This window comes from Hyperolius riggenbachi, chromosome 3 (assembly GCF_040937935.1).
Source record: "Hyperolius riggenbachi isolate aHypRig1 chromosome 3, aHypRig1.pri, whole genome shotgun sequence".
Lineage (NCBI taxonomy): Eukaryota > Metazoa > Chordata > Amphibia > Anura > Hyperoliidae > Hyperolius > Hyperolius riggenbachi.
The window spans coordinates 500,492,200-500,564,288 of NC_090648.1; the positions used below are offsets into that span (position 1 = coordinate 500,492,200).

At 45.3% G+C, this 72,089-nt stretch overlaps 1 protein-coding gene across 1 annotated transcript; it reads right to left on the reverse strand.

Moving 5' to 3' along the window:
- Positions 1–13,917: 13,917 nt before the first annotated feature.
- IL12B (interleukin 12B) lies at positions 13,918–47,858 on the reverse strand. The gene is made up of 8 exons (XM_068273105.1): positions 47,805–47,858; positions 43,831–43,927; positions 38,948–39,211; positions 30,454–30,559; positions 28,216–28,400; positions 21,342–21,499; positions 19,172–19,284; positions 13,918–16,029 (listed from the first exon to the last, which is right to left on the reverse strand). The coding sequence occupies exons 2-8, from the start codon at positions 43,925–43,927 to the stop codon at positions 15,924–15,926; spliced, it is 1,029 nt and encodes a 342-aa protein (XP_068129206.1). The 5' UTR covers positions 47,805–47,858; the 3' UTR covers positions 13,918–15,923.
- Between the last annotated feature and the right edge of the window lie 24,231 nt (positions 47,859–72,089).

The following is a 72,089-nucleotide window of genomic DNA, read 5'->3' on the forward strand; positions in this document are numbered from 1 at the left end:
TGGGGCAAGTTAAGACAGATCTTAATCAGTCAGCAGGAAGTTTTTACGTTTTGTAATAGAATGATAATATTTATTGGCTAACCAAAAGAAAATAGTGAGCCTTTGGCTAATGAGTCATCTTCAGACTTTGTGCCTGTATACAAGATGTAAGATGTTGGGGAACCCAGATATATATAAAGTCAGCAGGAGATGCATACATTGTTTTGTAAATATAAATAAATGTAATACAGTTGTCATTCTGTTTCAAAACATCCTGCTTTCACTGATGGCTAAAACAGAACAATGCTTTGCTGCTTCTAAAACATGTCAGGAAAGAGTTAATCTGTAGCAAAGAGAATGTTGTTGTCAGGAAAGAAAACAAACCATAAATCTTACAGGTCTCAGGTCTTTAACAGCTCTGACCAAGTAATAAAACATCAGTCTGGGGGAGAAGAGAGCTGATAATTCCTGTCCGTGAATGCGTGCTGCATAAAGAAACTAATCTGAACTCAAAAGTTCTACTACTTGAGCCCATATATTTTTCTTCTCACAGCAGCTTGTATGTCCCCACTCATTATACTAAGGACAAGATCCTCAGATGACAACACATGCTGACTGTCATCACACACACTCTGCAGTGAGAGAGATGCAGGGATCTCTGGAATTCAGGCAGAATAGAGCAAAGCAGAAGTGATTTACTTTGACATGTGACCTCTTATCTCTCCAAGTCCAGCGCCCTGCTGAATTTTATCGCCCTAGGCCTTGACCTTTGTGGCCTTTCCAGAAACCTGGCCCTGCTAATTAGTAAACCCCGTGGGAGATCTTCGATCAACTTAATCAGGGCCAGGCCGAGGCATAGGCTGGAGAGGCTCCAGCCTCAGGGCGCAGTGTAGGAGGGGGCGCAGAATTCATTAAGCTGTCATTCCTAATTGTGTATGAAGCAGAAAGAAATAAGAAAAGGGGATACATGGCAGTGACTGCAAGCCACATTACTAGATATTAAGGTGTTGGGGAGGTTGTGGGCCCTGTGGCGCCTCTTAGTCTAATAGCAATCAGTGTGTGATGGCTGGGGTGGGAGGGATGGAGGGGCGCACTTTGGTGTCTCAGCCTTGGGTGCTGGAGGACCTTGTCCCGGCTCTGAACTTAATTGTAGATCGCAAGATGAGAGGATATTGGCGTGGAACATTTCTGAGGATATTTGCGTGGGAACTTTTTTTTAAAGGTACAGGTAAGTATTTCTGGTTAATAAATTAAGAACATTAAAGGACTTTTTTCGTTGTTGTTTTTATTTAATTTAACCCTTTGTGGATATGGGTGGGGGGTGGGCATCTGGGGTCACTTCTCCTGGGAGGGGGGTGGGCATCTGGGGTCCCCTTCTTAAAGGGGACTGCCAGATGCCACCATGGACCCCCAGGGAGTCGTCGCCCCCACCTCCTCCTGGGGCACCGGAGGTGGGGAAGAGCCCCTTGTCCATGGATTGGACAAGGGCTCTGGGGGAGAAGGGAAGGCTTGGCCGACTCTCTCCCCCGGAGTCCCCCCATACCATGGACCAAGCGGGCTGGTATAGCTCAGGGTGCAAAGCCCAATGCGGCCGGGGCTCCGCATTCTGGCTATCCCAGGCTGCATGGGGGACAAGGGGTTAGAGAGAGCTCGGTAGGGGGGACCCCATGTCATTGTTTGGGGGAAATTTCCCACACTCTGAACATAACAAAAAAAAATTTTTTTAAATATTGTTTCCCACTTTCTTTTTAACATATCCTGCAAATTTGGTGTTGCTAGGATGTAAGGGGCCTTTGCTATTAACTGCTAAATTCGGTCGGAATTGTTCCCCTAAGAACTGTCATTTAATTTCAATGTACACTATTTTTCTTTGAAATTTTAAAATCGATTTTCTTTAAAAGTGTAAGGTCTTTTTGAATTTTTTTCCCTCTTGTAGTCACTGACCCCCCTCTACATACCCTGCAAATTTGGTGTTTCTACTATGTAAGGGGACTTACCTATAACCGCTAAATTCGGTGAGCGTTTAATTACAGAATTACGGAGTAAACTGAATGAAGGGAACTTGAAGTGAGAGGGATATGGATCCTGCCTGCCTTATTTATTTCCTTTTCAACAATACCAGTTGCCTGGCAGCCTTGCTGATCTTCCTGGGTACTGGGTAGGGATAGTTGGAGATGTCGGTTTCCGAATTCGACAGAATTTTCCATTCCGACAAGCGTCCTTATAATGTCCACAAAATATCACTGAAATCTGAATATACGACTTTCCAAATTAAAAAAAAAAAAGGTTGCAGAATCCGCTATTTTTTGTGGATGTATGCTATTATACGTAATACGCATTTCTGATTGGCAAGTGCGGTACACTTCCGCATCCTCTGATTGGCCGAATACTTCCAAATCTTGTGATTGGCTTGAAATTTTTAAGTCTCGGTAAAGCAGAATATTCCAATTTCCATACACTGATTTCTACTAAGGAAAGACGGATTCCTTATAATGTTTTTATAGTGGACACACCCCTCAGTGAGTTTGGGCCAGTGACATGCATATGACCTGGCAGAGCTGGGACAAGGTCCTTCAGCACCCAAGGCTGAGACACCAAAGTGCGCCCCTCCATCCCTCCCCCCCAGCCGTCACACACTGATTGCTACTAGACTAAGAGGCGCCCCAGGGCCCCCAACACCCTAATACCTTAATCTCTAGTTATCTGACTTGCAGTCACTGCCATGTATCCCCTTTTCTTATTTCTTTCTGCTTCAAACACAATTGGGAATGACAACTGAATGAATTGTGCGGCCCCTCCTACACAGCGCCCTGAGGCTGGAGCCTCTCCAGCCTCTGCCTCGGCCCGGCACTGTGACCTGGTAATAATTTGTGTATCTATTATACAATTATTTTGAGAAACAACATTATTTATACATTAACTTTTAATTTACTTCTGATGCCCACAATTGATGTAGGTTTTGATCTTCCTGTTTATGAAATTGGAGTAGAGAGACAAGAAGTTGCCTTGCCTGGGATGCCAGAGGCCAGAAACAGCCCCTAACAATGATAAATAAGTGAAATGTAAGCAGAGTTACTAGAGCTGAAATCTCCTTTTTCTCTTTCTTACAGACGTAGGCGGGATCTCCACCAGCAGAGCAGCCAGTGAGGCCGCCGCCCCCATGACTCTGGAGAGCTTCACCCTCCATGAATACCTTGAAGGCGAAAGTTATGGGAAGGTAAGTGATAAGGGAGAAAGATTCCTTAGGTTGTCTGCCTGTGTCAGACAACGGGGAGGAGTGAAGGCTCACCTTCATGGATAATAGCTTAATGCAGCAAGAGGAGGGAGACAGCAGGGATGGGGGATTTCTGAAAGCATCTCTTAGCAGAAGAAGCTGTTTGGCGAGTTCACCTAGGTCCGCATTCTGAGATACATGTACCGAAGGGGGGGATGTCTGACACATTTAGGGGGTACGAGTCCATGCTAATGGTAATTAGCCACATAGCAGTATAAATATTTGTGGAGTAATAATCTCATTGCATTTTAAAGGTAAGCATACATCCCTATACCTAGGGCTGGTTCTAGACTAAATGCGGCCCTGGAGCAAAAGTTAACATGGAGCTTCTCTGACTCCTCCCCTCAGTATAGCTGTATTGGGTGCCCCTCCCCCTTAGATAGCAGCATTAGGTGGCCCTTGCCCCCTCCCCCAAATATAGTAGTATTGAGAGATCTTTGTCCCCCCATATGCCAGTATTACTGGAGCCATTGCTCCCCTTCCCCATGGCATGTTGAATGCACACAGCAGAGCATGATCTCCCTTCTCCAGCCTCCGCGCTCCCTCCTCCTTTCTTCAGGTTGCTTCAGCCTCCATCCCCCACTGGTTCTTCTTCTCCATTCCCTGTAGGCATGTACATACTTACATAACTTGCAGGTGGGTCATGGGGACAGAGACGCCCCCCCCCCCCCCCCCCGTTTTCCCTCTCCCCCTCTTTCTTCTCTCTCTCTCCCCCCTCCTCTCCCTCTCTTTCTTCCTCTCTCTCCCCCTCCTCTCTCTCCTGTCTCTCTCTCCCTCTCTTTCTTCCTCTCTCTCCCCCCTCTCCTCTCTCTCTTCCTCCCTCTCCTCTCTCTCTCTCTCTCTCTCCTGCCCCCCCTCTCCCCACACTCTCTCTCGCTCTCTGAACACACTCTTCTTTGAGCTTCTGTCCACTATTGTACTCTTTGTGTCTGCCTATTCTCTCTCTGCTCACTCTCTGCTTTCTCTCTTTATGCCTTGCTCACTCTTTTTTGTGCCAAGCTTCTCTCTCTGTCCACAATTCTGTCTTCCCTGCTGTCACTGCCCTCTTGCCTACTGTTTAACCCCTACCTCTCAAAAGGTCAACTTAGTTGCACAGGACTGACTGCAGAGGAGCTCACAATCTAATTCCTGGTATAGCCATAGTCTAATGTCCTACCATGTTATTATATATTTAAATAGCACTGACATCTTCTGCACAGAGACAGAGGCGCTATACGTGCTACCTGAGAGCTACTGTTTTTTCCCTTGTTTTATTGCCTGATGAAGCGGGCTTGGTCCTGCGAAACGCGTTGCATCTATTGGGGTACTAATAAAGTGTTTATTTATGTCAGACAAGTAGTCTAGTCTGCTTTCGGAGGTAAGTCCACCACTGCCTCCCCAGCATATTTTAAAACTTTTAATTATTGTTTTTATTCTGCTGGTGCCTCTGTTCATCAAAGTCATTATAGTGTCCACCCTTGGAAGGAAGGGGGGCCCACCCCTACCTTTCGTCTATCTACAGAGAGCGACTTCTTAACCCTGAGTGAGGACAGGTCTAATCTCCTCACCTGCATACACAGTGGTTGCCTCAGCGGTAACCCTCGTTTGTGAGTATAACCTTCTCACATTACATTATTCACTATTGTCCTGAGTAGAGATGGGCCAAACGGTTCGCCGGCGAACGGTTCCACGCGAACTTCGGTGGTTCGCGTTCGCGTCCCGCTGGCGAACCTTTGCGGAAGTTCGATTCTCCCCATAATGCACCTTGAGGGTCAACTTTGACCCTCTACATCACAGTCAGAAGGCCCAGTGTAGCCAATTAGGCTACACTAGCCCCTGGAGCCCCACCCCCCTTATATAAGGCAGGCAGCGGCGGCCATTACGGTCACTCGTGCGCTGCCTGCGTTAGTGAGAGTAGGGCGAGCTGCTGCAGACTGTCTCTCAGGGAAAGATTAGTTAGGCTTAACTTGTTCCTGGCTGGCTGCATACCTGTTCTGTGAACCCACCACTGCATACCTGTACTGTGAACCCACCACTGCATACCTGTTCAGTGAACCCGCCACTGTATACCTGTTCAGTGAACCCGCCACTGCATACCTGTTGTGTTCAGTGAACCCGCCACTGTATACCTGTACTGTTCAGTGAACCCGCCACTGCATACCTGTTCAGTGAACCCGCCACTGCATACCTGTTGTGTTCAGTGAACCCGCCACTGTATACCTGTTCTGTTCAGTGAACCCGCCACTGCATACCTGTTGTGTTCAGTGAACCCGCCACTGCATACCTGTTGTGTTCAGTGAACCCGCCACTGTATACCTGTACTGTTCAGTGAACCCGCCACTGCATACCTGTTGTGTTCAGTGAACCCGCCACTGCATACCTGTTGTGTTCAGTGAACCCGCCACTGTATACCTGTTCTGTTCAGTGAACCCGCCACTGCATACCTGTTGTGTTCAGTGAACCCGCCACTGCATACCTGTTGTGTTCAGTGAACCCGCCACTGTATACCTGTACTGTTCAGTGAACCCGCCACTGCATACCTGTTCAGTGAAACCGCCACTGCATACCTGTTGTGTTCAGTGAACCCGCCACTGTATACCTGTACTGTTCAGTGAACCCGCCACTGCATACCTGTTGTGTTCAGTGAACCCGCCACTGCATACCTGTTGTGTCCAGTGAACCCGCCACTGCATACCTGTTGTGTTCAGTGAACCCACCGCATCAGTGCGCATACCTGTGCAGTTAAGTGAACCCACCTACCTACCTGAGTGCACGCAGTGTGCTATACCACTCCGTGCATACCCGATATGGACAAAACAGGTAGAGGAAGAGGTAGTGCCAGAGCCAGAGGAAGGCCCACCCGGCAGGTCTGCGCGAGGTCGTGTAAATGTAATTTCGCGTGGACCTGGCCCACAGTACAGTGCTCGGAAGAAGGCACGTCCCATCACCTCCCAAGATTGTCAGGACGTGGTTGAGTATTTAGCGACACAGAACACCTCATCTTGCTCAGCCACCAGCGCTACTACTAGCACCACTTCCGCTGCATTTGACACTTCGCAAGAATTATTTAGTGTTGAAATCACTGATGCACAGCCATTGTTGTTACAGCCAGATGAATTTTCACCAGCTCATATATTTGAGTTACCCGGCAACACTATGGATGTAACGTGTAAGGAGGATGAAGGACCTACTGATGGTGCATGTTTGGATTTGTCTGAGGCAAGCGAAGCTGGGCAGGATGATTACGATGATGACGATGATAGGGATCCTCTGTATGTTCCCAATAGAGGAGATGAAGAGGGGGACAGTTCAGAGGGGGAGTCAGAGAGTAGTAGGAGGAGAGAAGTTGCTGAAAGAAGCTGGGGCAGCTCTTCGTCAGAAACAGCTGGTGGCAGTGTCCGGCACCATGTATCGCCACCTATGTACAGCCAGCCAACTTGCCCTTCAGCATCAGCTGCTGAGGTCCCCATAGTGCCCACATCCCAGGGTGGCTCAGCGGTGTGGAAATGTTTTAATGTGTGTGCCTCAGATCGGACCAAAGCCATCTGTTCGCTCTGCCAACAAAAATTGAGCCGTGGAAAGGCCAACACTCACGTAGGGACAAGTGCCTTACGAAGGCACCTGGAGAAAAGGCACAAACAGCAATGGGATGGCCACCTGAGCAAAAGCAGCAGCAGCACACAAAAGAAAAGTCACCCTCCTTCTCCTCTTCCTCCTTCAGGTGCATCATCTGCTTCTGCCGCTTTCTCCCTTGCACCTTCACAGGCACCCTCCTCCACTCCGCCTCTGCCCTTGAGCGGTTCCTGCTCCTCTGCCCACAGCAGCAGTCAGGTGTCCGTGAAGGAAAAGTTTGAGCGGAAGAAGCCAATTTCGGCCAGTCACCCCCTTGCCCGGCGTCTGACAGCTGGCGTGGCGGAATTGTTAGCTCGGCAGCTGTTACCATACCAGCTGGTGGACTCTGAGGCCTTCCGTAAATTTGTGGCCATCGGAACACCGCAGTGGAAGATGCCAGGGCGCACTTATTTTTCGAGAAAGGCCATACCCCAACTGCACCGTGAAGTTGAGAGGCAAGTGGTGTCATCTCTTGCGAAGAGCGTTGGGTCAAGGGTACACCTGACCACGGATGCCTGGTCTGCCAAGCACGGGCAGGGCCGCTACATTACGTACACAGCCCATTGGGTGAACCTGGTGGTGAACGATGGCAAGCAGGGCGCAGCGGACCAAATTGTGACACCTCCACGGCTTGCAGGCAGGCCTCCTGCCACCTCCTCTCCTCCTGCTACATGCTCTTCGCTGTCCTCCTCCTCCTTGGCTGAGTGGCAGTTCTCCTCTCCAGCTACACAGCCCCAGCTCCGCAGGTCCTATGCTGCATGCCAGGTACGACGCTGTCACGCCATCTTAGACATGTCTTGTCTCAAAGCGGAGAGTCACACTGGAGCAGCTCTCCTGGCTGCTCTTAAGAAACAGGTGGATGAATGGCTGACCCCGCACCACCTGGAGATAGGCAACGTGGTGTGCGACAACGGCAGCAATCTGCTTGCCGCTTTGCATATGGGGAAGATGACACACATACCCTGCATGGCACATGTCATGAATCTAGTTGTTCAAAGATTTGTGGCAAAGTACCCTGGCTTAGCGGATGTCCTGAAGCAGGCCAGGAAGTTCTGTGGGCATTTGAGGCGGTCTTACACAGCCATGGCACGATTTGCAGAAATTCAGCGGAAAAACAACATGCCGGTGAGACGCCTCATTTGCAATAGCCCGACTCGCTGGAATTCGACCCTGCTCATGTTCTCCCGCCTGCTAGAACAGAAGAAAGCCGTCACCCACTACCTCTACAACTACAGTAGAATGAAACAGTCTGGGAAGATGGGGATGTTCTGGCCCGACAACTGGACACTGATGAAAAATGCATGCAGGCTCATGCGGCCGTTTGAGGAGGTGACCAACCTGGTGAGCCGCAGTGAGGGCACCATCAGCGACTTAATTCCCTACGCTTACTTCTTGGAGCGTGCTGTGCGTAGAGTGGCGGATGAAGCTGTGAATGAGCGTTACCAGGAACCGTTACGGCAGGAACAGGCATGGGACCAATTTTCATCAGACCCAGCTGTTTCCTCAACACCTGCGGCAGCACAGAGGGGGGAGGAGGAGGAAGAAGAGAAGTCGTGTGCAGAAGACAAGTCAGACTCAGAGGATGATGAGCAAGGTGTTTCTTTGGGGGAGGAGGAGGAGGAGGGGACGGCGGCAGGAGAACACCCGCAGCAGGCGTCGCAGGGGGCTTGTGCTGCTCAACCTTCCCGTGGTATTGTTCGCGGCTGGGGGGAGGAGGTTGACTTACGTGACGTCACTGAGGAAGAGCAAGAGGAGATGGAGGGTACTGGATCCGACTTTGTGCAGATGTCGTCTTTTATGCTGTCCTGCCTGTTGAGGGACCCCCGTATAAAAAACCTCAAGGGGAATGAGCTGTACTGGGTGGCCACACTACTAGACCCTCGGTACAGGCACAAAGTGGCGGACCTGTTACCAACTCACCGGAAGGTGGAAAGGATGCAGCACATGCAGAACCAGCTGTCAACTATGCTTTACAATGCCTTTAAGGGTGATGTGACAGCACAACGCCAGCAAGGTACCACTGCCACTAATCCTCCTCCCGTGTCCACGCAGTCAAAGACAGGACACTCCAGCGATCTCATGGTGATGTCGGACATGCGGACGTTCTTTAGTCCAACGCCTCGCCGTAGCCCTTCCGGATCCACCCTCCACCAACGCCTGGAACGGCAGGTAGCCGACTACCTGGCCTTAAGTGTGGATGTAGACACTGCTGTGAACAGCGATGAGGAACCCTTGAACTAATGGGTGCGCAGGCTTGACCTGTGGCCAGAGCTGTCCCAATTTGCCATCCAACTTCTCTCCTGCCCTGCCGCAAGCGTCCTGTCAGAAAGGACCTTCAGCGCAGCTGGAGGCATTGTCAGAGAGAAGAGAAGTCGCCTAAATCACAAAAGTGTTAAGTACCTCACCTTTATCAAAATGAATGAGGCATGGATCCCGGAGGGCTGCTGCCCGCCCCAAGACTAAGTCAGTCCTCGCACACACAGCATCTCTGCCTGCACGCCGTGTGACTGGCTGCCTAGCCTGCCCCAAGAAGACTAAGTCGCTCCCAGTCCCTCTACACAGCATGTCTGCCTGCAGGCCGCTTGACTACCTTCTCCGCCACCACCAACAGGGTCCTGGACTCCAGGCGGATTGCTGAATTTTTTAGGCCGCTGCTAGCAGCGGCCGCTGTAATAATTTTTCTGGTGCGTGTACATGACTGCCTAATTTTTCTGGCTGCACTGCGGGCAGCTGCAACAACAAAAGAAAAGGCATGTACATGCGCCCATTCCCCTTCGTGATCATTACCTTGCCGTGGTGAAGGGGCTTGCGTATCACAATGAAGCAATGACCGGCACCTAGATGAGTGTCTCGGGGGGCACACAAAAGATAATAAGGTCGTTGCTTCATTGTGGTCAGACCAAATTTGATCAGCTGGACAGTCACTGTTCTGTCATTCAGCTACATCAGCCAGGCGACCATATGGGCTGTAAAGCCACCAAAACCTGCACTCTCGCCATGGTGCGCACCAGTCCAGCATGGCCATCACTACACAAACAGCTGTTTGCGGTGCGTTACACGGTGAGTTCGGTGTGTCAGTGTGAAGCAGTACCTTAATTACACTACCTGATTGATGTATACACATGCAAGATGTTTTAAAGCACTTTAGGCCTGTCATTTAGCATTCAATGTGATTTTCTGCCCTTAAAACGCTGCTTTGCGTCAAATCCAGATTTTTCCCCGGGACTTTTGGCGTGTATCCCACTCCGCCATGCCCCCCTCCAGGTGTTAGACCCCTTGAAACATCTTTTCCATCAGTTTTGTGGCCAGCATAATTATTTTTTTTTCAAAGTTCGCATCCCCATTGAAGTCTATTGCGGTTCGCGAACTTTAACGCGAACCGAACGTTACGCGAAAGTTCGCGAACCCGGTTCGCGAACCTAAAATCGGAGGTTCGGCCCATCTCTAGTCCTGAGCATACTACACCATATTGGGCTCTCGGTGTCTTTTTCTTATCTTCTGCAGCACATTACAGAGTACATAGCCATGTCACTGACTGTCCTCAGAGGAGCTCACAATCTAATCCTACCATAGTCATAGTCTATGTCTTACCATATTATTATGAATATGTATTTGTATAGCATTGACATCTCCTGCACACTTTACAGAGTACATAGTCATGTCACTGACTGTCCTCAGAGGAGCCCACAATCTAATCTTATCATAGTCATAGTCTAATGGCCTACTATATTATTATTATTATTATTATGTATTTATATAGCAATGACATCTTCTGCAGCACTTTACTAAGTACATAGTTATGTCACTGACTGTGCTCAGAGGAGCTCACAATCTAATCCTGTCATAGTCTAATGTCCTGCCATATTATTATTATGTATTTACAGTATATAGCTATGACATCTTTTTCAGCACTTTACAGAGTACATAGTCATGTCACTGACTGTCCTCAGAGAGGCTCACAAACTAATAGCTACCATAGTCATAGTCTAATGTCCTCTCATATTATTATTATGTATTTATAAAGCACTGACATCTGCAGCACTTTACAGATTACATAGTCACATCACTGACTGTGCTTAGAGGAGCTCACAATCTAATCCTACCATAGTCATAGTCAAATGTCTATACCATATTATTATTATGTATTTATATAGCACTGACATCCTCTGCAGCACTTTCCAGAGTACAAAGCCATATCACAGGCAGGTAATAAGAAGTAGAGCGATAGGTAGATTCTATTGATAATACAATTCGTAACTTTTTTTAATCAATAGAAAAAACGATTAACTTATTTTTAACAATGGAACACCAGCAGTCAGTGCTGTATGAATACAGAATAATAATAATATGGCAAGATTGATACCAATAATAATAATAAAAAAATCCTTGTGATTTGTACAGGTCCATGGATTACCTTGCATTGTTTTATTTCAAGAAAAGGGGTGTGGCTTGTGCTGATGGGCGGAGTTTAGGGCTCCAGAACATTTGTGCCTCTAGGCTCCTAAGCTGTAAATCTGGCCCTGCTTTTTATAGTGGAAATCTAATAAAAAAACATGAAGAAAACAAGACACACAAAAACCAAGAAGTTTGCTTGCTGAAGATTTCATTTTATTCAGTTTATAAAAGTGAAAACATATAAAAATGGCAACAAAATAGCTTACAGTACAAAATTGAAAGAATAAATTACATCTGTCAGCTCTTTGTGGTGTGGACAACGGTAAAAAAATATAACCTGTGTATAAGGAAGGTTGTCGTGTTTATGATTATGAAGCATAAATAAGAGAGGCCAGCTCTGTGTCAGAAATTACAAAATGATAGATAAATATTTCCGAGCCTGTGGGCGGCTGTGCGCTGCGGAGTTATCTTCAGGTTTCAGGAGGTCTGCGTTACGAGAATCGCTGCTGACCATAAAGTGCTAAAGAAGATGGGGATAAAATCGCCTGCAGCAGCCCTGACCAGCGGCCGCCGCTCAGCCAGCAATCCACCAGGCGGGTTATTTGAGGGCCCTTTCACACTGGCGCTTTGAGTTGGCCTAGTTTTGCCGCAGGCAGCAGTGCGGCGGAAGTGATGTAATCACCGCAATCCCTATGTGAGCATATACCAACGTTGTCGCAGATTTGTGTGACCGGGAGTCATATAAGTCTATGGCGACGCGTGTATTTTTTAAAAAAATCCCGCTGTACTGTTGCGGCACAGAAGCGTATTAGTTCGACTTTTCGGCCTCAGGAAGTGAGTGCTAGAGAGACTCACTTCCTGTTTGGCCTGCTGCCAGATGGGGACTACTGTGTATTAATGAGGAAATCCCCGAAGGCTGTTTTTGGTGTTGTGGAGACTGGAGAGATGTAACCATGGCATCGCACCTCAACGCCAACGCCGGCTTTGAGTGTGAAACCGGTGTAAAGGTGGCCAAACATCAGGCAACTTGGCCGGCCGATTGACCATCCGATTCAATTATTATAATCGGATGAAAATCGATGCTATGACCATGTGACCAATTTTGGCCCGATATTGGTCGCATGTATCAATTAGACATGCTGCAAGATGTAGGACCGATTTCCTCGTTCGGGTTTGCATGGCAATAAAGGTGTGTGATTTTGGGAGGAGCGACAGAACCCTTGGTGCTTTCCTCCCTAATATAAAAATGCCCCCCCCCCCCCCCCCGGTTCCCAATGCAGTATACATATACACGTTGCCACGTAGATGCCGGTGACCACATGGGGCAGGTGTATAACCACAGAGCCCGGAACCAGCAGCGGACACGGAAAGGCACTGGGCACCATGGGGGAACATTTTACATTGGGGGGGCAGTGCGGCATCACAAGGTTGATTCCCAATAGATTTCATGCTTAAGTCGATTGGGAATTGGCGTGCGGTGTTTGGGCATCCAACAGAACGAAGACCGATTGCCCAACCCACTGTGTGACATCACATCTGCACCGATCTGTCGGCCCTCCGCCCCCCCGCAGTGAAACAGTCTGCTGACTGACTATGCGGCTGTACAGCTCAGCGATGTCACCCGAGGGATCGGGTGCCGATTTCAATCGAGCGACATCTGTCAAGCGTGTGTATGGGCCTTTAAAGCAGACCGTAATGTGAATGTCATTGTTTTTGACTAATTCCCTGCCCCAGGATCCCATTACGTCCTTGTAAGTGAATTACCATTGTTTTATTTTATTTTTTTTTACACTGAAACCTGAAGATTGACCTGAGAATATTATTAAATATAAATATTAAAAAATAAAAGTTTTGACAGTGAAATAACAAGGACATGTGCACAGGAAAAATAACAAGGCAAGAGAGAACATTCTGTTACCGCTCTCAGTATCCAATCACAAGCTCGCTGTCATTCCAATGATCGAATCCCTGATAATAATGATAATAATAATGATAATCCACCAGTCGGAATAGTCACATTTGCTCAGCTTTCTGGGAAGTTATAAACTGAAATTTTGGGGCCCTCTGGGAGATTACAAGCATTAAACAAGAAGCAGCTGATTGGGCAGCATGCAAGGGGTTATGGGATCGGCTTATTATGAAACGTATCAACACTTAGCAGGAGGGCTGGCGCTGCCATATGGCCAACCTGGGCAATCGCCCCAGGGCCCGGAGCCAACTCCAGATTGTCCCCAGGTCCCCCTCCCCAACTAAACTGTGGGCCTGGCCAGGCATGCACCTCCATTGGTCCATGTGCTCCCGTTTTCATCCTCGCAGGGGCGCCAGGTCATGGAGGAGAGGCACCCCCGCAAGCAAGGATAAAGATGGCAACGCACGGAGTCGTAGATCAATGGAGGAGTGTGTCGGCGAGACAGGTGAGTTGCTACTCTGTCAAAAGTCTCTGCAGATAATTGTGTGTGTGTGTGTGTGTGTGTGTGTGTGTGTGTGTGTGGAGGGGGGGAGGGGGCGACCTGGTATCCGCTTGAGGGCCATCAGGGGGAATTTGGCAGCAAAAAAAGGCCCCTAACGCTGGTTTGTGGACTAGTCTGTCGGGGGGGGGGGGGGAGGGGGGGGATTTTTGTTGGTAATCTCACAAAAAGTAAAAATGGTTTTATCTACATTCATTTTACTTCTGCTTATCGGATCAGTTTTTTTTGTTTTTTTTACAGAAAATTGATGTAATATATTTGCCAGGGACGTCTATACAGTCTTATTGCAGCTGTACACACGTGCGAGATATCGGTCAGATTTTTCATACGTTAAAATAATCAGAAAAATTCATTGTACTTCTCGGATTGAAAAGATAAAAAAAAAATTTTTGGGTGTGTGTCTCTCTACCTTAAAGTAAGCCTTTGACTTATTTAAATGTAGAAAATTGATAATTATCTCGGGAGGGGGGAGCCTCTCTGGATCTTAATAAGACTTCTCCCATCCCCCTCTCTCCCTCCGCTCCAGTGCCGGGACTTCCTGTGCACGCACACTAGCACCATCCTGCTCGGCCGGGACTTCCTGTGCACGCACACTAGCACCATCCTGCTCGGCTTCTGACGGATATAGCTGAGCCTGATCGGGACCATGCTACTACTGCTCAGGTGCAGAGGGCTCACATCTGCGCAGAGGCATATCTACAGGGGTGCAGGTATGGCATGTGCCATGGGCGCCTCTTACTGGGGGCGCTGCTCGATAGCATCCTTTGTCTTCTCCATACAGATTCTAGTTTTGGGGGACATTCTGCTGCCTGGTTACATCATTTGGGGGGAACAAGCTGCCTAATCATAATTTGGAGAATATGCATAGGCTGACCTATTACAATACTCCATTCTTCCAGGCCATGCTTCGCTTCAACTTGGACACAATTAATTACCCAAGACTACATGTTACGATATTTGGAGGATGCATTCACCCCATTTGCCAAGGGCACAGTTTTACCTAGATACGCCTCTGCATCTGTGCTGTAGCCTGACTTTTTCTGAAGAAAGCTCAGCGGGTCGGTGCTAGTGCGCCTGAGCGACCTGCGGACAAGCATCAACAAGCGCTCTGTCGGGGTCCCAGCACTGAAACAGGGCTGCAGAGGCAAGTACCCTTTTGGGGCACTTTTTTTTTTTTAACTACAGGTACTCTTTAATTCAAGTCAATTCACTTTTGACACAGAATTTAAAATTGTTGCTATCTCAATCTCGCAATCTGATTGGTTGCTGTAAGCGAAACAGAGTATTTCTCTCCTGCTTTGCACTTTGACACAAATTACCTAGGATGATATAACAGGAAAGGATTGAGGTGGACCCCTAAAAGCAGAGATTTGTAAAGCTGAACTCCAGACAGAAACTTTATGATGAATTGCAAAAAGGTATTTTTGAGTATGAGGAAAATCACAGAATTCTCTCATTGGCTGCTCTTGCCCCTTTTGGGAGGGTTATTGGTTATATTATTACCGGTGACCTCAATCATTTACGGTGTCATAAGTACATTGATTGTGGTCACGTCCCCTGCCTGCAGCATGACTGTGCATTGTACTGCAAGGAAGATCATGTGACCAGGCTGACCTATGCATGACCTCCTCGTTGTTAAGGAGATGTGACCCCACCCACTCAGTTACACTGACAGACCTTTTTTTCCGCATCTTAGGGCCCGCCTCCTGAGTGTACATATGCTCTGTACATATGCTCTGCAGGAATTGGCAGATGAGGATCATGTGACTCATGTCTGATACAGATTTTAAGGTACTTGATAAAAAGAAGTTCATTTTAATGCTTATATTTATTAACGTAGGGATTTTTTAAGGGACTCCAGTCAACATCCATCTGCTGGGTTGTGATACACATTTTAAAAGGGGGTCGGGGGGGTCAAAGTTCATTTTGGCCAGGGACTCCATTGTCACTGGAACTGGCCCAGGTTGGCAGGCAGAGGTGGCCAATGGGAACAGCTAAATGAGGGGTAGGAGGCGGGGCAAAGTTTACAACTCAAGTCTGATTCTCACTCTATAGACCATTGGACAGGCTCTCTTTATCTGTGTATGTGTTTGATTGTCTGGAGTTCAGCTGGTGCAAAAACATGGCAGAAATGACAACGGGAAAGAGGTAAACTGGTCAGAGGACTGGTTAGTCCCTCAGTGACAGGGGACCTGGCTGTGACCTCCTGGCTGCGGTTATATCGCCTTGTCTTTTTTCTTCTTTTTTTTCTTGTTTTGGTTATTTTTTTTGTTTTCATCCTTTTGCTTCTTTGATCCTTTCCGTTTAGGCTTCTTTTTGTAGCTGTGAAGTAAAGAGAGAATTTCTTTCATCCTTTTGTGCTTCCATAGTGACATAGTTATCTCAGCTGAAAATAAGACGTTAGTCTATTAAGTTCAACTTTTTTAAGGGGTCCGTAAAATAAAGGTGCCAGGAAATTTGGTTACCAGGATTTTTACTAATTTTTGTTAGTAAAATATCGGTAATATTTACTAATATTTTACTAACGCTAAACCTAACCCTGCTCTCACATGGAACCCTCCCCCCTCCAATGTTTAACCATACCCACTCCCCATGACTCCTAACCTTACCACCTTCCTTCCCGATGCTTAATCCTAACCGTCCCTCCCAGCACAAACCCCCTTCCAGATGCCTGACCCCAACCGTCCCTCCCGGCACAAACCCCCTTCCAGACACCTGACCCTAGCCGTCCCTCCCGGCACAATACCCCCCTTCCAGATGCCTGACCCCAACCGTCCCTCCCGGCACAAACCACCTTCCAGACACCTGACCCTAGCCGTCCCTCCCGGCACAAACCCCCTTCCAGATGCCTGACCCCAACCGTCCCTCCCGGCACAAACCACCTTCCAGACACCTGACCCTAGCCGTCCCTCCCGGCACAAACCCCATTCCAGATGCCTGGCCCCAACTGTCCCTCCCGGCACAAACCTCCTTCCAGACGCCTGACCCTAACCATCCCTCCCGGCACAAACGCCCTTCCAGACGCCTGACCGTAACAAGCCCCCCCTCTTTGCAAACCCCCTCCTTATGCCATACCATAACCACCCCTCCCACTGGCACAAACCCCCTTCCTGATGCCTAACCTATACCGTCTAACACTCCCCCCTCCAACCGCAAACCTCCTTCCTGATGTCTGAACTTAACCACCACACATGCACACACACCCACTTCAAATCTGCCCCACACAAAAAATGAAAATACCAGAGCTGCCCCGGATGTTTGGATGCCCTTATATATGCCCATACAAATATTGTTTATGGGTGGAAATTAATGGCGACAAATAGCAGGCGCCAGGGCCACCCACTATGCAAATTGCGGCTATTTGTAGCCATATTTGTTATTGGCATCCTGATCTTTCTTGTGTTAAATCACACACCTGGAACAAGCATTCAACAATTCCAGTCAAACCTCAGCTAAACCACTGATCTGCATGCTTGTTCAGGGTCTATGGTTATTATTATTAGTATTAGAGCAAGAAGATCAGAAGGCTCGCCAGACAAGTTGCGTTGTTTAAAAGAAAATAAATATGGCAGCTTCCGATTCCCTCTCGCTTTAGGTGTCCTTTAAGGGATGGGAGAATTGGGGAGGGCACATCTAAGTGAGACATTTAGTATGATGACTGAACTTTAAAGTGCTGGTCATTGACCCGCCGCAGTGTTTCACAGATCTCACAGCTCTTATTGTGCAAGACAGATCATTCTGGCACGGAGCTGCGCCGAAAACGTGGGTGATACCATAGACCTTAATGAAAATTACGTCTGTAGCGGCGCAGTGACTAGTTTGGGCACCAGCGATTGCCAGAGCTCAAATTAGGAAAAAAAAAAGACATCATTGAGCTGCTGGCAGTAGCCAGTAATCGCAGAATGTAATCGGCGAAAAACTGTGCCGCAGAAACGCAATCTCCAGGCTATTGCGTTTTCCTATCCAAGTCTGAACCAGCGCTAAGCACTACACTACACAGAGATGGTCTTTGGTTTGCAAATAAATTCTACAGCTGATGACTCTTACAGTGGATAACTCCTACAGCAGATAGAAGTCTAAAGCTAGCTGGGTACACACGGTAAAATTTTCAGTCAGATCAACAAATCGACCAGGTAATTTCTAACTGGTCTGATTGGATCCCAATCGATTTTGTAATCGATTTTGGGTAGTTAATCGATCACATTATTGATTGGGAACAATTTGGATGTCTATACACACAATTTAACTGTGTGCATGAGGCTTAACAGCAGATAGCTCCTACAGTAGATAGCTTTTCAAGGACATAATAAAGGTGCTATAAATATTGACATTATAATACAAAATCCAAGACCGTTTTTGTTTTTATTTCTTGATAGCGTGGAAAGGGGACAGGACCTCTTGTGAGTTTTTACAGCTGTACGTATCTCCATATTATAGCATCACCATCACTTCCTGCCTAGACAGGATATGGAAAAATCTCTCTAATCTGGATTACACATTACAATCACCATTACCCTAATCAAGTTTTTATTTATAGTCCTCATATCCTGTCCACAGGACCATCAGGATTCATGTTAAAGCTGTGGAGATGCTCAGAAAAGCAAGCGAGGGAATGTCTCCCCAGCGGGGATGAAAAGCAATAAAAACCCCAAGAGAAGTTCTGCCACTTTTTCATACTGTGTTAAAGGTGAAGCAAAATTCTGGTATGTGGTGCACGCGTGTTTTATACTGTACATGCTGGAGGCAGCAGAGATCCGCACACACTGCAGCTAGTTTACTATCAGTACAGGCACAGAGTAACAGCTTATAATGTACATACTGGGGGTAGCAGAGATCTGCACACACTGCAGCTAGTTTACAATCAGTACAGGCACAGAGTAACAGCTTATACTACACATACTGGAGGTAGCAGAGATCAGCACACACTGCAGCTAGTTTACTATCAGTACAGGCACAGAGTAACAGCTTATACTGTACATACTGGAGGCAGCAGAGATCAGCACACACTGCAGCTAGTTTACTATCAGTACAGGCACAGAGTAACAGCTTATACTGTACATACTAGAGGCAGCAGAGATCAGCACACACTGCAGCTAGTTTACTATCAGTACAGGCACAGAATAACAACTTATACTGTACATGCTGGAGGCAGCATAGATCAGCACACGCTGCAGCTAGTTTACTATCAGTACAGGCACACAGTAACAGCTTATACTGTACATACTGGACGTAGCAGAGATCAGCACACACTGCAGCTAGTGTACTATCAGTACAGGCACACAGTAACAGCTTATACTGTACATATTGCAGGCAGTAGAGTAAAATGGAGTCATACACATTGAATTATTGTTCAGGGAATTGTTTTAAGCACACTTCAGCATAAATACATAAATGGTTTAATGACCATTTTGAGTTCTTCTCCAGAATACTTTAGTCTCTGGAAAACCTTAGGCAGCTTACCTACTTGGAACATGACCATTCGCTCCATGACGAGTTGAAGAACAGGTCCCTGGCTTGGACACAGGCTTTCTTTATATGTTTGTGATGGAGGGGAAGATAAGTAAGTTCTGTTTCATGCTATAAAACACAGAAAGAGGCAGTTACTTCTTGGATCAGCCACCTAAAGGGAACCTATACTGAGAAGGATGTGGATTTTTCCTTTTAAAATAATACCAGTTGCCTGACTCTCCTACTGATCCTGTGTTTCTAATACTTTTAGCCACAGCCCCTCAACAAGCATGCAGATCAGGTGCTCTGACTGAAGTCAGACTGGATTAGCTGCATGCTTGTTTCAGGTGTGTGATTCAGCCACTACTTCAGCCAAAGAGATCAGCAGGACTGTCAGGCAACTGGTATTGCTTAAAAGGAAACATTCATATCCTTCTCAGTTAAGGTTCCCTTTCATTTAGGGGTTTCCCCTTCTGCTAAAGTGTTGCCTCCCCACCACCACCACCGATGCCTAACCCTAACCAACCCCCCTGCCAATGCCTAGCCCCAACCACTTCCTGGGCCGATGTCAAACCAACTCCCCGATGCTTACCCCTAACCGCCCTTCTTTCCCATCGATCCCTACAGCACCAATGCCTAAACTTTACCACCCCCCTGCCGTAAACCCACTGATTTATGCGCTGTATTTGATGCAAGAAATGAAAAACATTGGGCCCTGGAGAAGCTTGGGCTCCGCCATTGGTGGCCATACCAATTGCAGCTATAAGCAGAAATGTGGGTGTCTAAAATGCCCAACAAAATAGCAGGTGGCCAGTAGTACAGTAGAGACCTGGTTATCGGGAACTCAAGTAGCCAGCAGTCTCAACCAACCAGCACAAATCGCCGACAGCACTCACAGTGGTGAAGGCCAACTTCTGCTGTTTGTGGGCTCTGCTGTAAACACCGGGTTCCATGACTCCCCCAAGGTTAATATACTTTAAACTACTGTATTTTAACATTTAACCAGTTCACAACTGAGCGGTTTTACCCCTTTAGCACCAGAGCAATTTTCACCTTTCAGCCCTCCTTCCATTCATTCGTCTATAACTTTATTATTACTTATCGCAATGAAATGAACTATATCTTGTTCTTTTTGCCACCAATTAGACTTTCTTTAGGTGGGACATTATGCCAAGAATTATTTTATTCTAAATGTGTTTTAATGGGAAAATAGGAAAAATGTGGGAAAAATGTATTATTTTTTAGTTTTCGGCCTTTATAGTTTTTAAATAATGCATGCTACTGTAATTAAAACCCATGAAATGTATTTGCCCATTTGTCCCAGTTATTACACCGTTTAAATTATGTCCCTATCACAATGTTTGGTGCCAATATTTTATTTGGAAATAAAGGTGCATTTTTTTCAGTTTTGCGTCCATCCCTAATTACAAGCCCATAGTTTATAAAGTAACAGTGTTGTACCCTCTTGACATAAATATTTAAAAAGTTCAGTCCCTAAGGTAACTATTTATGTATTTTTTTAATTGTAATTTTATTTTTATTTTTTTAATTACAACAAAAAGAAAAAATTGGGGAGTGTAGGAGGTAATGAGTTATTTTTTAGTGTAAAAGTAATGTATTTGTATATGAAAAATGCTTTAGGGTGTAGTTTTACTATTTGGTCACAAGATGGCCACAGTAACTTTTTGTTTATGCAACCTGCAAGCGTACAGGAAGTACGCTTGCAGGAAGAGTTAGGAGGCTGGGACACTGTTTTTTTCTCACAATGATCGCTGCTTCTCGTAGAAGCAGCTGATCATTGCGGGGGGCAGAGATCAACGAACGGGAAAGGTTTTTCCCTTTCATTGATCTCTGGGCGGCGGCGTGCACGAGCGCGGGGGCGCGCGGACAGCAGCGGGAGCACGGACAGCGGCGGGAGCGGCGTTAGGTACGGATTTCTCCGTCCCTTGGTGGTAACAGGGTGGAAAAAGGGATGGAGAAATCCGTACCGCTGGGGGTAAAGTAGTTAATACATAGTTCATAGTGTGTATATAGAGTGGGGCATAGGACTGTATTAGCTGGGCTGGGCCTATTTTAACATTGAGTCACAAGCAACCACTAAGCACAGTTATCTGACATTAGCCGATCCCCATCGCTGCCGGATAACCAAGACTCTAGAGGCTCTACCATAGATGAGATTGGATTACCTCTGTTGGCCCACTGCCATTCTCTTCCACCGCGACTTTGAAGAGAAGTGGGAAAAATGAGTGAAGATAGCACCAGGTCTCGGGGTACTTCCACTGAACGGAGTGGTTGTGATGGCTCTTTGTGTGGACTTTTACCTCTTGGGGAGGGTCGGGTTTGGCTGGAAATTAAGTGAGATTAGAGAAAACTTCAGTTTTTACTCAAAACTTTTGCATTAGTTTACAATGGAGCACACAAGAACTAGAAACTTTCAATTGTACATTTTTTGTTTTTATGCCTGCATTGTGATTTGGTAAGATTTGGTGTATTTCCTGTTCCAGTGACCCTTCCAGCTGCCTCTGCCGAGTTTAGCTTAGCAAATGTGTGGACCTTTATGGCAGTAAGCTGTGGAGATGGTCTTCAGAGATGGCTAATTTAACCATCTTCAGTCCACAGGTTGTTTTGAACTTAAGGATGGAAGTAATTTTTCCCCTGTCAGCGCTCCTCCCTTTCATTTGCCAATAACTTTATCACTACTTATCCCACCTAAATGATCTATATCTTGTTTTTTGTCACTAATAAGCTTTTTGTTGTTTTCAGTAATTACTATATTTTCTATGCGTTTTGTAGGTAAATACAAGGAAATAAATACACCATTTCTCCAATGTCATCCCTTATATTCTTAAAATATACAACAATACTGTAAATTAAAACCCTCACATTTGTTTGCCCATTTGTCCTGGTTATTACAATGTTTAAATTATGTTCCTAGTACAACATATGGCGACAATTTATTATTTGGAAATAAAGGTGTATTTTTTCTGTTTTGTGAATTTTGTACCCCATCAATAATTACAAGCCATTATTTGATAAAATAACAGTAATATACCCTCATTACATATATATTAAAAAAAAGTTCAGACCCTAAAGTAACTAATTATGTATTTTTTTCTTTTTGAACTGTCACTTTTTTTAGGCATGTTTATATTTGGTAGCTGTGTGTGTGTCGGGGTGTTAACACGGTTTTAATAAATATTAATTGTATTTTTTTTTTTTTTTTACTTTCATTTTATTTTTTGGCCACTAGATGGCACTATATAAACACTATCCTGGAAGATACCAGGAAGTGTTCAATCTTTTTTTTATTTTAACTACACTTGTTACTTTCACTTATATCAATCAACATGCCTTGTGATTCGAGGCATATGAATTCATTCACAGGCACTTTGATTGGTTTGGGGAACACATATTCCCCTTCACCTATTGCTGCCATGTAAATTTTCCATGAATGAGGGGCAGGAGCAACAACAGCAAATATGCGTCTAGATTGATTTACGGTGGCTCAAACTGGATGAATATATATCCCTACAGTTTGAGTTAAGTGGTTAAAGGATACCTGTAACTTTAAAAATAGGAAAAGGTAGAAACTCACCTTATAGAGGGAAGCCTTTGGAAAATTCCCATCCAACTCTCCCTTCCAGTGCTGGGACCCCCTGAAGCTCCTCGACAAGGCTTGTCGGTAGGAGCACAGCCATAATGCACAGGATAACAAGCGTCTGCACAGAAACACACCTGCGTAGCTCATTTACTGGCAGGAGCGTGCCCACAAATTTCCAGAGGGCTACAGTGGCCAGCAGTGGTCTCGTGGAGGATGTGGGAAGCCTCTGTTCCCCCTACCGAGGGAAGGACCTAACTTTTCCTTATAATGTAGTCACAAGTTGGCTTTAATTCAATCTAACCAAAACTTTCTGGTAAATAGTATCCTATCCACACATACAAATACCCTTCTGTGTGTTTCTACACATCATCTGAGCTGAAGAAACCATTTAGAAAGAGGGTGAAACATTTTGAAGAATACAAAATGATTAATAAAGATGAGTAAGGCACCCCTCTATAGTAACTGGGTAATGTGCCCTGGCAAGACCTGGCAGCACTCCTGGTCAACCTTGAAATCGAAAGAAAATGCCGGCACCATCCAAAATCTTCTTATGCTCTTTTATTGATCCATGTACAAAGCAGCCGTCATGGCAACGTTTCAGAGACAACTTCTCCTTTATCAAGCTAAGCCGCAATGTAATACACATCATACATTGTATTCTCACATTTTATATAGAGGACATGGAGGGCCATCCACCAATGGCGCTAGAGATTGGTATCTAACCAATCACTCAGGTCCGCTGCTAACCGGACCTGATAGAGAACTGAGCTATACAATGTATGATGTGTATTACATTGCGGCTTAGCTTGATAAAGGAGAAGTTGTCTCTGAAACGTTGCCATGACGGCTGCTTTGTACATGGATCAATAAAAGAGCATAAGAAGATTTTGGATGGTGCCGGCATTTTCTTTCGAAGAATACAAAATGAAAAATGTCTTATTTCGGTTGGGAGAATCTGAAGACACAACTGTCACGGACGATCCGTGAAGAAATGCAATTGATTCGGGAAGAAATGCAAGCAATCAGTTTTCTGATTTGTTTCCAATTTTGTTTGCACATCTAGGGACCCACAGAGCAATTCTCTGGGTCTTTCTATTCTAGCAGGTAACAGAGTTCTATTTAGGGAATTACAATGTTTTCCTTAATTAACTAGAACAAAAGTGTTTTCCTTCATTGGCAGATAACAGTTAAAGGGGTTCTTTCGCGAATGATGAAAAAAATAAAAAGTGGTTTATGCATAAACTATTAAACATATTTCTAAAATTGTGTAAAAATGTTTTCAAAAAAATGAATGGTTTGCTCAAAGCAACATGTAATGTAAATAATGGACTGGGAGGCTAATCCATGCGCTTTAGCCATTCCTGCAGGGAGAGGAGGGAGGGGGGTGGGTCCTTTCTCTGTGTGTGTGAATACAAGAAGCAAATACGTAGAGATCAGCGGTTATCACTGTAACTGCAACTCCTGATGGCAATAGATTACTCAACTGAAAACTAGGTAGGCAGCAGTTATGTTTGTGAAATGCAAGTAAAAAAAATCACCCCTATAAAATGGATTAGCCTCCCGGTCCGTCATCCGTCACTATTTACATTACATGTTGCTTTGAGGAAACCATTCATTTTTTTGAAAAACTTTTTACACTATTTTAGAAAGAGGTTTATTAGTTTATGTAATGCATAAACCACTTTTTATTATTTTCATCATTCCTTTAAGTGTGAAATGCCATCTCCAAATGGTTACCTTTCAGTGGAAATAATGCCAGAGCAGTTAACCCAGCAGGGGGCAGGCTTATAGGAGCCACTTAAGCAGATATAAAATAAATGTACTATATGATTTTTTTTTGCCTTGTAAAGAATACCGTACATATGACAAGTATGAAAATTGTATCATTTTGTTGGTCAGGATCCACTGAGTATTCTAATATCACTCTTATGCCCCTGACATCCCCAGCCACCGAGATATTCATTTTGGTGCAACTAATTGGGCTAGACTATCTGGCTTTGGTCTCTATGGAACCACCCGGATCCACTGTGTATACATCTGTTATCAGCATAAATATGGCATTTATCATTTTTGAATTACAGCAATCCACAGTTTAAACCTAAAATCGCCCTTCAAGGAGGCGAACTGGGATTTGTTTGTAGACCAGATGGGGCAAGCTTTGTCCCACCGCAAAATTAGCTTCAGTAAAACCAAGATGCTTGCAGGGAGGAGCAGTTTCCATTTGACCGGAACCAGATGGAGGAACTTTGATGCTGGGTTCCCTGTTGACTTCATTTGGAAACAAAGGACTTTGCCATTTTCTTCCACAAAAAGGACATACTACTCAAAAACCTTTAAGTATTCAGTTTTCTCCTTTTTTTTATTCCTTTTATTTTCACTGTGGCTACCCTTCTCTATAATTGTTACTTTTTAATGATTTTCTGTATATATTATTTATATTGCATTTATAATAAAAAAGACCTTAATTCATCTTTTTATCTCAGCTGCACCCTGCTTTTCCAGCCAAACAGAAAGAACTATAGCCTTTTGGAAGATTTGCTACCTGGAAGTATTGTATTGATAGCTACAGCAGTGTGTTCGAACCACTGTATTCACAGGTTTTAGAATAGGTCCTCTGTCCTTTACATAGGTGGTGGCAGCTTTGTACCCTGAAATACTGACATTTTGTATTTTTGTAGCTCACATGCTTCCTCCTAGCCTGTCTGCTGCCAAATTCCAGTGGTTTCAGCGCACTGATTGCATCCAAGAGGCTGGATAGTCTGTGTGTTGGAATAGCTTGGAAGGCATTGAGCTGTCCGGCCCCGAACGGGGCGTGGGATAACAAAAGTTGTTTAGGTGATACCTTTAATGACTAACTTTCGAAACTTAAAGTTTCTTCTTCAGGCATGTTACAGAACTGGATTTGATCCAGTTCAGAGATGAGCGTAATGACTTAATTACGATTTTGCGAAATTTTCGCGCAATTAGTGTAATTACGATTATGGCCATAAGTACATAATCGTAATGGAGAAGGATTTCGAGAAATTCCGCGTAAGCGTAATTTTCGCATTACAGTGGGTATCGCGAAATTACGTTTGCCTTGCATGCAACCGTTTTGTAAGCGTAGTTACATAACGTAATTTCGCGATAGTTCATATTACTGTAAGCGTTAATTTTCGCCTCGTTTTCGCGTTACGGTGGGTATCGCACAAAATTACGTTTGCCTTGCATGCCAACGTTTGTAAGCGTAGTTTACACCCTTGAACTGCGCATGCTTAGTTTTTACATTATTTAACGCGAAAAAGCGTTTATATGCGAAAATGTGTTAGCGTTCGTCTGACTACCGCTGATTCGCTTCTGATTGGCTAATGCGAACAAGTAATTTTTTATAGCTAACAAGTAATTGCGAAATTCTCGAAATTACGAAGAAATGCGAAATTACGTTATGGTTTAACGCGAAATTACGTTATGAACAAAACGCGAAATTACGCGTTGAAAATTACGCTTACGGTATTTTCAATTACGATTTTAATGGCAATTACGCTACCATAATTTCGCATCGTAATAGCAAATTTCGCATGCGTAATTATAGTAACGCGAAATTTCAAAAATTTCGGCTCAACCCTAATCCAGTTCTATAACATGCCTAAAGAAGAAACTTCAAGCTTGCAAAGAAATCTGTAACCAAGGAGTGAACTTCATTCTAATCAGTAGCTGATCCCCCTTTTACCATGAGAAATCTTTACCTTTTCTCGAATACACCATCAGGGGGGTCTGTATGGCTGATATTGTGGTGAAACCCCTCCCACAGTGTGATGTCAGGACCAGGGACGTAACAATAGACCTTGCGAGGGATGCAGCTGCAGGGGGCCCAGAAGCCGCAGGGGGCCCCATGGGGGGAGAAGTTTATTTTCCCTGTCCTGAGAGATTGAAAACTGAGGGCACAGAGTGAAAAAACTTTCTGCTCTCTGCACAATTGTTTCAATGACTGCATCTGCTCAGCCACTGATAAGGAATCATACAAAGTTTTGTAGACGGCCCCTATTCAGTGTGCCGCAGGCTTTTGTGTACAGACAGAACTCTTCCCCCAGCCTCTCTACCCCTTCCTAAGTGCTGTGTACTGTAGTGATGCTGGAAGAGGCTGCAGAGTCAGTTCTGCTCCATCAGAGATGGACAGAGTGAGTATAATAAGCTGAGGCTGGAAGCATGCTCATCTGTCAGTTTTCTGTATGCGTTTTCTGCACACCATGCATTGGTACTCAGTTTACCTGTGCAGAAAGCGAGGGGGAGGGAAGGAGGGCCCCATCCAAAGTTTCGCAGGGGGGCCCAGTGATTTCTAATTACGCCCCTGGTCAGGACCTAGGTCCAGACAGTTTCCTGTCTGTGAGTCTTGTTGCATTGTGGGAAATAACAACTGTTTCCAACTGCCAAGCAATGTCAGGACCAAAACCTTTTAGCCTATCACATTGTTTGTGGGTGTGGTTATGGAGAATTGTAGTTGGTGCTGTCTGGTTTTTTTTTCATGTCTGCCAGTAGACAAATTGATTACGTGCTTCAGGCTGATTGTGGATGGATCAAATATCATGAAAAAATGTCATGGCGAATATCAATCATTTCCTGATCTCTCTTCTATTTCTTAACTTCTCGCTTTGCAATGTATTGATTTATTTTTTTCCCCTTTTTGCTAAAGTTTCCTTTTTTCGTGTCTTTGGACCCATATTTATTGTTTTAATTAAAAAATAATTTTTCAGTCACAACTGTGTTAGCATATGTTATTTTTAAAGCTTACCACGACGCCAGGTGATGCTGGTCACCCACAATTTTTACTGTCTGCTCAAAGAGAACCAGAGATGAAGCACCCTCATATATTTTACCTTATAAATCAGTGGGAACATGACAGTAAACACCTAATCTGCTCTTTGTTTCATTGTTCTCTGTTTAATCTGACTGTTATCACCTCTGATAAGAATCCCCGACTGAGCACTCAGTCTAGCTTTGCTGCGAAAAGATTATAGCTGAGTCTGTCTTCTCTGGTGTCTTTTCAAGCCCAAGCCTGCCCCCTTGTGGCTCTGCTATAATGACTCAGCTATAATTATTCCCTGCAAAGCCAGACTGAATGCTCAGTCCAGGATTCTTATCACAGCTGATAACAGACACTTTTAGCAGTAAGGATGAAACAGAGAGCAGGGTAGGTGTTTTCTCCAATGTTCTTACTGATATATATGGTAAAATACACAAGGGTGCTTCATCTCTGGTTCACTTTAAATTTCTCACATTGGAGATCACATTTAAATGTATTACCCTTATTTCCTTGGCATCTGAGAACTCAAAGGGGGCGGGGCCAAAGCAGTACATTTGAACTTTTATTACAGTATAAATACATTTGGACATGTAAATCTCACTGATGTTTGTGTAGGTGTGCTCTCATAGAAAATGAAGTAGATAAACTGACTTCAGCTGTACCCTTGGCAAATACTCACTGATTTCTCTGAGCAGGAAAGTCGCCTGGGCATACTCATACTTCTTCTTCTCGGCTTGGATAACATGCAGCTCAGCCGTGATGCTGTGTATCTCTTCCGCGGAGCTGCAGGACTGGTAATCGCGGCAGTGCACGGTGTAGGCGTAGTTCTCTTTCACCGGCTCATCGCAGGATATGGCGTTTTCGCTGCAGGAAAAACAAGAATTTGAGTCCTTGCAGATTGCCAGATTGTGGTGTTTGTGCATTAAACGTAAACTAATAAAGAACAATACACAGATGCTGATTTATCAAAACGGGAACAAGAAAACTGGAGTAGAAGTAGAACAGTTATAGAGGACAACAAATCAGGCTTCAGAAATTTCAAAGGAAGTATTCTGATTGGTCTCTATAGAAAACTGAGTTTATGACTGGTGGAGAAGTGGAGTGTAACTGGATGTCTATGTCTGGCTTTATGATTGGAAATGTGGTGGGATGGGACTGGAGATGTGGTGGGAGGGGACTGGAGGTATGGTGGGAGGGGACTGGAGGTGAGATGGGATTGGACTGGAGGTATGGTGGGAGGGGACTGGACATGAGGTGGAATGTGGCTGGAGGTGTGGTGGGTGTGACAGGAGCTGTGATGGGAGGGGACTGGAGGTGTACTGGGTGTGACAGGTGTGATGAGAGGGGACTGGAGGTGTGCTGGGATGGGACTGGAGGCGTGGTGAGATGGAGGTGGGGTGAGATGGGACTGGAGGTGTGGTGAGGTGGGACTAGAGGTGTGGTGGGATGGGACTAGAGGTGTGGTGGGACTGGAGATGAGGTGAAATGTGGCTGGAGGTGTGATGGGATGGGACTGGAGGTGTGGTGGGTGTGACAGGAGGTGTGGTGGGAGGGACTGGAGGGGTGCTGGGGGTGACAGGTGTGATGGGAGGGGACTGGAGGTGTGCCGGGATGGGACTGGAGGCGTGGTGAGATGGAGGTGGGGTGAAATGGGACTGGAGGTGTGGTGGGATGGGACTAGAGGTGTGGTGGGGTGGGACTGGAGATGAGGTGGAATGTGGCTGGAGGTGTGATGGGATGGGACTGGAGGTGTGGTGGGAGGGGACTGGAGGGGTGCTGGGTGTGACAGGAGGTGTGATGGGAGGGGACTGGAGGTGTGCTGGGATGGAACTAGAGGTATAGTGGGGTGGGGCTGGAGATGAGGTGGAATGTGACAGAAGGTGTGATGGGAGGGGACTGGAGGTGTGCTGGGTGTGATGGGAGGTTACTGGAGGTGTGCTGGGATGGGACTGGAGGTGTGGTGAGATGGAGGTGGGGTGAGATGGGACTGGAGGTGTGGTGGGGTGGGACTGGAGGTGTGGTGGGGTGGGACTGGAGATGAGATGGAATGTGGCTGGAGATGGGATGGGACTGGAGGTGTGGTGGGTGTGACAGGAGGTGTGGTGGGAGGGGACTGGAGGGGTGCTGGGTGTGACAGGAGGTGTGATGGGAGGGGACTGGAGGTGTGCTGGGATAGAACTAGAGGTGTGGTGGGGTGGGACTGGAGATGAGGTGGAATGTGACAGAAGGTGTGATGGGAGGGGACTGGAGGTGTGCTGGGTGTGGCAGGTGTGATGGGAGGGGACTGGAGGTGTGCTGGGATGGGACTGGAGGTGTGTTGAGATGGAGGTGGGGTGAGATGGGACTGGAGGTGTGGTGGGATGGGACTAGAGGTGTGGTGGGGTGGGACTGGAGATGAGGTGGAATGTGGCTGGAGGTGTGATGGGATGGGACTAGAGTTGTGGTGGACTGTGGCTAGAGGTATGGTGGGAGGGGATTGGAGGTGAGATGGGGTTGGACTGGAGAGGGTGGTGGGAGTGTACTGGAGATGAGGTGGAATGTGTCTGGAGGTGTGGTGGGTGTGACAGGAGGTGTAGTGGGATGAGACTGGAGGTGTGCTGAGATTGGACTGGACTTGTGGTGGGATGGTACTCGTGGCAAGGTGGGATGGGGCTGGAGGTGTGGTCACTCAGATGTGGAGATGAGGGGAGGTGGGATAGGACTGGATGTGCGGTAAGATGTGACTGGAGGTAAGGTGAGATGGGGCTGGAGGTGAGGTGAGATGGGGCTGGAGGTGAGGTGAGATGGGGCTGGAGGTGAGGTGAGATGGGGCTGGAGGTGAGGTGGGATGTCCCTTTGTCTTATCTCAAAAAACTTGAAAGATATGCGTATTCATATATTCATAATGATCAATAGTTAACCTCTGTTGTTGACTTACCCTCTGAATACCTTAAAGATAAATTCCGTATTGCTGTCTTCCGACTTCCAGGAACAGCTAAAGTTGCCGCTGTAATTTTTCACGGTGCATTGTATCGGCTCTCGATCTGTGAAATCGGTTCAAAACATGCCAAAAAACCATCTATTATTCACATTGCTAGGCAGAGTGAAATGAGCACAAATGATCAAGCTGTACCCCCCAAATTCCACAGTTATAAATTGCCAAAGCCCATCAGTTAGAAGAAGTACTCGGCAGGCTAGGTTGTCTCTAGTGTTGGGCGAACACCTAGATGTTCGGGTTCGCGAACGTTCGCCGAACATCGCCGCGATGTTCGGGTGTTCGCGCCGAACTCCGAACATAATGGAAGTCAATGGGGACCCGAACTTTCGTGCTTTGTAAAGCTTCCTTACATGCTACATACCCCAAATTAGCAGGGTATGTGCACCTTGGGAGTGGGTACAAGAGGAAAAAAAATATTTGAAAAAGAGCTTATAGTTTTTGAGAAAATTGATTGTAAAGTTTCAAAGGAAAAACTGTCTTTTAAATGTGGAAAATGTCATGTTTCTTTGCACAGGTAACATGCTTTTTGTCGCCATGCAGTCATACATGTAATACAGAGAAGAGGTTCCCGGAAAAGAGACCGGTAACGCTAACCCAGCACAAGCAGCAGCACACGTGATGTAACAGGAGGAGGCGCAGGAGGAGAAGGCCACGCTTTGAGACACAACAACCCAGGCCTTGCATGAGGACAAATAGCGTGCGGATATAGCAATGCTTTTTGCCGCCATGCAGTCATAAATGTAATACAGATGAGAGGTTCAATAAACAGGGACCGGAAACGCTAACCCAGGCCAGCAGCAGCAGCAGCACACGTGATGGAACAGGAGGAGGCGCAGGAGGAGAAGGCCACGCTTTTTGAGACACAACATCCCAGGCCTTGCATGAGGACAAATAGCGTGCGGATATAGCAATGCTTTTTGCCGCCATGCAGTCATAAATGTAATACAGATGAGAGGTTCAATAAACAGGGACCGGAAACGCTAACCCAGGCCAGCAGCAGCAGCAGCACACGTGATGGAACAGGAGGAGGCACAGGAGGAGAAGGCCACACTTTCAGACACAACAACCCAGGCCTTGCATGAGGACAAGAAGCGTGCGGATAGCATGCATTTTGCCGCCATGCAGTCATAAATGTAATAAAGATAAGAGGTTCCAGAAACAGGGACCGGCAACGCTAACCCAGCAGCAGCACACGTGATGGAACAGGAGGAGGCGCAGGAGGAGAAGGCCACGCTTTCAGACACAACAACCCAGGCCTCATTTCACTTATCCTTAAAGTACACGCTGACTGGCAGCAGTACAGTGGCAGTACAGAAATGCTATACAGTGGTGGGTAAGCGGTGTACCACTATTCCCAGCAGCGACACAGAGCACAATGCTATACAGTGGTGGGTGAGCGGTGTACCACTATTCCCAGCAGCGACACAGAGCACAATGCTATACAGTGGCGGGTGAGCGGTGTACTACTGTTCCCAGCAGACACAGAGTGGCAGTAAACACAATGCTACATAGTGTGGCTGAGCAAGGTACACAAAGTGGCAGTAAACACAATGCTATATAGTGTGGCTGAGCGAGCGGTGTACTACTGTTCCCAGCAGACACAGAGTGGCAGTAAACACAATGCTATATAGTGTGGCTGAGCGAGCGGTGTACTACTGTTCCCAGCAGACACAGAGTGGCAGTAAACAGAATGCTATATAGTGTGGCTGAGCGAGGTACACAGAGTGGCAGTAAACACAATGCTATATAGTGTGGCTGAGCGAGCGGTGTACTACTATTCCCAGCAGACACAAAGTGGCAGTAAACACAATGCTATATAGTGTGGCTGAGCGAGGTACACAGAGTGGCAGTAAACAGAATGTTATATAGTGTGGCTGAGCGAGCGGTGTACTACTATTCCCAGTAGACACAGAGTGGCAGTAAACAAAATGCTATATAGTGTGGCTGAGCGAGGTACACAGAGTGGCAGTAAACACAATGCTATATAGTGTGGCTGAGCGAGCGGTGTACTACTATTCCCAGCAGACACAGAGTGGCAGTAAACACAATGCTATATAGTGTGGCTGAGCGAGGTACACAGAGTGGCAGTAAACACAATGCTATATAGTGTGGCTGAGCGAGCGGTGTACTACTATTCCCAGCAGCGACACAATGACTGGGGGGACCCTGGCTAGCGTGGCTGAAGCGCGAACTACCCTGCCTGCCTACCCAAAGCTAAACCCACAGACAAATGGCGGAGATATGACGTGGTTCGGGTATTTATTTACCCGAACCACGTGACAGTTCGGCCAATCAGAGCGCGTTCGGGTCCGAACCACGTGACCCGTTCCGCCAATCACAGCGCTAGCCGAACGTTCGGGGAACGTTCGGCCATGCGCTCTTAGTTCGGCCATGTGGCCGAACGGTTTGGCCGAACACCATCAGGTGTTAGGCCGAACTCGAACATCACCCGAACAGGGTGATGTTCTGCAGAACCCGAACAGTGGCGAAACACTGTTCGCCCAACACTAGTTGTCTCCCATCAGTTCAGGTTTAAATGGATTCAAGGTTGTTGTTTTTTTTTTTTTTTAAATTGTTATAGAGAATTCATCAGGGAAGCATGACTATAATATTTCAACCTTTAAACCCTCACTATCAGGGATGCTCATCCGGATCCGGGTACCCGGGTAAACCCAGGTATCCGACCATTTTTCCGCTATCCGGGTCGGATCCGGATACCTGGGCCACTATCCGGATTCTATCCGGATAGCTAGCTGCATAATCCGGATACCCGCGGGTATCCGTACAGATATCCGGATCCAGATAGTGTAACTAGTAAGGAGATGATGTCATTCAGCCAATCAGAGGGCTCCCAGCAGAAGCCCTAGCAACCAATCACAGAGGGGAACCCTGGCCAGCCCCACCTGACCTCATTGAGCCAATCAGAGGCCTACCAGCCTAAGTCCTGGCACCCAATCACAGAAGGGAACCCTGGCCAGCCCCCGTGTAATAAGGCGGGCTGGCATGATGAGAAAGATCGTTCTTGCTTGTGTGGCTGGCTGGCTGGTCACTGACAGACTTGCTCCAGTGCTGTTGGCTTAGCAAGTGCTGTATACAGTGATAAACCTAAAGCTTTGAGTGCTAAACATCTTCACTACGCTATTGTTCTATTGTTTTTTTAGCTAGCTAGCTTGTAATTGTTTGCTTTCATTCACTCAGTTAGGTCCTGTCTGTGTCTGTGTAGGCCAGCAGGACAGTATATGGAATAGGAGGATTATTGTATTATTGTATTGTAGTTAGTACTGCAGTTAGTTGTTAAGGCGGCGGCCTGGCTGGTACACACGGTGTGTTCCCGCACTCAATTTCCCGCTCGATTCCCGTCGACTCGATTATTTCCGACATGTCAGATTTGCGTTTCGATGGATTGTTAGGTCGATTCGCATGTAAAGTATGCCAAATCGACCTAACCATCCATCGAAACGCAAATCGGACATGTCGGAAATAATCGAGTCGAAGGGAATCGAGCGGGAAATCTAGTGCAGGAACGCACCGTGTGTACCCGCCAAGCCGCCACCATAACACAGTGTGCACTGTCTGTCCTCTACTCTGCGGTCTGTCACTCCATGCTGATTTGATGTAAAGTCCAACCCCGATTTTATTAAAGTAAAAGTACCCCACATCATCTGGTGACATCATCATGTATAAGTTGTACTATGTCTGCTGGCACTGGCAGCTGGGGGAGGGGCAGCAAGGGCAAGAGGACAGGGAGCAACATTACAGCCACCCTCAGAAGGTCTGCAGTGTCAGTGTCGACCCCAGCGGGCAGCCTACCCTCAGTCAGCAAGCTTTTCGCTCCAGGCGCCGCGATTGAACTCAGGGCTGTTAGCCGCAAGGAGTTTGAGGAGGATGTTCTGGGTTTTGAGGAGGGGGGGGTATGATGTTGATGATGGGATGAAGGACCGTGACTACCATCCACAGGATGGGGATGTCAGCTCTGACTCTGAGGAGGAGGATGCATCGGTGGGTTTGGCACGGAGGATCAGCATTGCAGACAGTGGCCGTGGAATGCGGGACCCACCACATCCTTCTGCCGCTACCACCAGCCGCACCACTCAACCCCCAACCGCCACAGGGAGAAAAGCCGCAGCATCCCATTCAGGCCGCAGCGGAATCTTAACCTCCCCAATCTGGCCGCCACGGTGCCACAGGCCACTGCTGCTGATACCGCCACCTATATTCAACCCAAAACACAATTGCTGCGTAATTATTTGGAGGTGTCTGGGCTGAAAACTGCCATGTCCCAGTTGTGCGATTGGACTTTGGACACAATGTGGTCTGCACGACCGCTGTCTGGAACCTAGTCCTGATGTTAATTGACAGCTTTTTGTTTTTTATTTTTTTTCATTTTATGTCCACCAAATAATGAATTAGTATTTCCCTTTAAAAAAACATGATGCTACATGCATTGCATCATTTACCCTAAAAAACATTTTAAAGCTATTTAAAGGGCACTTCCGGGTTTTCTATCCGGATGCCCGAATAGGTCGGGTACCCGCGGGTAATTTGGTCTGATATCCGGATCCAGATACCCGGGTCGGATCCAGATATCCGGATCCAGATCCGGATATCTGGGTACCCGGAACCGGATCCGGGCAGGTAATAAAAAGCACTACCTGAGCATCCCTGCCCACTATGTTGTAATGTGACACAGACAAGGACATAACAGCAGACCAGGTGGAATTACACCCAAAATTAAATTATTGCCCTAATGCATTAAATACAGTAAGGGCTGCAGGCAGCACACTACAAGAGCTTTTCTGAGCGGTTTGTGATTTTAAAAGCTCTTGCTAATGTATTGCTATGTGTGTGTGCATACTTGAGCAATGTGATTTTGTAAAAATCCCCCATAACATTGCATTAGCAATAGCTTTTAAAATCTCTAGCATCTAAAAAGCTCTTGTAGTGTGCAGCCTCCCTAAAAAATGAATATGGAATACTATAAAACTGCTCTGCGGTTACTTCAATGGCCTCACTGACGCCAACTTATATCATTACGTTCTGCAGGGCAAATTATCAGATTGACTCCTTTTTAAGTAACTAGTGAGCAAATAAAGGAGAGAAAGTTATCTACTCTCCCCTAAACTCTTTAAATACATGCAGGGAGCATTTCTCCAGGTTTTCCTTCTGTCCTGTGCAAGCGTTAAGGTCCACTTTAAGGCTAGTTACACACCAGAACGTTGCGTTTAGGGGACGTTATAGGGCACATAACGTGCCCCTAGCGCAACGCCTGGTGCTCTCTGGTGTGGACGTCGGAGTGAGCCGCGTTGTGCAGCTCACTCTGGCGTCCGTGATGCGTACTCTTGGACGCATGCGGCATCACGTGGTCCCGCCCGGCCAATCGCCGCACAGAGCGGCCGCTCCAGGAAGTAAACACTGTACGTCACTGAGTGCAGAGAATATTAATTAGCCATGTGCCTGGCCGCTCTCCCCTCCTCCCCAACATGACTGAGCATGTGCAAGCAGTCTAACGCGGCTTTGAATTTGCAGACATACAGCATGTTCGACATCTTGAGGGGGTAGGGGCGGAGAAGCACTTCCTGCTAAACGTCCACTGTGGGCATTCCTGGAAGATTTCCCCAGCTGCCCTTCCCCGGCCGCTCCCCGGCCTCCCTGCACGCTGCTCACACACACTCACACACTGGATCATGTAGCATAGTTTTTTTTGTTTTTTTTTTAAATAACGAACTCTGGTTCCCTTTAAGGATTATCACTATGCAACGCACATATAGGACTCGATTCACTAAAGGGTGCTAAGTGTTAGCACGTCAGTGAAAAGCTGCTTTGCATGTGCAAACTTCTTAGCACCCAAGATTGCAAAGCCTTAACACTGCAGTTAGCACATGCACAGCCTTTACACTGGAGTTAGCACATGCAAAGCCTTTACACTCGAGTTAGCACGTGCAAAGCCTTTACACTCGAGTTAGCACGTGCAAAGCCTTTACACTCGAGTTAGCACGTGCAAAGCCTTTACCCTCGAGTTAGCACGTGCAAAGCCTTTACACTCGAGTTTGCACGTGCAAAGCCTTTACACTCGAGTTAGCACATGCAAAGCCTTTACACTCGAGTTAGCACATGCAAAGCATTTACACTCGAGTTAGCACATGCAAAGCCTTTACACTCGAGTTAGCACGTGCAAAGCCTTTACACTCGAGTTAGCACGAGCAAAGCCTTTACACTGGAGTTAGCACGTGCAAAGCCTTTACACTGGAGTTAGCACATGCATAGCTTTTACACCCGAGTTAGCACATGCAAAGCCTTTACACTCGAGTTAGCACGTGCAAAGCCTTTACACTCGAGTTAGCACGTGCAAAGCCTTTAAACTCGAGTTAGCACGTGCAAAGCCTTTACACTCGAGTTAGCACGAGCAAAGCCTTTACACTCGAGTTAGCACATGCAAAGCCTTTACACTCGAGTTAGCACGAGCAAAGCCTTTACACTCGAGTTAGCACATGCAAAGCCTTTACACTCGAGTTAGCACATGCAAAGCCTTTACACTCGAGTTTGCACCTGCAAAGCCTTTACACTCAAGTTTGCACCTGCAAAGCCTCTACACGTGATAACTGAGTTATCATGCTTTAGTGAATCAAGCCCACTCTATTTTACTGTGCGGACGAAGCTCCATTGATTGCAAGGCTTTGCACGTGCAAACTAGGGTGCTAAGTAGTTTGTACGGGCAAAGCTTTTAGGCGTGATAATTGAGTTATCACGCTTTTGTGAATCAAGCCCATAGAGCTGTTCATTACCAGCATTGCATCAATGCAACGATTATAAGGTGGATGAAAGAGGGCCCCTAGTGGGCCCCGGTGCGGTCACAACCTCTGCAACTCCTATTGCTACGCCACTAGATTTTGGCCCTTTACGTGATTGAGTTTGACAACCCTGTTGTAGAGGTAGTGTTAAGCCTGGAACCCACTACAAATCGCTATCGCAATCGCTAGCGTTTTTCATGAGCGTTTTGTAAGAGATTTCATGTGCGTTTTCTGGCGATTTTGGTAGCGATTTTTAAAAAAATTGTAAGCTTTTTGCCAGCGATTGTGTAGTGATTTGCGATTAGCGATTTTAATTCTGATTGGTCCTTTCCATATATTATAATTTTATTTACAGTTTGCATTAATCTAAAAATGCTCTCAAATCGCTATGTGTAGCGATTCATCAGCGATTACACCAGAGTTTATATACTTTACTTTGCGGAAACGCAAATGCCACCAAAATGCTGCATGTCCTGCGATAGCGATTTTGCTAATCGCAATCGCTCCAGTGGAATTTGGCCCATCCATTAACATTAGCTGAGCGTTTAGGATATCACTAGCGTTTTGAATCGCTCAAAAAATCGCTCCAGTGGGTTCTGCCCTTAATGTGACATGCTTACTACAGGTCTATCCAGTAAATAGGCCTTGTGTATTATTGGGCCACAATCCAAGTCTAATCATCACTTTTCATCCTAAACATACAAATGTGTACTTGTAAAACAAACAAAAGCATAAAAATACAGTCCTGAAAATACACGCCAGCTTACTAAGCAAGTATTGTTTAGTAAAAAATCAAGTAAACAAATCACTAATGTCAAGCAAATTAGAACAATATGCAGGTACAGGGCCAGTTTTAGATACAAGGGGGCCCTGGGGCAAAAGTAACTTGGGGGGGCCCTTAACACCACCAAATCACCCCCAGTTCCCCTGAGCCAGCTGCCGGGCCCAATCCAGCGACCCCCCCCCCCCCCTCCACACACACACACACAGTATATCTAGGGGTCCATCATATGTCTCCTAAAAATAATTTTTGGGGTTCCCATTATACGCCTCCTCCTTTTCCTATACAGAGTAAACACTAGGCATCCCCGCTCTCATGAGCAGGGGCGTAGCAATAGGGGGTGCAGAGGTAGCGACCGCATCGGGGCCCTTGGGCCAGAGGGGCCCCAAAGGGCCTTCCCTCAACTACAGTATTAGCTCTCTATTGGTCCTGTGCTCATAATAATAACTTCTATAGATACTTTGAATAGTGGTAATCATTAACAAACTGCTCCCCATCCCCTTCTTGCACTTCTGACACTGTAGTTGCCATTGGCAGGTTTTGGTGTGCCGTATCAATTGTTATATAAAGAGTGCTTGGGGGGCCCCCCAATGTAAAACTTGCATCGGGGCCCACAGCTCCTTAGCTACGCCACTGCTCATGAGTCACCATAGCTGGAGGGGAGGAGGGGGCCCCCAGAGGCTCTGGGGGCCCTGGGGCAATTGCCTTTTTTGCCTCTATGGAAGTGCCGGCCCTGTGCAGGTAATACATGTGACAGGCATATTGCACTGACATAAAGATACAGTATTATAATCAATGACTGCTGTTCTCCATAATGGAGTGACAAAGATGCACCAAAGCAGACAGGAAGTGATGTCATACTTACGCAACAATATCCTTTCAGGTAGCGATAGGTTTGTCTCATGTAGCAAAACTACCTTGTAATCCAGGATGGAACCATTTGAGGCGTGGCAAGTGAAATTCCCCACACTGACTGGTTCACTCACTGTCAGATTGAGGACCCCATCAGAGACGTTTTTATCGGGTACTCGTCGACCGTTTTTCTTCCAGTGAACGGTTACATCGTCTGGAGCGTTGCACTTAAGACTTACTGGCACGCTTTCATAAGAAGTCTTGTCTACTACCCATGCTGAGAGATAAAGAAAAGCAATAGAGGAGTTAGAGGATGTATTAACCACATCACCATTAAAAGTGGCCATTCATCAGGCGACTTGGCGGGCGATTGACCATCAAAAATAACCTTGGGCCCCCCTGCCCCCTCCCCCAGCATATCCATCCCCGGGGTACCTGAGCCAGCTGCTGTGCCCCTAGATCTCCCATTTCAACATTACTGCGTCCTCCAAAGCCCTGCACTGTTTTTGTCAGAATAACGACTTACCTATCCCGGCATGCTGCTCCATACATGCTCCCTGTCTTCCTCTTTTTCATGACTCCATGCTTGTTATTGCGTAATGACGGGTCATGGAGAAGAGGCAGCCAGCTGAGATGAAGACAGGGAGCATGGATGGAGCAGCACACCAGGATAGAAGAGTTGCTCTTTTGACCAATAGGAGCAGGAACCCCATGGGGCACAAGTCAGGAGAGACCTGGGGGCTCTGCATTACTCAGGGGCCCTGGGGCAATTGCCCCCTTTGCCTCTATGGTAGCGCCGGCCCTGCATCCGATTTGATTATTATAATCAAATGGATGAAAATCGGTGCTGCCAAGAGCATGCCCGATTGACGATGTGACCAATTTCGGGCCATAAATTGGTCGCTTGTATCGATCAGACATGCTGCAAGATGTCGGGCTCTATCAGGTGCGGGGCGGTAACGGCATGTGATATTGGAATGAGCTACTAAGGTATAATGTGCCCCGTGCATGAATACTTTACGTCATGTCCACCGCTGGCTCCGTCTCTGTACCCTTCCTCCCACACATACACCCCGCATGGTTGCTGTCTCAACGTGGCATGGTCACATGTGACATCACAATTGCGCCCATGTGACGCTGGCAACAACGTAGGGTGCATGCGTGGGAGAAAGGGTGCAGAGACGGAGTCAGTGGCGGACACGACCGGTAAAATATTTATGCATGGGGGGGGCACATTTTACACTAAGGGGAGAAGCATCGGGGGGGGGGGGGGGGGGGAGTGTGGTAGGCAACAAGGCAGCATCACTAGGCTGATCCCTGCACTGCAAGAGTTCATGCTGCGATCAATCGGGAATCAGCCTGTGGTGTATGGGCAACTGACAGATCTATCTCCAATCAGATTGGATCAGAGAGAGATCTGTCTCTTGGTCGATGCGCCCATACTTCGCTAGATATGTGAGCACCTTAAAGGTATGTGTCTAATAGATGAGTGGCCGAAGACAGACGGGACAGGTAATGTACAGACACACGACAGGTAATATATAAACACACACAGCACATTTATACATTGCAGGAACAGCCCCGGGGGGTTCGTTGCATTCGTCACTCATCCTGATATCGCTCGCCTTCATGGCCGCGCACCTGATTGAGTAAGTTGGCCCTACATCTTGCAGCATGTCCGACCAATTACTGCGACCAATTTCAGCTCGAAATTGGTCGCATTGTTGATTGGGCATGCACTTGGCAGCACCGATTTTCATCAAGTCGCCTGATGTATGGCCACCTTTAGGCCTCTTTCACAGTGCAACGTTAAAGTCGCACGTTAAAACTACATTTAACACAGAATAACTCACTGCAATAAAAAATCATTGCCCCAGTCACAGTGCACAAGTTGTGTTGGTGTCTAACGCTGCACGGTAAGTGAAAGTACTGCATGCTGTGCGTTATACACGCTATTAGCTGCGTTGGACTGTTTGCACAATGCTCAGTAATGACTTGGAAGCATACTTTTCATTGCCTGTATGTTCTACTGTATGCGACGATAACGGGACATTAAGTTGCCGTGCAAATTTTTTTGGAGTATTGCGTTGTAATTTGCGTTGCGACTTTAACGTCGCATAAAAACGCCACGTTCTACTGTGAAAGAGGCCTAAAGGTTTTTTTTCCCCTTAAAAAAACCAGAGCAATTTTCACATTTCACACTCCTCTCATTTGTTCACCAATAACTTTATTGCTACTTCTCACAGCTAAATGATCTATAACTTGTTGGGGTTTTTTTTCCGCCACAGATTAGACTTTCTTTGGGTGGTACTTTTTTCTAAGAAATATCTTATTTTACATGCATTTTAAAACCAATAAACAGAAAAAAAAATGAAAAAAACATTATTTCCTCGTTTCCAGCCATCTTAGTTATAAAATAAAATGTGCTACTCTAGAAAAAACTCACACATTTTATTTGCCCATTTGTCCTGGTTATTATTACATCGTTTAAATCAGGGGTCCCCAAACGATTTGGGTCAAGCTTATGAAACGAAAAATGAGACCAAGAGCCCGATATGGTGTAGTATGTTAGAATAATTGCACATAAAAGTAATCAATAATCAATATACTCACAAAACTGGGTCACCACACAGGCAACCACTGAAACGGCAGGTGGGGAGAATTATAACCTGACCCCACTCAGGTATAAAATGTCGCTCTCTGTAGACAGGAAAAAAGGACGGGGATGCACCCCTCCACCAAGGGTGGACTATTCAATGTGATCGTCAGACAACAGAGGCGCCAGAAAGTGTAAAAGACTTCCGTTTGGAAAACGTTTTAAAAACGGAGGGATGTGGGTGGATTCACCTCCCTTAAGCAAAGACCAGCCAATGAGCTGTATACAAACAACAGTATTGTTTATTGAGAATTCTCCAGGTTATGCAACGCGTTTCACGGGCAAAGCTCCCGCTTCATCAGGCAATCAAAACGGAGAAAAAACTGGGGAAAAGACAAGGGGACAAAAACAAACAGGGGGACTAAGCCAGAGGACACTCCACAGTATAGACATAACACATGATTTGGGTCAAGGGCCGGGTCAACATACTTCAGACTGCTGGGGGGCCGGAGTATACATAAAATGATGTACAAGTCTTTGCAGGCCAGACAGTGAAGCATACCCAGGTGACAACCTGCAGTGGACAGCAGTGTCACCTGATGTGGAATTTGATTGGAAACCAGCAAATGACTGCTTTTTGGCTTCCATGTGGATGGGTGCTGCCAGCACTGCTATTCTATATGCAGACCACCAATATTTAAAGATGCAGCTGACCGCATCTATAAGTGATACAATTTGTTTGTGGGGGGGCCGGTAAAAAAGCCTCAGGGGGCCACATTCGGCCCGCGGGCCTTAGTTTGAGGACCACTGGTTTAAATTGTGTCTGTAGTACAATGTGTGGCAGCAATATTTTATTTGGAAATAAAGGGGTATTTTTTTCATTTTGTGTTTCTTTACACTATATTAATATTTACAACTTACAAGCCCTTATTTAGAAAAAAAAAACTGTAATACTTTTGTGATATACATATTGAAAAGACCCTAAGGTAACTGTATTTTTTTAAAATACATTCACTTTTTTTTATATAACTATTTTTAGAACTATATGGAGTGGGGAAGAACAAGTTAATAACTAATGGGGGATTTATTTTTTTAATTTATTTTAATGCGTATTTTATGTTTCACTAGTGCTTCCATGGTAGCGTAATAAGGGGCGGAGCCAGAACCCATAGTATGCTGCCATGGAAATGCACCAGGAAAGGAACATTTCCAATAGTTAAGTATTCATTTTCCTGTTTCCCTGGGGGTTCCATGGCAACATACTATGGGTTCTGGCCCCGCCCCTTAGTATGCTGCCATGGAAATGCACCAGGAAAGGAAAATTTCCAATAGGTAAATATTAATTTTCCTGTATTTATCATGTCTTTTTACTTTTTGTCCACTAGATGTCCCCACACTATCCTGTGTACTGAGCAGTACACAGAAAGTAATGTGCATGTGTATGTTTTTACTTTCATTTTGTTTATGACCACTGGTATCTTGCTGATGCCGGTGATCATTCACTATGGGAACTTTGATTGGCTTTGGCAGTCTGTCTAAATGGCAGTCAATTAACCAGCTGAAAGCCCTTTCATTGCCCTCTGCTGACTTTGGTAGGCTTAGTTCATTTCTCTATTTGGAGCAGTGGGCATTTGCATGTCAGGAGGGTGTAACTATAGCCCCTGTAACACCTGCAATTGCAGGGGGGCCCAGGGGCTGGGGGGGGGGGGGCAGCTCCTCCTCCCTCTCCCCACCTGCATGCAGAGTAGCACGGTAAGCGGTAAAACATTTACCTGTTCCAGTGCTGCAGGGCTCCTCTTCCCTTTACAGCCACAAACTAGTCTCTACTGCCATTTGCCAGCTCCTGATCACATGACCAATGCAAGTCATGTGACTGAGAACCAAAGTTGGCAGCACAGAGTGTCTGGCTGTGAAGCGTGGAGGAAACCTGCAGCGCTGGACTACTCTGCATGGCGGAAGGAGGTGGCTGGAAATGGTTTGTGTGTGTTTTTTATATATATTTTTCACTTTAATGGCTGGCTGGGGGGAGGGGGATTTACGGGCTAATGGACCCAGGGGGGTCCCATACATTCTAGTTGCACCCCTGCTTTTGTGTGTCATGTCCACTTCCTGTGCGGTCCTACATAATCATGCCTCTTGGAGGGGTTGTTCCGCTCTAATATCTAGAATCAACAGAGTGAACTGCTCATCTAAAAAAAAGTTTAATTGGTTGACGTAAGCCACACCCCCCAATGTCCATCTCCTCTGATATTATACATGACATTTTTTCAAGATAAGACTATAAGAAGGAGTATACTTACTGTTCTTCTTCACTGACAATTCCCGGAGTGAGGCTCCAGGAACCGGACTGAGCAACAGTAGAGTCACAATGAAATTCCCCCACACGAGGTGCCTCATCTGTCAGTAAAACGGTCTGTTAGTTCTTTTCAATTGCTTGTCGCAGCATATCAACAAAATCCCCTGCCTACCCTACTTATCACTGCGAAGGGGCCTGTCAGCACCCAAAGATCACCAGACAGGGCAGGATCTAGACTCTTTGCTGCCTGAAACAAACTTTTAAGGGTGCACCCCCATTCCCGGTAAAAAGGAGTAGAGTGCAGTTAATATGAAGGGGCGGGGCCAGCACACATGGACACACAGCAGGCATACTCTGTGCTCTGTGAGTCAGGCAACAGAGCGAGAGGGTGACTAAGATCAGCATAGCATAGAGCTGATGCCGCCTCCTACAGTCTGTCCCCCGAATCACGTGATTCAGTTGGCTTCGTGGTAGGACCAGCCCTGACACCAGTTACTTCCTATATCCACCTAAGTCTCCAGGGACGCCACCATGCTGGGGTTGTGGTAAATTCTAGAATAGGGCCGCCATGTCAATGTCCAGCCTTTTGCAGTACCCTCTGGGAGTGGGAGTGACACTTGTGTGATTCATCCCATCAGCTAGACATTAGAGTAGTGAAAGGGACCTGGATGCCACCATCACTTATCCCCCCCCCCTCCCCCTTCGCACAATAAGGGCTAATTTTCACCAGCTGCGTTGCTGCATAGCAGTGGTAGGGAAGCTATGGCTCTGGCTCTCATACAAATCAGTAGGGGTTGGTTCACTAAAGCTACACTGCTCAAGTGGCACAGCTTAGTGTGGCAGCGCAAGTAACATTTTCAAAGTAGGCATGCTACTGCTGTACCACTAACTTACTCACGTTCCCCTCAAAACTAACAGCTCCAATTGTCCCACTCTGGGCCCTGTCAGGTCCAGTGACGTTGTAGGACGAGATCCCCGCACTTTGATTGGCCCAATAGTTTGCCTGTCACTTGACAGGCATCTTATAGGGCTAAAGTACGGGGATCTCGTCCTAAAAAAGATTATCACAGGTTGTGACATCTTTAGTCCTGTCAGGTGCAGCTCTGTGGAATGTTTGTTTCTGAGAATTCCAAAGCCAGTGAACATAATGTCCTGAATAATTTACTGCATTCTACTATATGTCACTACAGGGCTTCTTTAACATGAGTTTATCTTTAGTCCTGTCAGGTGCAGCTCTGTGGAATGTTTGTTTCTGAGAATTCCAAAGCCAGTGAACATAATGTCCTGAATAATTTACTGCATTCTACTATATGTCACTACAGGGCTTCTTTAACATGAGTTTATCACATATTCAAATCACTTAAAGGGAACCTAAACTGAGAGGGATATGAATGTTTCCTTTTAAACAATACCAGTTGCTTGTCAGTCCTGCTGATCTGATTTGCTGCAAAAGTATCTGGATCTCACACCTGACACAAGCATGCAGCTAATCCCAGTCTGACTTCAGTCAGAGCACCTGATCTGCATGCTTGTTCAGGGGCTGTGGCTGAAAGTAAGAGACACAGGATCAGCAGGAGAGTCAGGCAACTGGTATTATTTTAAAAGGAAAAATCCATATCCTTCTCAGTTTAGGTTCCCTTTAGGCTACTTACACACTAAGACGTTGCGTTTTAGGGGACGTTATGGTTGCATAACGTGCCCCTAACGCAACGCGTGGTGGTGTTGAAGTTGGACGTCAGATTGAGCTGCGTTATGCGGCTGTCAAAGCAGCCGCTCCAGGTTAGTGATAGGAAGTCCGGATCTTTTTTAAGGATTCGGATCATTTGAATCGGATCATTGACAAGATCCGGATCTTTGAACCGAATCATTTGAATCATTTTACTAGGGAAGCAGACTGGGTGAAATGATTAGAAGAACAGGACTTTCCCTGCACTGTACATTCTGTATGTTCCTGTTTCCTCCAGACAGACATCCACTGTGAACCGAATCTTTCATTGTGATGATCCGGATGATTCGACTCACAAAAAAGATCCGGATCAAATGAACGATTCGTTCATGATCCGGACAACACTACAGTCCTACCAGGAGTCTCTGCAGTGCAGTGAATATTAATTAGCCATGTGGCTGGCCACAGGGGAGACCTCCTCCTCCAACATTACTGAGCATGTGCAAACAGTCTAACGCTGCTTAGCCCAGTATAAGGTACAGCATGCAGCACTTTGTTTAGGCCGGTTACACACTCAAAACGTGCAGGAAAACGGCTCCTGCAGGCGTTGTGGCGTGTCGTCGGGAATCTGCTGTGCGACACTGAGTAGCGGCGGTAGTAGTTAATTTACCCGAAGGGGAAGCGCCGATTCCCGACGATAAAATGCGCCAGGATGCGTCGTACCGCAACGCATCGAAACGCAGCGTCGGGTGTGAAAGGTAAAATGAAAGTCTATGGACTTTCCTTTTACCTTGGTTAACGCAAAGTATAGACTTTGCGTTAAAACGCCAAAAGAGGTCCCTGGTGTGAAAGAGCCCTTAAACGTTCTGTGTTACTATGTAACGCAACCTGTTACTGTGAACAGCACATTGATTTTACAGTGCTGTGAGTTAGGCTGCGTTACTGGCTGCTGTAACGTGGGACTTTAACGTCCCACTGTGAAACCAGCCTAAAAGAGGATCCATAGCTGAAACCAAGTTGAACCATAATTGAAATACCGTAATGATTAAAAATGCTTATATTTTATAAAATTCACTTAAGTTATTTAGTCAGTGTAAAATCTTTCCTCACCCCAATTAACATTCAGAAATGTATCACAGGTGGCCACATGTTTAATCCTCACAGGTGATCTCTGCTGAATGTTTGTTTCTAATGCACAGAGGAAGATACTGCCTGCTTGGCAGTTGGAAACAGCCATTATTTCCCACAATGCAACGAGGTTCACAGGGCCATGGTCATGGCATCACACTGTGGGAGGGGTTTCACCACAATGTCAGCCACACACCCCCTGATGATCTATTCAAAGAAAGGTAAAGATTTTGTGTGGGTAATTGAGTATCAGCTACTGATTGGGATTAAGTTCAACCCGTGGTTACAGTTCCTTTAAAGGACAACTGAAGCAAGAGGGATATGGACGCTGCCATATTTATTTCCCTTTAAGCAATGCCAGTTGCCTGGCTGTCCTGCTGATCCTCTGCCTCTAATGCTACGTACACACATGCGACAACGATTGTTCGTTGTCAACGACGAACGAACTTTTAATTGATGAAAGAACGACCTAAGTAAAGTTAGTTTTAAAAGGTGTGTAACGATCTGATCGTTAGAACGAACGTTACATCACGTAAAAGCAACTATTGCGCCTGCGCATAAAAATGAAAAGTTCCATGGAGAAATAGCAAAATGCGCATGTCAAGCCTAGTACGAACGACCGTTTCCAACTATGTACTACTTTTGCAAACGATCGCCGTTGGAAAAAATCCGCCAAGCTAGATCGTTCGTTTTTAACGATCTAGCTCGTCCGTCGTTAGACTTAATAGTCGTTGGCTGCTTTTTTTTTAAACGATCGTCGTTTGAAACGATCGGGGAACGATCATTTCAAACGACTATAGTCGCATGTGTGTACGCACCTTAATTCTTTTTAGCCATAGCCCCTGAACAAGCATGCAGCAGATCAGGTGTTTCTGACATTATTGTCAGATCTAACCAGATTATCTGCTTGCTTGTTTCTGATGTGATTCGGTCACTATTGCAGCCAAATAGACCAGCAGGACAGCCAGGAAACGGGTATCGTTTAACAGGCAATACATATGGCAGCCTCCATATTCTTCTCACTTCAGTTGTCCTTTAAGTATTAGTCAAAAAGCAAGATAATAATTCATCAAATTAGTCGCAGACAACATAAATAGTAAAAGCTGAACTACACCACTACTGTAAAGGCACTCTATAATACAGTAACAGGACATGAATACAGTATCTGTAGCTTAGCATCTTACTTCTGTGTAGGTGGTTGGAGCTGAGCCTGGAGCTGTGATGTTGAATAGTTTGAGCTTCCTTGTTTCTACAACCAAAGTTTAAAGACTTAGGGGATGTTGGGTTATATAGCAGTTCAGAACTCAGCAGTGACGTCACTGGTAATGTCCCTGTAATGCAGGGAGGAAGCTGACAGGTTTCACATATTGTTTTTTTTTTTTTCCAAAGTATCTTAATGATTTCCTCTTCCCTTTTATCGCTGGGTTACGGTTGTAAAGTGGAAAAGCACAATATATGTGCTGCTGTCACTCATCTCAGGCAAGGGAATGCCTACACCTGGCCTGGGTGACACAGAGAGGCTGATGTCACCAATCGCAGGACACCCAGTGCCAAACCAGCCAGGAATTTCAGACAGCTCCTCTCAGAATGACACTAGGCAGTCCCTAAGGTGATGCCAGTTTCTGTAAGATGAAATCGTAGACTATTGTGAACTTCAAACTAAAAAAAGAGGACCTGTAGTGAAAATATTATAATGAATAACATTGCTTTTTCTTTTTTTTTTTACAGTATTCATTTTATAAATGATTTAGGCCTCATTCACACCTAAAAGTGAAAACGCAAGCGTTTTGCGTTTTTGTGCACTGCGTTTTTGGTAAAAGTGCTTTTGTAAGAACTTTTCCAGAGCGGTTTTGTCATTCACTCCTTGACGCAAGTCAGGAAGTGAACTCTTTGACCCGGAAAAGAATAAATACAATGTATTTATTCTAAAAACCGCAAACGCAATTGCTGCATAAAGCGGTTTTGTGAGCGTTTAGCGCTCTTCCTATATCTTCTTTTATAGCAAAAACGCCCCAAAAATGGTCCGGGGACCGCTTTGCGGAACGCACAGCGCACGAACCGCGCTGATATGAACCTTCTCATATAGAGATTCACTGCACAAGCTTCTTGTGGGCGATTTTAAAAATCTACTGCGTTTGAAAAAAGGCCGAAAACGCGCCTAGTGAAAACGAACCCTTAGTCAGTGTTTGCCCATTGAAAAATATTTCCCCACCCGATTCACATTCTGAAATTGAATACAGGTGGCGACCTCTTTTGTGCTGCCTGTCAGGTGATCTCTGCGGAATGTTTGGTTGCTGCGGGTTCCAAAGCCAGAAGAAAAATATACCTGGGCCCCGTATGCAATTCACATTTTCTCATGTTTTCTCCTAGGTGATATTTTCTCACCTTTTTATAAAATGATTTTTAAACCATCAGTAAGCAAGGCAATACTGAAAAAACTTTGATAGGGCCTTTTCACCAACTTTTGGGTAATTTTTCAATTATAATATGAAAAGTTATTTTAAAGAGAAGATGAAAATTATCTCCTAGGAGATAATTTAGGAGAAAAAGTTAATTGTGTATGGGCTCAGGTCTCCCAGAATGCTCTGGAAGGAAAATCCCGCATAGTTTAGCAACCTAGGCTGTGACATCACTGGGAGGGCGGGGCTAGATTCAATATACAGCAATATATAGATATAGGAAGTGTTTCTAAAGCTAAAACCAGGAAAGTTACTGTAAAAAAGTGGGTATCCTGAATAGTTTACTGAATTCTACTATGTGTCACTACAGGGCCTCTTTAAAATATTAGTTTGAAAAAGTACTCAGCAAAAGTCATTTTTAAAGTTTTTTGTTTTTTTTTAATATAGTCAGTTCCTGTTAAATCGTTACTGCATAATTTTGCAATTTTACTGGCTAGTATACAGAGAAAAGGCGTGGTAACAATGCAAGGTGTGTACACATGCACAATGGTGGCCAGCCCAGGACCAGGGGTGTAACTATTGTTGGAGGTTTAACAGCATAGTTACCTTAAGCTGCAGTATAGTAAAACAACCACAAGATGTCACTGTGTGTAAAACGTTATGCTGATCTGATTGGGATTTCCTGTATTCTCTGTGATCCTTTCTATTTCCTGATGTTGCTGTATGATTTCATAGCTCCCAACTGTTTCTTTCAGAGAGACAGTCCCTCTTTGGGAGCCCTGTCCCTCTTTCCTCCTCATTTGTCCCTTTTTCAGGACTTTGTCCCTCTTTCTATGTAAAGATATATATTTCTCTACTAAAAAAAAAAGTGTTTGACTCTAAACTTTATTCCCATCCTTTAAATTGATATATTACTAGTTTTAAAATGTTAATATGAAGGAAAATGAACCAGGACATAAAGGACCAGTGTGGTTTGAATTATAAAACCACATGTTTGTCTTATGAAATCTTTGTTATGCGTGACTAGGGGTGTGACGGGGGCGTGATCAGGGGCGTGGCTTAAGTGTCCCTCTTTCTCATCTTAAAAAGTTGGGAGGTGTAACGATCGGTGAAGCACAGAGAGGTCTGATTACCGGTGATCTGCAGTATCACGGGAATACAGACGTATACCAGATTATTTGTGATCTGCAGTATCACCGATAATCCAATATACTAGCTAACCTCTGTTCACCTGAGTAGAGTGTAGTGATTGGTGTAACAGTAACAGAGGACAAGCCTCAGTGCAGCAAGGGGTGTTGCACAAATACCTTCCGCAGATCTGAGCTCTCCAAGACGGGAGGAGTCAGACTGACAATAGGAAGGAAAGTCCAAGAGTGACACTCAGGAAGAAGTGTCACTAACAGGACAGGGAACCGCCTCCAATCGTGAGGTCGGTTCTCGAGGTCGGACAAGCCAGGTCGTAACACACGGACAGATAAGGTACAGGTACAGCAGGCAAAGGCGGAGTCAAAGTACAGGCAGGGTTCGGCAACTGGGTATCAGATATAATCGGGGTACAGAATCAGGAGGCAGAAAACAGAGTCTAGGTATGAGCCGGGGTTCGGCAACAGAGTATCAGAAATATCGAGGTACAAGATCAGGGTTCAGGAGAATGGTCGGAACAGGCAATAGGTCATAACATATAATCACAATCAAACTAGTACTTTAGCTATCAAATATCTAGCTAAGTGTAGGATTACAGCTCCAGCTGGTCCCGGCACACTTCAGGATCTGACTACGGATCTGGGTGCTCCCACGTATGTGATCGCAACGCCAGACCCCCGAGAAATGACCAGGCAGCAGTATATATACTCTTCTCACTCCCCAGCACCTCCCACAGTGCTGGACCAATGGGGAGTGAAGCCAGAGTCAGCTGACCAGCCTGGTCAGCTGACTACCTCTGGCTGCCATATATGCCCTGCCTGAGTGCGCGCGCGTCACTCTGAATCTGGAGGGACTACATGTCCCAGTCACAGCAGCCCCGCTCTGAGCCTCCACAGCGGAGGTACTCGCGCCAACCGCCGCGTCCAACGCGGCGGTTTCTCCGCGTTCCGCATGGTTCACGGGGACAGCCGCCTCACGCTGGGAGGAGGCGGCTGCCTCACCGTGTGTGGGCTGCGTCTGTGCGCGGAAGGAGCCGCCCGCCGCTGGATTATGGCGGCGGTTCCTCCGCGTTCTTACAGTACCCCCCCCCCCCCCCCCGAGGAGTGGACTCCGGACAGCTCCTTCCAGGTTTTTCTGGATGTAAGGTATGAAACTCCCTCACTAAGTCATCCGCATGCATATGGTTCCCCGGTACCCATTGCCTCTCCTCAATGCCGTACCCTTTCCAATGTACGAGGTACTGTACAGAGTTCTGTACCAGGCGTGAATCTAAAACTTTTTCTACCTCATATTCGGGTTGGGCATCTACCAACACGGGAGGAGGAGGAGCAGGACCCACCTGGACTGCGGGTTTGAGAAGGGACACATGAAAGGACCTTACCCCCCGCATGCTGGTGGGAAGGTCAATGGTATAGGTAACTTTGTTAATCTTCTTGATTACCGGAAATGGACCCACAAACCTGGGACCAAGCTTGTCAGAAGGTTGTTTCAATGTCAGGTGACGAGTTGACACCCAAACCAAATCTCCTGGTTGAAAATTCCACTCTAATGAACGTCTTTTGTCAGCCTGACTTTTCTGACTCTGAAATGCTTTCACAAGGTTGTTTTTTATGGTCCACCACATGTCCCTAAATGTCCTCTGCCAGACCTCCAAGGCTGGGAACGGACTGGACACAACCGGTAATGGAGAAAACTTAGGTAATTTCCCGGTCACTATCTGGAATGGACAGAAACCCGAGGAAGAACTCTTTAAATTATTGTGTGCAAATTCAGCGTAGGGCAAAAACTTGACCCAATCGTTCTGCGCTTCAGCCACGTAACAACGTAAAAATTGCTCTAACGATTGGTTGACCCTCTCAGTTTGGCCATTTGTCTGTGGGTGGTAGCCCGACGAAAATGACAGCCCCATGCCCATCTGGTGACAGAATGCCCTCCAAAATTTTGAGACAAACTGGACTCCCCGATCGGATACTATGTCTTCCGGAATGCCATGTAGCCGAAAGACATGGATGATGAATAAGTCGGCCAATTCCTGGGCCGAGGGAAGTCCTTCCAAGGGCACGAAGTGAGCCATTTTACTAAAGCGGTCGACTACCACCCATATGACCGACTTGCCCTCTGACCTAGGAAGCTCCCCCACAAAATCCATGGACAAATGGGTCCATGGCTCACTCGGGGTGGGCAAAGGCTGCAGAGTACCTACAGATGCTAGCCGGGAGGGTTTGCTTTTTGCGCACACCGCACATTCCCTAACAAATTCTTTGCAGTCAGCTGCCAAAGAGGGCCACCATGCACACCTGGCCACGAGATCCTGCGTTCTAGACGCCCCAGGATGTCCCGCATTCTTGTGTGAGTGGACCATCTCCAAAATCTGGAGACGAAAAGGCAATGGGATAAATAACACTCCCTCAGGCTTCCCTTCTGGGACATCCTGTTGGAAAGGACCCAAAATTTCTTTCCAGTTCTCCCAAGTCTCGGTAGCGGCTAACACGAACTTTCGTGGGATAATGGATTCAGGAATCGAGGGCTGTGCTGTCTCTGGTTCAAAACACCTAGAGAGTGCATCCGCCTTGGTATTCTTACTACCGGGAGTGTATGTAATCAAGAATGTGAACCTCGAAAAAAATAACGACCATGGAGCCTGTCGGGGGCTTAATCTTTTAGCCCCCTCGATGTACTCGAGATTCTTGTGGTCGGTATAAACCGTGATCGTGTGCTCCGCTCCTTCCAGCCAATGACGCCACTCTTCGAAGGCTAATTTGATGGCAAGGAGCTCCCTATTGCCTATATCATAGTTTCTCTCTGCCGGAGAGAACCTCCGGGAGAAATAGGCACACGGGTGTAATCTCCCCTGAAGACCTGAGCGTTGAGACAGCACAGCCCCCACTCCAACTTCTGAGGCGTCTACCTCAACTATAAATGGAAAGGAAGTGTCCACATGCCTCAATATGGGTGCCGAACAGAACAACCCTTTTAGAGTGGCGAATGCCTGTACGGCCTCGGGAGGCCAGTGAGTGGTGTCTGCCCCTTTCTTTGTAAGACTGGTAAGGGGTGCAATTACCGTGGAGTACCCCTTAATAAACCTTCTATAGTAGTTTGCAAACCCCAAGAAGCGTTGTAAGGACTTTAACCCCACCGGCTGCGGCCACTCCAAGACCGCGGAGACTTTAGCAGGGTCCATAGACAGGCCCGAGGTAGAGATTATATATCCCAGAAAGGCTACAGACGTGACCTCGAAAATGCATTTTTCTAACTTAGCATATAATAAATTCTGCCTCAGCTTGTTCAATACCCATCTGACATGAGTTCTGTGATCAGAAAGATTGTTAGAAAAGATAAGAATGTCGTCGAGGTAAACTAAGACGAACTTCCCCAACACCTCTCTAAAGACCTCATTAATGAGTTCCTGAAAAACGGCCGGGGCATTACATAACCCGAAGGGCATCACCAGGTACTCGTAATGCCCGTCCGGAGTATTGAAGGCCGTTTTCCATTCGTCACCTTTTCTGATCCGTACAAGATTGTATGCCCCCCGTAAATCCAGTTTCGAGAATATCCTAGCCTCCGTGACCTGTGTGAAAAGGTCATCTATTAATGGTAACGGGTAGCGATTCTTCACTGTGATCTTATTAAGCCACCGGTAGTCAATACATGGCCGTAAGCCCCCATCTTTTTTCTTAACAAAAAAGAACCCTGCCCCGGCGGGTGACCGAGATGGCCGAATGAAGCCCTTGGCTAGGTTCTCACGGATATATTCCTGCATGGCCACTTTCTCGGGCACCGACAAATTATACAGATGGCCCCGGGGAGGTACACAACCTGAACGGAGATCGATGGGACAGTCGAATGGCCGATGTGGGGGCAGTTTGTCAGCTGCCTTGGGACAAAATACGTCGGCATATTCAGAATACTGATCTGGCACACCTCCCACCTGAACTCTGGTTTGCCCCAATGTCAATTTCCCCAAACACCGTTGAAAACAATGAGATGACCATGTGGTTAATTGACCCGTGGCCCAGTCTATTTGGGGTGAATGGGTTTGCAACCACGGCATGCCTAGGATAATAGTGGAGGTGGACATGTGTAATACAAAAAATCATAACTGTTCCCCATGCAGTACCCCTATGGTGACCTTCACCTCCGGAGTCTGTGACAGTGGGCGCTCCCGTTGCAGCGGAGAATCGTCCACTGCCGTGACCTGAATGGGGGGACTCACAGGAGTGAGGGGAATACCCAACTCCTGAGCAAATGCAATGTTCATAAAATTAGCCGCTGAGCCAGAATCAACAAATGCTTCAGTGGCTACGGAGTTGTTCTCCCATGTAATGGTACAGGGAAGAAGCAACTTTTTCTCTTTAAGGGGTGAAAACTGTGTGCCTAGGGTGTCACCCCCCACTACTCCTAGGCAGATCCGTTTCCCGCCCTGTTAGGGCAGTTTCGCACCCTATGCCCTGCCTCTGCACAGTATAGGCACAGTTGTTCCGCCATCCTCCGCCTTCGCTCCACCTGTGTTAGTTTTGATCGGCCGATTTGCATCGGTTCTGGTGGAGGTAAGGCCGGAACGGATGAGACAGACGGAGATGATGCTGCTGAGGATGCAGCAACCGGTGCCGCGTACGAAGTCACCCTGACACGGTGACTGCCCCTAGCCTGCCTCTGATGACGTAGCCTGCGATCTACTCGAATGGCCGATGATATGGCCTCATCAACTGTTTTGGGCTCGGGTATAGTTAACATTAAGTCGGAGACCTCCTCCGACAATCCGGACAAAAAATAGTCCATTAGGGCAAAATTGTCAAACCTAGTGGTGACTGACCACCTACGGAATTCTGCCGCATAATCCTCGACCGAACCTCTGCCTTGCCGCAAAAGTTTGAGCTTCCGCTCAGAGGACACAGCAAGGTCAGGGTCGTCGTAGATTATGGCCATGGCCTTAAAGAATTCCTGTAACGATCCGCTCAGCTGCCTGCGCAGGCAGGCAGCCTTTTGATCATTATTCAGGTCTGCATGCTGCAGGACTCTGGAAAGAAGTCCTTCTGTCAGTTTTGCAGCTTGTGCTTGCTGAGGAATTTGCATACGTTGTCATGCAAATTGCCTGGCCACATTCATTGGAGGCGTGTACTATAAGTACTATGTGTGTCCCACAATGCTTCGCTGCTCATAGAGGTTTGTTCCTGCTGGACTCACCTGGAGTGTCAGCCACTGCTGTCTTAGTATAGTTAATTCTTGGGGAGTGCTCCTTGCATTCCTAGTTAGTGCAGTCAGTTTGTGTATAATTTGTACTGCCTATTCTGTCTTGTCTGTCGCGATTGCGCTGTCACCAGCGGCGGTTGATAGCGAATCGCTCTGTCTTGTTTGGATCTCACTAGCCTCTAGCGGTAGCGGCTGTGGATCCTTCTGATCTGAGTTCCTGGAGTGTAAGCTGGAGCAGCGGTTGCTACCGGCTACCTCATCTGATCTGTCTTGTTTAGATCGCACTAGCCGCTAGCGTTAGCGGCTGTGGATCTTTCTGATCTGTGTTCCTGCTTGGATCGCACTTGCTCTGGCGGAAGAGCGGTGGATCCTTTCTGCCTAGTTCCTGTTTCTCGTTTGTCTGTCTTGTCTGATAAGGGCGCTTGCTGTAGGCTCGGTGAGGTAACCGTTAAGCAAGCGTTCACGTTCTTTGTTTCGTGTTTGTCTGTTGATGGTTAGTTAGGCGTGTTTGTCTCTATTGTGCTTATCACGTGGAGACCGCGCATAACCGCGTGCACTGTTGCGAATGAGTGCGGTGTTCGCGGTTAGCTAGCGTTTATTATTTTCCGTATATTCTCATTGTATTATTTGCTGTGCCTTTGCTAACCTCGTATTCTGTTCTGATCTGCCTTGTGTCACGTCTGGCGATCGCACCTCTCGCGATCGCGTTCCTATTTCATATCTGCTGTTGTGTATGCGCGGTCGCGGGGTGGCGACTAGATTGGCGCACACACATACAATCTGTCCCTTTGCTCGTTCTCATTCGCAATCGCCTCTCTTGCGATTGCGTTCTGCGCTTCGTACAAATTCCTGTCTGGCATTTGTGGAGGTACAGAGGATTGGTTCCTCTGCACTCCCCAGCGCCATCTGCCGACAGGAATTTTCCCTCTACTGGTGCTTGCACCAAAAGCTGGGTTCTAGTATCTTGACACGCTTGTGGAGGACCTCCGCAGTGTCAGCGCACATCTTTGTGCGCTGAACACGGAGATATCCCACAATCGTTACAATTCCTCTACCGAGGTCAGAGCGGTATCGGTAGAAGGCAGGTTATATGCCCAGGACTGGGAGTCCCCAGTCAACAATGTCTTAATAAAGATGACCCGTTGGGTCTCAGTCCCCGAGGATCGGGGTCTCAACTCGAAATATGACAACACTCTACTCCTGAAATTCCGGAAGTCAGACTTGTGGCCGGAAAACTTATCAGGTACAGGCATTCGTATGTCATCGCTAGAAGGGGATCGCACTGAATCAACTGAGGTCTGGAGGGTTCTCACAGAGCCTGACAAGGCATCAATTAAGGCTTTGTGCTGACCTAGTGCTTGATGAATGCTATCCACCGAAGTGGCAAGCACAGTCAGAGGATCAGTGCGTTCCATGAGTTTTTTGGTCTGGCGTTCTGTAACGATCGGTAAAGCACAGAGAGGTCTGATTACCGGTGATCTGCAGTATCACGGGAATACAGACGTATACCAGATTATTTGTGATCTGCAGTATCACCGATAATCCAATATACTAGCTAACCTCTGTTCACCTGAGTAGAGTGTAGTGATTGGTGTAACAGAGGACAAGCCTCAGTGCAGCAAGGGGTGTTGCACAAATACCTTCCGCAGATCTGAGCTCTCCAAGACGGGAGGAGTCAGACTGACAATAGGAAGGAAAGTCCAAGAGTGACACTCAGGAAGAAGTGTCACTAACAGGACAGGGAACCGCCTCCAATCGTGAGGTCGGTTCTCGAGGTCGGACAAGCCAGGTCGTAACACACGGACAGATAAGGTACAGGTACAGCAGGCAAAGGCGGAGTCAAAGTACAGGCAGGGTTCGGCAACTGGGTATCAGATATAATCGGGGTACAGAATCAGGAGGTAGAAAACAGAGTCTAGGTATGAGCCGGGGTTCGGCAACAGAGTATCAGAAATATCGAGGTACAAGATAAGGGTTCAGGAGAATGGTCGGAACAGGCAATAGGTCATAACATATAATCACAATCAAACTAGTACTTTAGCTATCAAATATCTAGCTAAGTGTAGGATTACAGCTCCAGCTGGTCCCGGCACACTTCAGGATCTGACTACGGATCTGGGTGCTCCCACGTATGTGATCGCAACGCCAGACCCCCGAGAAATGACCAGGCAGCAGTATATATACTCTTCTCACTCCCCAGCACCTCCCACAGTGCTGGACCAATGGGGAGTGAAGCCAGAGTCAGCTGACCAGCCTGGTCAGCTGACTACCTCTGGCTGCCATATATGCCCTGCCTGAGTGCGCGCGCGTCACTCTGAATCTGGAGGGACTACATGTCCCAGTCACAGCAGCCCCGCTCTGAGCCTCCACAGCGGAGGTACTCGCGCCAACCGCCGCGTCTCCGCGTTCCGCATGGTTCACGGGGACAGCCGCCTCACGCTGGGAGGAGGCGGCTGCCTCACCGTGTGTGGGCTGCGTCTGTGCGCGGAAGGAGCCGCCCGCCGCTGGATCATGGCGGCGGTTCCTCCGCGTTCTTACAGGAGGTATACGATTTATCTCTGCATGCTTTTCTTCAGTAAAGAGTTCTCACTTGTTATACCGGCTGCCTATCTGCATGTACAGAACCCTGAGCTCCAACTATAAGGGAGCAGTGAGGGGCCCTCAAATATTAACCTTCACTCCCTCAGATATAGGGGGTCCATCCTCCAGGCCAAGTGGTTTTGTGGCTACACTTGTTGGGGGTGTGAAGATCATGATGGCCACACTTGTTTTATGAGTAGGGATGCTCATTCGGATTCCGCGGAAATGCAATTTCCGAAATTCCAATCGGAAATTGCATTTCCGCATCAGAATGCGGAAATCGGTAATACAAGTGCCGTAGGCGGATTTCCGCCGGAAATCGCGGAAATTCCACCCGACTTTAACATTGATTTTCTCAAAAACTATAAGGTCTTTTTAAAAACTTTTTTTTTGCATAACAGCTTCCAGGTCAGCACACTGTTAAACTGTAATATCGCCCACTTGAGCCTTAGGGAGACATGGACATTACCTTGCTCATCAGTTGTCCTTTCAGTTATAAACAGCAACTGATATATATTTCAGTTCTGTCAAAATCTTGTCAGAACTGAAAGAAATCGTTGTAAGAAGAAAATGTGGTGACCTTCTGAGAGGAGCTGATGGTGAGGTAAGTATGTAGTATTCATTTGCAGGTACATCCGGGGCTCGATTCACTAAAGCGTGATGACTGAATTATCACGTGTAAAGGGTTTGCACGTGCAAACTCGAGTGTAAAGGCTTTGCATGTGCTAACTAGAGTGCAATGGCTTTGCAAGTGCTAACTCGAGTGTAAAGGCTTTGCACGTGCAAACTCGAGTGTAAATGCTTTGCACGTGCTAACTAGAGTGTAAAGGCTTTGCACCTGCTAACTCGAGTGTAAAGGCTTTGCACGTGCTAACTCGAGTGTAAAGGCGTTGGCACGTGCTAACTTGAGTGTTAAGGCTTTGCAAGTGCTAACTCGAGTGTAAAGGCTTTGCACGTGCTAACTCGAGTGTAAAGGCTTTGCACATGCTAACTCGAGTGTAAAGGCTTTGCACGTGCTAACTCGAGTGTAAAGGCTTTGCACGTGCTAACTCGACTGTAAAGGCTTTGCACATGCTAACTCGAGTGTAAAGGCTTTGCACATGCTAACTCGAGTGTAAAGGCTTTGCACATGCTAACTCGAGTGTAAAGGCTTTGCACGTGCTAACTCGAGTGTAAAGGCTTTGCACATGCTAACTCGAGTGTAAAGGCTTTGCACGTGCTAACTCGAGTGTAAAGGCTTTGCACGTGCTAACTCGAGTGTTGAGGCTTTGCACGTGGAAACTTGGATGCTAAGTAGTTTGCATGTGCAAAGCGGCATGTGTTTATTTTAAATAATTTTACTCGGTTCAGGTTCACTTTAAGGAAACGTTTGAAGAGTCTGTATTTTCTATATTTGTTTTTAATTCATTCTGATTTGGGACTATGGGCTTGATTCACAAAGCCATGCTAACTCATAGCACGGTCGCACTAGCGGTTTGGGTGCATTGTGCCGCGTGTAATGGTTTTCACGCGCAATCGTGAATTTTCGTGCTCGTGAAAATTAGTGATTGCGGTGTAAAAACCGTTGCACACGTTATAACGCACACAAATCACTAGCGTGACCATGCTATAAGTTAGCACGGCTTTGTGAATCAAGCCCTATATGTTTTTGTTTTAAAACCTGTTCCTCCTTTCACCTCAGAGTGGGGTAGGAAGAAGTCAAAATAAAGGTAGGTATTATAAAAAATACTAGCTGATGACCCGGCGTTGCCCGGGTATGTATTTGGCTGGTGTTGGCTCCGCCCACTTTTACTAACCCTAACACACAAACACTCAATGACAAAGTTTTTGAGCTTTGGGGTCCTTGGCATCAATATTTTGTATATACCCATAGAAATTAAACAAATCAGATTAGCGGTTTGTGACTCCACCCCTCTCCAGCACTTGAACCTCAGTCACCCAATGACCAACTGTAGCAGGTTTGAGGCCTCTGCTATTAAGAGTGTAAAAATGGCAGCAATTTAAATATTCCCCTTGAAAATCAACAGGTGAATTTTGATTGGCTATTATAGGCTCCACCCACTTCCATGAATATTAATCTCAGTCACCCAGTGACCATCTGGGCAAAGTTTGAGAACCCTGCCATTAACAGTGTAAGAATGGCTGCAGTTTATATTTTCCCAGTGAAATTTGTTTTTGGCTCTGCCCACTTTCTGTAACCTGGACACAGTCACTTAATGACCAAGTTTGTGAGCTTTGGGGTCCTTGGCATCAATTTGTATTTTCCCAGTGAAATGAAACAAATCTGATTGGCTGTTTGTGGCTTCACCCCCTTTTCTGAATTTGAACCCCAGTGACCGAATGATCAACTGTACCAGGTTTGAGGCTTGTGCCATTAACAGTGTAAGAATGGCAGCAATTTTAATATTCCCCTTGAAAATCAACAGGTGAATTATTATTGGCTTTTTTAGGCTTCACCGACTTTTCTGAATATTGATCCCAGTCACCAGTATCCAACAGTGCAAAATTTGAGAACCCTGCCATTAAGGCTAGGTTCACATTTATGAAACACAGAGGCCGTGCGTTCGGAACGCTTATAAGTGCATGCCATCCGCGTTTCTATGCATTGTGTAGCTGATCCCATTCACTTTCAGTGAATGGGTCAGCCGCGCGTTTTGGGAAAAAAAATGCGTGCAGCATGCGTTCCCACATGGCACTGGTCCGGAACGCATGCAGGGTAAACATCAGACAGTGCAGTCTATGCAATGTCTGATGTCGTGCGTGTCGGCCTCCCGCACGCATTGGTGAAATCCGGAATGCAGCGCGTGCAGTGTGAACAGGGCCTCACAGTGAAGAAGGGCTGCAGTTTACATTTTCCCTGGGAAATCTGTTTTTTACTCCACTAAGTTTTTGTAACCTTGACACACAGTTTCTCAATGACCAAGTTTATGAGTTTTCAGGTTCCTGGCATCAAAATTGTGTGAATGGAAGCAGTTTATCCAGCAAAGAATTGTGATTGGCTGTTTGTGGTTCCTCCCCTTTAGTGAATTTTTACCCCAGTGACTTAATGACGTAATGACTGTAGAGGGTTTGAGGGCTCTGCCATTAACAGTGTAAGAATGGCAGCAGTTTCAATATTCCCCTTGAAAATCAATAGGTGAATTTTGATTGGCGTTTGTAGGCTCCACCTACTTTTGAATATTAATCCCAGTCACCCAGTGACCAACTGTGTCAAGTTTGAGAACCCTGCCATTAACAGTGTAAGAATGGCTGCAGTTTATATTTTCCCATGTAAAAAGTTAGTTGTTTTTGGCTCCGTCCACTGTTTCTAACCTTGACATACAGTCACTCAATGACCACGTTTATGAGCTTTGGGGTCCTTGGCATCAATAAGTTGCATTTTCCATTGAAATTAAACAAATCTGATTGGCTGTTTGTAGCCCCCCTTTTCATAATTTAAACCCCAGTCTCCCAGTGACTGACTGTACCAGATTTGAAGCAGCTGCCATTAAGAGTGTATGAAAGGCAGCAATGTAAATATTCCCCTTGAAAATCAATAGGTGAATTTTGATTGGCTGTTGTAGGCTCCACCCACTTTCCTTAATATCAATCCTAGTCATCCAGTGACCAACTGTCAAGTTTGAAAAGCCTACCAATAACAGAATGGCTGAAATCAATCTAACAAATCTGATTAGCTATTTGTGGCTCTATCCCCTTTGGTGAATTTTGACCCCAGTCACCCAATGACTGACTGTATCAGGTTTGAGGCCTCTGCTATTAACATTGTAAGAATGGTAGCAATGTACATATTCACCTTGAAAATCAATAGGTGAATTTTGATTGGCTGTTATAGGCTCCACCCACTTTCTGAATATTAATCCCAGTCACCCAGTGGCCAACTGTGTCAAGTTTGGGAACCCTGCCATTAACAGTGAAAGAATGGCTGCAGTTTATATTTTCCCATGTAAAAAGTTAGTTGTTTTTGGCTCCGTCCACTGTTTCTAACCTTGACATACAGTCACTCAATGACCACGTTTATGAGCTTTGGGGTCCTTGGCATCAATAAGTTGCATTTTCCATTGAAATTAAACAAATCTGATTGGCTGTTTGTAGCCCCCCTTTTCATAATTTAAACCCCAGTCTCCCAGTGACTGACTGTACCAGATTTGAAGCAGCTGCCATTAAGAGTGTATGAAAGGCAGCAATGTAAATATTCCCCTTGAAAATCAATAGGTGAATTTTGATTGGCTGTTGTAGGCTCCACCCACTTTCCTTAATATCAATCCTAGTCATCCAGTGACCAACTGTCAAGTTTGAAAAGCCTACCAATAACAGAATGGCTGAAATCAATCTAACAAATCTGATTAGCTATTTGTGGCTCTATCCCCTTTGGTGAATTTTGACCCCAGTCACCCAATGACTGACTGTATCAGGTTTGAGGCCTCTGCTATTAACATTGTAAGAATGGTAGCAATGTACATATTCACCTTGAAAATCAATAGGTGAATTTTGATTGGCTGTTATAGGCTCCACCCACTTTCTGAATATTAATCCCAGTCACCCAGTGGCCAACTGTGTCAAGTTTGGGAACCCTGCCATTAACAGTGAAAGAATGGTTGCAGTTTATATTTTTCCATGTAAAAAATGTAGTTATTGGCACCGCCCACTTTTTCTAACCTTGACATACAGTCACTCAATTACCAAGTTTATGAGCTTTGGGGTCCTTGGTATCAATAATTTCTGTATTCTCATTGAAATTACACAAATGTGATTGGCTGTTTGTGGCTCCACCCCTTTCTGATTTTGAACCCCAGTCACCCAGTGACCAACTGTACCAGGTTTGAGACCTCTGTCATTAACAATGTAAGAATGGCAGCAATTTAAATATTCCCTTAAAAATCAACAGGTATATTTTGATTGGCTGTTGTAGGCTCCACCTATTTTCCTGAATATTAATTCCAGTCATCCAGTGACCAACTGCAAAGTTTGAGAACCCTGCCATTGCCAGTGTAAGAATGGCTGCAGTTTACATTTTCCCAGTAAACTGTGTTTTTGGCTCCACCCACTTTTTGTAACCTTGACATACAGTCACTCAATGACCAAGTCTGTGAGCTTTCAGGTTCCTGGCATCAAAAATTTGTGAAAGGAAGCAGTTTATCCACCAAGGAAATCTGATTGGCTGTTTGTGGCCCCGACCCTTTACAGAATTGGGACCCCAGTCACCCAATGACCGACTGTAGCAAGTTTGAAGCCTCTGTCATTAACAGTGTAAGAACGGCAGCAGTTTCAATAGTCCCCTTAAAAATCAATAGGTGGATTTTGATTGGCTGTTGTAGGCTCCACCTACTTTCCTAAATATTAATCCCAGTCACCCAGTAGCCAAGTGTGGCAAGTTTTAAAACCCTGCGATTAACCGTCTAAGAATGGCTGCAGTTTACATTTTCCAATTGAAAATGAATGGCTGAAATTTGATTGGCTGTTTTATGCTCCACCCACTTTTCCTGGATTTGTAATCTCCGTCACCAAGTGACCAACTGTGCCAAGTGTGGGGACTCTGGCTTGATTACTGTGAGAATGGCAGCCTTTTACATTTTTTCCATTGACATGAATGGGTGAAATCTAATTAGCTGTTTGTAGCTCCGCCCAGATGAGCAAGGGGAACACGAGACCCCCAGAACATATCATCCCAGGTAGTAAGGGATCTGCATACCAAGTTTCGTTCAAATCGGTCAAGGTGTTTTTTCGAGTGATCGCGGCACATACATACATACATACATACATACATACATACATACATACATACATACATACATACATACATACATACATACACACATACTGTACATACACACACATCTGATTTTATATATATAGATTAATGCAGAGGGAAACATACAAATACTATAATTGCAAAAAAAAATCAAATCTGGTACATTTCAAATTACACAGCATTGGGACATATGTATTATCTCAACTGCTTTATGTTGAAAAACATTTCCATGGGGGGTATGTTTACTTTTTCGCATGTCGGCATGAACACACACGCCTGCGGTAGTTTCGCTGGCTGCCTCTAGGCGCAGTAGAGGTGATGACCCTGTCACAACAGAATAGTTTCATGCCCAGGCTTGCAGAAGATATTTTAGCCAAAACCACACAGGTAGAGCAGAGACACAGGAATCTCTCTCACGAGTTGTGGGGAGCACACACCACACTAAAGTCATCGAGACAAACACTGAAGTCAGCTGTGTGGTTGCAGGGTTTTCCCTTTAGTTATACGTTGTCTATACCAGTGTTTCTCAACATTTTATTGGTATGTACCCCTTTTAAAACCCCGTACTCACCAAGTACCCCCTAGCATAGTAAACATTGTCACAAGTACCCCTTGACAAATATATATTTAGTCGTAGTACATTATAATTGGTTTTAAACCATTTCCAAGCTTTTACTATTGCTTTTAATTAGCTAAAATACTAATTTGGTGGTGTTTAAATAAGATTTATCATTTTCTAAAACTCTAAATTTGTTATTTTTGGTTAAGTATATCAAGCCTGAGTACCCCCTGGAACCCTCAGAAGTACCCCCTGGGGTACGCGTACCACAGGTTGAGAAACTATGGTCTATACCACAGCTCAGTAGAGTAACACAATTGTCCTTTTTGAAGACTGACAGTCCAAAACATTCCAAACATTCCGTTGCTCTACCTAAGCTGTGGATTGGACAACAATTAAAGGGTACGTCCCTAAACTAGACTGGAACTCACACAAGTATTGAATTGAACAGGTCTGGTAGATGGGAAACTCTGATTTTCAGAACAAAGAATTCTGGGAAATATTATTTTGCCTATATGGGCTGACTACACACAGGTCAATGCTTCCCGGCACATTAGATCTATTTCTACAAATCGGTTGAATTAAACTGATATAGTTTTGGTTTAAAGAGGAACTTAAACACAGGATTAAACTTCATCCCAATCAGTAGCCAACACTCCCTTTCCCATGAGAAATATTTATCTTCTCTTGAATAGATGAGGGATGTCTGTGGGACTGATATTGTGGCAAAACCCCTCCCACAGTGTGATGTTAGGGCCATGGCCCTGACAATTTCCTCTCTGTGAACCTCGTGTGAAATAATGGCTGATTCCAACTGCCAAGCCAGCAGTATCTTCCGGTCACATTGGCAGTGGGCTTAATTATAGATAATGGCAGTTGGTGCTGTCTGGTTTTTTTTTGTAATGGCTGCCAACTGAAATGATGACGACCTGCAGGCTCATGGTGGATCAAACAATATTAATGAATTACATGGCGACTATCAATCATTTGTTGTTCTATGTTTATCTACCCTCCCATTCATTCGCCAATAACTTTATTACTACTTATCACACATAAATTAACTAGATCTTGTTTTTTTTCACTACAAATGGGTCTTTCATTGGGTGGACCCTATTGCTAAGAATTATTTTATTCTATTCGCATTTTAATGGGGATGATAGGAAATAAAATAATTATGTCTTAGTTTTCAGGCATTTTAGTTTTAAAATAAAATGCGTGACTGTTGATAAAATGTGCTTCTATAAATAAAACTCAAACATTTTATTTACCCATATGTCCCAATCATTACATTTAAATTCTGTCCCTAGTACAATGTATGGCAACAATATTTTATTTGGAAATATCACGAATTACAAGCCCTTATTTGAAAAATAACAGTAATATACTGTCATGACATACATATTAAAAAAAAAGTTTAGTCCTTTAGCACTGTGAACAGTACACAGGAAGTGTTATGTGTGTTTTTACTTCCACTTTCAGAATGACCATCGGCATCTTACTGATGCCGTTGAGAATTTGTTACAGGCACTCTGATCAGCTTAGGGAACACCTGTTACCATTCACCGATCAGTCTCTTATAGGCGGCGGAGTACGTATATCTACACCCCTGGAGCGAATATGAAGTCTCAAGGGGAGTAGATATACTGTACATAATGCAGTAACTAATTAACTTTTCACTTTGCAATGTATTGATTTGTTTTTTTGCCCCCTACTACTATCTTTCGGTAAAGTTCCTCTTTAGGACAGCCTGGTTTGAAGTATCTGAACAATTGTTTACTTGCCCAGCCGGGGCAGACAGGTTTCGTTGAATCCTTGATGGTTGACAAAGTTTGTTTTACAGAAAATGGTTACACCTCACTGGGGATACAGTAGATAATCCATATAGATAATCCAATAATACAGTTCTACTGTACAAAAAATAAAAAATTTCTACACCAAAACGCTCCAAAAATCGCTAGAAATAGCTAGAAAGTCGCTAGGCTCATGCCTAGAATCGCTTTGAACAATTACTTCTAAAAACGCTGCGATTACTCTAGCGCTTTTAAGTGTGCACTGGCCCTACTTCTCTCCCTCGCACTCCGATCTGCATTGGAGAAACTGCTCTCAAATAGGTACTGTGCTCCACATATTCTGGGAGTGTCTAAAAATTCAGCCTCTATGGAAATTCATATCTAAGACTGTTCAAATAAATACTAAAACACTTTTAAGATCACGCCCCAACTAGCCTTATTACATATAGGCCTAGACAAGTGTCCCCTACCTATCCGCCCAATAATATCCCAACGACTATGTACATCGAGAACCTGAATCGCATCCTCCGGGGTATCGGACACTCCTCCCTCACTAACCCGCCTTCAACAAAATGTAGATTTTAATATTACCATGGAACGTAAACTTAAAGTGAACCTCCGGACTAAAAATCTACTCAGCAGAACTGAAAAGGCTTGGTGTTTCTTTAACAGTTTCACAGCATCAGAACTTTGTTTTTCTTACCAAAGCATCATTTTTAGCTGCATTTTTACCTAAGCTACACCCATCAAAGAAAACTGCCCGGGCTTTTTTTTCTTTCATTCAAAATGGTGACCAATCACGACTATTGCTGACCCATGTTATCTCTTCCTATATCTGTTTATATATCAAAGTAATATACTGTTTAGTTCCAATGCTCTTCTTTACCGTCAATAAGGCAATGTTATACTTAGTCTCTCTGATTTTATTTGTTCTATTCCCTTCTGGTTTATTGTTGGCTTTAAATCCATAACCTTAATTTGCCCCCCTCCTGAAATATGGAAGGAAGTGGTGTACTAGTTTATTACACCTGCTGTATTTTATATGTTGATTTCTCCATTTACTTACAAAATGTTATACGTATATGCTGTATAACCGTATAAGCTTTTGTATGCTTTGATGATTGATAAAAATCCATTGTTAAAAAAAAAAAAAAAACTTTTAACCTATCACATTGTTAGGGGGTGTGGTTATAGATAAGGGCATTTGGTGTTGTCTGTTTTTTTCATGTCTGCCAGTAGCAAAGATGATGACTTGCAGGCTGATTGTAGATCAAACAAAATGAACAAATTACAGGGCGAATAGCAATAATTTCTTGGTCTCTCTTCTATTTTTTAACGTCTCACTTTTCAATGTATTGATGTATTTTTTCCCCTTTTCGTTCCTCTTTAAATACACTAATACTGGGCATACACCATGCAATTTTCTGTTAGATTCTTCTGTTAGATTTTTCTGTTAGATTTTCTGTTAGATTTTCTGTTAGAATGCATAATTAGATTATTTTCTGTAGAGAATGGTCATTATCTCTGGTGCATTGTCTTCTGTTTATCTCCTGCTGAGTAGAACAATGCCTAATTGCTCGGCAGATAGATGGTAAGATAGATAAATTTCCAACATGTTGAACTTTATCTATCTGGCAGGTAAATCTAACAGAAAATTGTATGGTGTATTCCCAGCATAACAACAAACGACCAACCAATCATTTTAAATCACAGTGGTGTCCAATGAGAGTTCCCCTGTGATAGCAGACCTGATAGGGAACTAAAGGGTTTTATAATCTAACAATCAAGCTTCAAATTAAAATGATAAATAGGGCATACTTATATAATGCCACTCATGCATTACCATATGGCCACTGTCTCACGAATAGCATGTTTGTCCTCTCCTTTTATGTCTCATTTTCATATGCCACCACATGTTCCTTTATGCTTAAAGCGGACACAAACCAAACATTTTTTTAATTCAAAATATGTAGTTGCAGCACTCTGACACATACAAAGATAAATAAACACTCCTTCAAGCCTATGAGCATTTCAGGGCATGCTTTTCACCCTTCTCTTTTCATAACTAAGGTTATACAGGTGGCAGCCATTACTTCTGAGCTTAGTAGGAGGTTTTAGATCATGGGTGTGTTTGTCATCAGCTACCCTCCCTCACAGGGGCGTCGTCTATGTGAAATCTCACACAAGCTGAGATCACCTCCCCTGTGACATCATCAGTAGCAGCTTGTGTTTTGTTTTTCCTCCATCAGTCTGCCGGATTCGGTCCCGGCAATATGAAAGGAAGGGAGGGGTTCCTCCAATAAATGTAAAATATTTTATATTTGTCATCATGCAGCTGAAAAAAGGCTGCTATTTATTATTATAAGTTAGAAAATAGATTTTATTTCTGAAATCTTGTATTTTTAATTTGGGTCCACTTTAATGGCTTAGCGCTTGACAAAGGATCTTTAGTGATCTAAAACTGTATAGTGCCATTGCACCATTTCTGTATGTTGGATTGCTTGTGGTTTACCGATACTTGATTGAAGGATGGAACATATTGGGGTCAATTCATAAAAGGCTGTGCGGTAAAAAAAAAAAAAGCTGGTCAGGAAAATACCGCATTCGGTATTTTAGACTTTTGTGTGCTAATTCATAAACATTTTCACAGCTGCGATAGAAATGGGGAGATTTACCAAACTAAACTGTCAGTAACATGAGAAGTGTAGCTGGCTGAATTGTTAGATTTGCTGTTCTCTGTGCAGAGACAGCATTACACTAAAAGTGGCATCCCAACTTCAATTTAGATGTGCATGTTTTGTTATACTGCCTCTGCTTGCCCTGAATCTGCTCTGAATCTACAGGTCCTTCTAAAAAAATTAGCATATTGTGATAAAGTTCATTATTTTCTGTAATGTACTGATAAACATTAGACTTTCATATATTTTAGGTGCATTACACACAACTGAAGTAGTTAAAGACTTTTATTGTTTTAATATTGATGATTTTGGCATACAGCTCATGAAAACCCAAATTTCCTATCTCAAAAAATTAGCATATCATGAAAAGGTTCTCTAAACGAGCTATTAACCTAATCATCTGAATCAACTAACTAACTCTAAACACCTGCAAAAGATTCCTGAGGCTTTTAAAAACTCCCAGCCTGGTTCATTACTCAAAACCGCAATCATGGGTAAGACTGCCGACCTGACTGCTGTCCAGAAGGCAATGATTGACACACTCAAGCAAGAGGGTAAGACACAGAAATAAATTTCTGAACGAATAGGCTGTTCCCAGAGAGCTGTATCAAGGGGTAACAGTAAAAAAGGGCGCAGGAGGCTAGTGGACAAATTGGGCGCCGCTATTCACTCCCATAATAAATATCGTTTAATGGGCGCCCAACAGGAAAAAAGGGCGCCGGAGAAAAATAACGTTTTAAAAGCGGCGCCCGGAGACTTTTAATGTTTTATAACTGCTTCTCATGATTACACATTATTTAATGATTTATACATGTTTTAATATTATTTTTAAACGAAAAACAGTGCAATATTTTTTTAAAACATTATTTTTAAACGAAAAACCGCACAATATTTTTTTGAAACGTTATTAATGCTTATCACAGGGGGGTCTTAGGTTTAGGCACCACCAGGGGGGTCTTAGGTTTAGGCACCACCAGGGGGGTCTTAGGTTTAGGCACCACCAGGGGGGTCTTAGGTTTAGGCACCACCAGGGGGTCTAGGGGTTAGGGGTAGGTACAGGGAGGGTTACTTACTAATTTTTTTTTAAACGTTATTATACATTTCACTTTTAAACGGAAGATTAACGTTTTCACAATTGCCGATTTCATGCACATTATTTAATGATTTATAACTTTATAAAACATTTTTAAACGAAATATAGTACATTATATTTTAAAACGTTATCCATGTTTATCGTTTAAAACCCCGGGCCCTCTTTTCCCAGCGCCCCTTTTTAACATACGTGTATCAAGGCACCTCCGTGGGAAGTCTGTGGGAAGAAAAAAGTGTGTTAGAAAACGCTGCACAACGAGAAGAGGCGACCGGACCCTGAGGAAGATTGTGGAGAAGGACCGATTCCAGACCTTGGGGGACCTGCGGAAGCAGTAGACTGAGTCTGGAGTAGGAACATCCAGAGCCACCGTGTACAGGCGTGTGCAAGAAACGGGCTACAGGTGCCGCTTTCCCCAGGTCAAGCCACTTTTGAACCAGAAACAGCGGCAGAAGCGCCTGACCTGGGCTACAGAGAAGCAACACTGGACTGTTGCTCAGTGGTCCAAAGTACTTTTTTTCAGATGAAAGCAACTTTTGCATGTCATTCGGAAATCAAGGTGCCAGAGTCTGGAGGAAGACTGGGGAGAGGGAAATGCCAAAATGCCTGAAGTCCAGTGTCAAGTACCCACAGTCAGTGGGAAACAGTAAATTCGGGCGCCTGAGGCTAGTGGACAAATCGGGCGCCGCCATTCACTTCTATAATAAATATCGTTTAATGGGCGCCCGGTAGGAAAAAAGGGCGCCGGAGAAAACTAACGTTTTAAAAGCGGCGCCCGGAGACTTAATGTTTTATTACTGTTTCTCATGATTACACATTATTTAATGATTTATACATGTTTAAATATTATTTTTAAACGAAAACCAGTACAATATTTTTCCCAAACGTTATTTTTAAACGAAAAACATTAGCTTTTTTTTTTTTTTATACATTATTTTTAAACGAAAAAAATAACAGGGGGGTCTTAGGTTTAGGCACCAACAGGGGGGTCTTAGGTTTAGGCACCAACAGGGGGGTCTTAGGTTTAGGCACCAACAGGGGGGTCTTAGGTTTAGGCACCAACAGGGGGGTCTTAGGTTTAGGCACCAACAGGGGGGTCTTAGGTTTAGGCACCAACAGGGGGTCTTAGGTTTAGGCACCAACAGGGGGGTCTTAGGTTTAGGCACCAACAGGGGGGTCTTAGGTTTAGGCACTAACAGGGGGGTCTAGGGGTTAGGGGTAGGTACAGGGAGGGTTACTTAGTAATTTTTTTTTTAAACGTTATTATGCGTTTCATTATTTAAACGAAAGATTAACGTTTTTACAATTGCCGATTTAATACACATTATTTAATGATTTATAATGTTTAAAAACATTACTTTTAAACGAAATACATTTTTAAACGTAATCCATGTTTATCGTTAAAAACCCGGCGCCCTTTTTTCCCATCGCCCCTTTTTAACGTACGCCAGTCAGTGATGGTCTGGGGTGCCATGTCAGCTGCTGGTGTTTGTCCACTGTGTTTTATCAAGGGCTTGGTCAATGCAGCTATCTATCAGGAGATTTTGGAGCACTTCATGCTTCCATCTGCTGAAAAGCTTTATGGAGATAAAGATTTCATTTTTCAGCACGACCTGGCACCTGCTCACAGTGCCAAAACCACTGGTAAATGGTTTACTGACCATGGTATTACTGTGCTCAATTGGCCTGCCAACTCTCCTGACCTGAACCCCATAGAGAATCTGTGGGATATTGTGAAGAGATAGTTGAGAGACGCAATACCCAACACTCTGGATGAACTTAAGGCCGCTATCGAAGCATCCTGGGCCTCCATAACACCTGAGCAGTGCCACAGGCTGATTGCCTCCATGCCACGCCACATAAGCAGTCATTTCTGCAAAAGGATTCCCGACCAAGTATTGAGTGCATAACTGAACACAATTATTTGAAGGTTGACTTTTTTTTTGTTTTAAAAACACTTTTCTTTTATTGGTCGGATGAAATATGCTAATTTTTTGAGATATGAATTTTGGGTTTTCATGAGCTGTATGCCAAAATCATCAATATTAAAACAATAAAAGGCTTGAACTACTTCAGTTGTGTGTAATGAATCTAAAATATATGAAAGTCTAATGTTTATCAGTACATTACAGAAAATAATGAACTTTATCACAATATGCTAATTTTTTGAGAAGGAATTGTATTCGTCTTTCTAAACAATCTAATTGCCACAGTGCAGAAGAACTTCAAGAAACTTTACACTGGCAGGCTTTCTGATGTGAAATACACATCTTAAAAGCAGGGACCCA

Coding starts and splice junctions, on each gene's coding strand:
- IL12B (XM_068273105.1), bottom strand. CDS start 43,927: ATGAGGCACCTCGTGTGGGGGAATTTCATTGTGACTCTACTGTTGCTC. Junction 39,212..43,830: donor ATTGTCAGTGAAGAAGAACA/GTAAGTATACTC, acceptor TTTATCTCTCAG/CATGGGTAGTAGACAAGACT. Junction 21,500..28,215: donor TTTCCTGCTCAGAGAAATCA/GTGAGTATTTGC, acceptor CTTAATTTCCAG/CCAAACCCGACCCTCCCCAA.